Source organism: Pinus tabuliformis, chromosome 8 (assembly GCF_031772625.1).
Source record: "Pinus tabuliformis cultivar Carrire ecotype Pingquan chromosome 8, CPIR1, whole genome shotgun sequence".
Lineage (NCBI taxonomy): Eukaryota > Viridiplantae > Streptophyta > Pinopsida > Pinales > Pinaceae > Pinus > Pinus tabuliformis.
This window is the reverse complement of record NC_142294.1, coordinates 1,486,134,560-1,486,206,648: the sequence shown is the minus strand read 5'-3', so window position 1 is coordinate 1,486,206,648 and position 72,089 is coordinate 1,486,134,560. Positions and strand designations below refer to the sequence as shown.

The 72,089-nt window shown below is 37.3% G+C and overlaps 1 protein-coding gene across 1 annotated transcript; it reads right to left on the bottom strand.

The window, feature by feature from the left end:
• Positions 1-53,506: 53,506 nt before the first annotated feature.
• On the bottom strand, positions 53,507-54,876 carry LOC149241440 (LOB domain-containing protein 1-like). Its single transcript, XM_089367525.1, has 2 exons — positions 54,531-54,876; positions 53,507-54,174 (listed from the first exon to the last, which is right to left on the bottom strand). The coding sequence occupies exons 1-2, from the start codon at positions 54,753-54,755 to the stop codon at positions 53,815-53,817; spliced, it is 585 nt and encodes a 194-aa protein (XP_089223651.1). The 5' UTR covers positions 54,756-54,876; the 3' UTR covers positions 53,507-53,814.
• Positions 54,877-72,089: the final 17,213 nt, after the last annotated feature.

Genomic DNA, 72,089 nt, shown 5'->3' with positions numbered 1-72,089 from the left:
AAGTAGAGTAAGGTGAGGGAGGAAATCTTAACAGGCATGTCAGAGGTATAATAAACTACTTCTTTGTTGGAACAACCTCTTCTGCTCTCAATAAGTCGGGATCCCTCTTCTGCCTCTGAAATGAATAAGTGCTATGCATAGTTACGAAAATGAAAAAAATGAAAAAAAGAAAAATGAGTAAGGCGAAAGAAGAGAAAGGCTTCCTGTGTAGAGAGGTGATGCAAGTAACTTTGTCGGGGTACTGACCAGGCTCACTGGCAACAGAGCCATGCTTGTGTTCCTACGTGACTCTGCCGGGGTACTGTTTAGGCCTGCTGGTAGCGGAGCAACACCAGAGATGAAACTAAGACTCTGATGACTATACTGCTTGTGCATCAATATACTCAACCCCAATCAAAACAACTATTTCCTTGGCTTGGAATGTGTGTCAATTGACCAAGAGCTTGGCAGATGCTAAATCTTACAATCAAGCTAGTGTGAAACCAAGACGAATTGAGAATTAAACAATACTTCCACAGGTGTTAGACTTTCTTTTCATGAACAAGGTCCATTCAGAGAGCTGGAGTTCTACTAGTGTGTCCCCAAGTGTTGTAGTGGCTAAAACCACTCTCCAAAATTTTGCCTTGGCTTCGTTTTGGAGCCTCCCTACCAACCTTTCACAACACCTTGTTTTGCTTCATCAAGTACACAAGCTTCACTATTTTTCTTGACAAGATAGCATGTCGATCAAACTTGATGCATTCCCCTCATAGGTTGATCACTCGGACTTGGTCCAGCTGCAGGTTGAGCAACTTCCCTAAGAAATTGCGCAATTATGGAGGGAAACTAACTTTCCCTCCAAAAATTGCACAATTCTGTCTGGCATCCTGCTAGTCAGGCTTCACCCAGAAAACTGTGCAATCTTTCCTAGCATGCCTTCTCAACCCAGGAATTGTGAAATCTTGGGCAGTAGTCAACTGCTCTGGCCAGAAATTGTGCAAATATCCTAGGCAGCCAGCCCAACTCCCATCCAAAAATGTGCATTTCCTCCCAGCAGTTGAGCAGCCTCATGCATGAGCAGTTGGGTTGACCAGTTCCACCCAGGACCAAGGAAACTTGACTTGCATGCATGGCTTGCTTTTTCCCAGAATAGCAAAAGGCAGCTTGCAATAAAACATCCCATGATTTAGGGAGCTATTTTTAGCGACCAGAGGTTACATGCAAAGTTCGTTTTAGAAACTTTCCTCCAAGTGTCGTTTTTTCCTCGATTTGTGGCATGCACGTTATGAGCTCAAACTTATTTATTGGACACATCAGAGCTCATTATTTCACATCGATATTGGAACTCTAACATCCCATGGCACATCCAGGACTCTTCGACACATCTGGCTTAGCTATTCATAGGTAAGTGGTCTCAACTTGTCTTTTTCAACATTTCTGTCACTTTTTGTGTTTTTTTATGAGTGCCATTTTCTTGACTTTTGTGAACACTTGCTATTGTTTATATGCATACTAGCTTGTACTAGCACCATTTCAGTATTCATTTCTATCTCATTATTGTCACATGCATGAAACTATTTTGCACGAATGGTCGTTGATTCGGCGACTCGCTTCAACCACATGCATGATGATCTATTCACTGAATCCTTCATTTGATGTTTTCATGAAAAATCAATCACTTTTGGCTCACTTAGTGTCATCATGAATTCACTTTTAGATTTTCTTTCAGTTGCCCGTCGGCGTGTCTAGGTAGCCTTGGCCTAGAATCTGCCTCACACCAACAACATTGCACAATTTGGAGAAGGAAGGCTCTATCTTCCTCTCCAAAAATGCACATTTCTGCCCAGACACTATCCTCCAGGACTGTTTTGCACAGTTCTAAGGGACAATGACTGCTAGCCTAGAAAACTACGCAACGCAGTCCCTGAACCTGCAGCCATTGCTAGCCAGAATTGCGCATTGTGCAATCCCAGTAGTTAGCAATCTGCCTGGATTGCGCATTGCACAAATTTAGCAGCCAATCTTGCCTCCCAGATAGCTCAGATTGCCTTTTGCACAGTTTTGGTAGTCAGTCACCCAGCCTCCTAGAAGAAATTGCACAATATTTTCCTATCATTCCCCAGTTATGTGTTATGTCATTCCCTAGATTTGCTTTGGTTTTCACTGATATATTTTTTGCGATGCATGTTGCTTTTTCTCTAGATCTTTCAGGTGTTCATCTACATCTTAGTAGTATAGGATCAATGGCCTCCAAGAGAGTAGGATCAAATGACACTTATGGAAGTGCAACTAGAGTAGCAGTTGAGCAGGTGTCCGCATGTCTACCGATCTATGAAGAAACCAAGTTGTTTCTAGACAAGGACATTAAGTTGAAATGGCAAGAGGTCAATGAAGCATTTGCAGGCACTTTTACGGAAGACCTCGAAGACTGTCAGGTGTATGTGAACATTCACAAGTCTGGCTTGTACTGGATTGCATGCAGATACCTCACGTTCCCATTTACGGACATGCTACACTGGATTGTCTTGCACACTAATCCCGAGACGATGACCTTGAGCAGTGTCAGGGAGATGAAGCTTTCCACCTTCTGGGCATAGGGTTATGATGAGATGTATTAGATGTCGAAGCCCATGACTATCATGGAGACTCCTTTCAGGTTAACCAGCAGCAATGCCAACTCCAGAGACATTCTGAAGAACTGGGTAAAGGATCTAGCTAGATTCATGATGACACCCAACCAGATCTACAAGGTGGAGATACTGCGAAAGGTGTATCAATACTTGGTCACATTTTCATGTCAATTATGTGGCCAAGAAAGCACGGAAACCTTCCCATAAATTTGGGTGATCATGCTGGACCAACTGGCCAGAGAGGATAAACCATGTAAGTGGTCCAAAATGTTGGCTCATCAGATGAAGGAACAGGTAACAAAGGCTCGACAGTCACTCAGAGGTATGAAAGCAGAGATCTACATGTCCGCCTACATCTTAGATGCGATCTATGCCTGACAAGGGTTCCTGGGCTTGGAGTGGGCATTGTCACCAAAGAGACTATTGTGAACACATATTGTAAGTTGTTGTCTGAATGCAGCTTCAGAGGAGTAATCACACGATTGTTTGATCATTTTGTCACCCTATTCTACAAGATGATATTCAAAGAGGATCCACCCAGCATGTCGAAGGAAGTAATGGAGGTATTAATGGACATTGATGATTGGTATGCCTCACGTACGACACCTTCATCTGAATGTTCAGTGTGGAGAAGCCTTCGCATGTTCTACCGAAGTTTGTCTTGGACATACTCGTCATGCAGGAAGTAGCATATCACATCTCAGCAGGATTGACAGCTAGACTACACTGGAAGAAGAAGGCACCTTGGCTCGCTCTTCTGCTGTGGATTGGGTTATATGAGATCCGGATTATCAAGCAAGTGGATGTCGAAGCAGAACTGATGAATAAGTATCCATTCAACCTCCGAAGCTACAATATATATGACCCACATTCTATTGTGAAGGATTGCTGCATTAGAGTACATTTCAAATGGATCCATGGGGCATTTCATTGGGCCGAAGAGGACCCACGGAGATATTGCTACAGTTTCTCTAGACCCAATGAACAAGTCGGCTTCGTTGTGGAGTGGTTAGTGAAGCAACGTGAAGCAGCATCTCGAAGAGCACCAACATCAACAACAGTAACAACAGAGGCAAGCATGCATGTGCGTGACAAGGGCATGAGGAAGATTGTTGATCACATGGAGGAAGAGAAAATCTGCAAGTTCCGAGTAGATCCACTTGTGGAGAAAGCAGTTATGGCTATAGAGACGAAGAGGCAACAACGAGACAAACGAATCACACAAAGGTAGAGGGATAAGAGAAGAATGGAAGAAGTAGAGAAGGAGTTGCATGAGCTAAAGGAGCAACCCCAGAAGGAACAAGAGCTGCACAAAGAGGAGAGGGAAGCAAAGCAACAATAGGAAGAGCAAGAGGTGCAACATGTGCAAACAGATGAAACAGTTCCCGTACTAGTAGTGGATTCATCAGAATAGTTGGCATCAGGAAAACAGGGTGAACTATCGTAGGAGCATGAATTCTCTTATGAGATAGAACAAGCACTTCAACATTTGGATACAAATACAGAGCAACGGGAATTGGAACAGGACATAGACCTTATGCCTCATCACCAAGAGGTCAACTTACCTACTTCACCACATCCAGATGATGAGCAAGTCTTAAGTGACTGAGGAGGCACTGAGATACTCGGAGATCATCTAGAAGAAGAGATGCACAACATCTCATTTGACGAGTCTCAACATAGAGTTGTGCAGTCTCATAGAGTATCGACTCTGGATGATCATACATATCCTACTCAAGTTGAGGAACGAATGATCATGTCTGAAATGTGCAAACATCCAGCAGCCTTGGCTGATGCAACTAGAGTGTATGCCGAAGCCACTAGGTCAAGTGTTCACTTTTTGATAGCTGATAATGAGAAAATCGCTAAGGAACTACATATGGCCAAGCAAGGAGGAGAGTTGGTGATAGTGTCCGCTCGCGCTGAACTAATTAAGGCAACACTAGATGAAGTATTGTCCCTTGACACAGTTATGCGAGCATTGTCCTCCAAGTTTGGCACCATGCATAAGGCAATTGTCCATCTCAACAGATGGCAGCAGCGATGTGCTAGAAGAGCACGCTTCTTGATCCAGGTGGATATTGGTGGCCACCTACCAAGTCCACCTGGACCCCCACCATTGTCTTTCTCAGCATTTTCAGTTTCCTTAATTGTAGCACAACTTACTATTTTTAGCAGTTTTTCGGGCCATGAACTTCCGAAGCCGTTTTGAGGCCCTAAACGACGTTTTTTTGGGATTCTGGGGCAACATGGGTCCATGGACCGATGTTGCCTCCCAAAGTGGTAGTAGTCGGATAGATCTTTCTAACGAGCTATCGTACGCGTCAAACGGAGATCGTATGCCAAAGTTACGACCCCGGGAAATTGATGTACCAATTTACCCAAACGAAGCCCACAATTTGGTGTTTCATCTTCTAGGGTTAGGTTTCGGGATGTGAAGGGTTTTCCATTGTTTCTCAACAATAAATAGGCCTTCGAGCCTCATTGTAAGACAGTTCGGAACAGTTCAGAGGCATGTAGCCGCCACATCTCTTCTAAGAGATAAGCTACCATCACCCTAGCTGGTTTCTTCCCATTTCTGTTTGTAAGCATATTTCAATATTTTACAGTAATGAAATGAAGTATTATTTCCGCTGCATCTTTTTGTATATGGTTATCGCATCTCTGTATTTATGGTTATCTCTGTAATCTATTGCGTTCCTATTTAAATCTGGATCAGTGGTATCAGAGCGGTCTGCTTTTTCTCTGTTTTTCTTTGCATGTCCCCAAAAAGGTCGGGATATAAGGAGTTAGGGCTTGAACTGGTTGAACCTTTGCAAGACCAGCCTCGCAAATCCCGATGGCCTCCCATGGCGGACGAGAAGAAAGACGAGGGGGCAGGAGATCCCATCAAAATCTTGCTCGAAGAAGCCCTCGAGCGACAATGGAACGCGATGATGGACAGCTTTGCCCAGATCCTTCAACGGCTACCCAGAAGCAACGCATCGGCTTCCAGCAGCTACTCTGGAAATGCCACACCCTTTAAGGTACAAGTTAATTTTGAAATCCCCATATTCGAGGGTCAGATAGACACGAATGCCGTAGATAAATGGTTAAATCTGCTAGAGGGTTATTTTTCTGTTCATGAATTTTTGAGTCGAGAAAAGATTGTTTTTGCTCTTCTCAAAGCAGCCCCCCACGTCAAGGACTGGTGGGAAACCTACTGCGAGTAGAAGGATGAAAGTACTGGCTCACTATTTTCAGCCGCACCCACCTGGGATTCGTTCCGGGATGCCATCAAGGAGCAGTACTACCCTGTCGGAAGCTATGAGGATGAATACATAAAGTGGACCACGCTGCGGCAGGGAAGGGACCAAGACGTTCCGGAGTTCACCAATCTTTTCCATACCCTTCGCACAAAGTTGGGTATCAAGGATTCGGAGCAACATTTGATACTCAAATACCGTGGCTGCCTGCACAAGTACATCCAGGAAGAAATACAATTCCTAAACATCCCCTCGCTCGGCGCAACATACCGATATGCTGTCAAGGTCGAGCAGAAGTTTAAACAAAAGAAGCGAGACTTTGGATCTGCGAATCCAAAGCAGGGGAAAGGTGCCCCTAAACCACAAAACAAAGGACAAAGCCAAGGCGGGACAGCCCAAGACAACCAGCTGAAGCCACAAGCAAAGAACAGCGCTGCGAAGCCGAGAAAGGACACTGGAAAATGGTGCGAGTTCCATAAGAGCTCCACTCACAACACAAGTGAGTGTCGGGCCAAGCAGTCACTGGTGGCTGAGCTAAAGGTTTTAGAATCAGATGCATGTTCCGACTCTGAGTCAGAACCCGATAAGGGGTATGAAAAAGGGAAGCAGATCATTGATGCAGATCCCAGCGCCACTGTTGCTACCGCAAAGATCTAGAAAAATGAACCCGAAGATCCAGAGGAGGAGGAGCGTCTCTTCCACTCCCAGATGTGGGTAAAGGGCTCCCCGATACAGTTCATTGTTGATAGCGGGAGTCAAAAGAACCTCATTTCGACAGAGGTCGTGAAGCGGTTGGGCTTACCGACCACAGCACATCCACAACCATACACCATTGGGTGGCTTCACCAAGGACGAGATCTTCGCGTGAGCCAGCAGTGTCGCCTTCCATACAACATCAAGCCCTTCACGGATGAGGTATTGTGTGACATTGCTCCCCTTGAAGTTTGTGATGTATTACTAGGACAACCATACTTGTGGAAGCGACATGCTGTGTATGAATCAAGGCCCCGTGCTGTTATTATTACATTGGGAAATAAGTTGTTCAGGATACCAGAGGTAGCACCACCTGCCGCCATCTCTTTGATTACTGCAAAACAATGCAGTAAGATCATTTCCAAAACCAGGAAATTTGTTTTCCTGATGATACGCCCTCAAGGAAAGAAGAAGACAGTGGCCGCGGCCTCCAAACGGGGTCCCTCTGCACGACAACTACAGATGGACAAGGTTGTGGAGGAGTACGAGGACATCTTCACCTCCCCGGTAGGGGTTCCTCTGCACTGTCAGGTCAAGCACTCCATCGATCTGACCCCAGGTGCGCCGCTACCCAATGGACCAATTTATCGGCGCTCCGTTCTGGAGAACAATGAAATCAAGAGGCAGATTCAGGAGCTCCTGCAGAAAGGTCACATCCGTCCGAGTTCATCGCCCTGTGGGAGCCCGATCGTGTTGGTACAGAAGAAGGATGGGACGTGGAGACTCTGTATTGACTATCGGGTGCTGAACAAGATCACTGTCCGTAATAGGTACCCGATCCCATGAATTGATGACCTCCTAGACCAACTAAAGGGGGCGAAATATTTCAGCAAGATCGATCTGAAGTCAGGATATCCCCAGGTACCAATCGAACTCTCCGATGTGTGGAAGACTGCCTTCAAATCCAAGGAGGGCCTCTTCGAATGGTTGGTCATGCCTTTCAGATTGACGAATGCTCCTGCAACCTTTATGAGGCTAATGGATGACATCTTGCGGCCATTCACCAACTCCTTTGTAGTAGTATACTTGGATGACATTCTGATCTTCAGCCAGAGTTGGGAAGAGCACCTCCACCACATCCGACAGGTTCTCCAAACACTGCGGCAACACAAGCTATGTGCCAATTTGGAGAAATGCACTTTTGGCATGACCCAGGTTCAGTATCTGGGATACATCATTGATGAACAGGGGGTGCATGTTGATCCGGCCAAGATCCAAGTCATTCGGGATTGGCCCTCTCCAACCACTCTAACAGAGCTCCGCAGCTTTCTAGGTCTTTCCAACTTCTACCGCAGGTTTGTGTTGGGGTTTTCTCATATTTCTTGGCCCTTGAGTCAAGTCACCAAAGGCAGGGCGAAAGCAAAATTATTTTGGTCTGAATCTCAACAGAAGGCATTCAGGGAATTGAAGGATCACCTCTGCACGGCACCAGTGCTCGCGTTACCAGATTTACAACAACCATTTGAGGTTGAGACAGATGCCTCTGACTATGCTATTGGGGCAGTCCTTACTCAACATGGACATCCAGTGGCATATCACAGTGAAACACTTTCAGACACAGTCCGGAAGTACCCCACTTATGATAAAGAGATGTATTCCATTGTACAGGCCTGCCGACAATGGAAGCATTACATTTTGGGGAAGGAAACGGTCATCCACACAGACCACCGACCTCTGCAGTTCATACAGACCCAAGGGAAATTGCAGAATGATCGCCATCAGAAGTGGTCTACATACCTGCAACAGTTTCACTTGAATATCAAGTATAAAAAGGGCAGCACCAATAATGTTGTAGATTGCCTCAGTCGGCCACCGATCATGGCACTAACCACCGTGCTCAACTCTTGTGTGCACGAGACTGCTGATTGGCCACTTCTCTACAAAAGCGACCCAGAATTCGGCCACACATACCAGACACTCTTGGAGGGTCGGCATGTTGCAGATTTTCACCTCCAGGATGCCCTATTATGCCACCTCGGTCACCTTTGTGTTCCTTCAAGCGAGCGTGCCAAGATGATTTGGGAAGCACACTACAGTCGGGCTGCTGGGCATTTCGGGGTCGAGAAAACAGTGGCAGTACTGCAAAATTATTTCTATTGGTCGAATCTTCGACAGGATGTTGGGAAGTACATCCGATCATGTACTGCCTGTGCCATTGCCAAACCGACCATTAAGAAGCACGGCCTCTATACCCCGTTGCCTACCCCTAGTCGACCTTGGGAATCCATCTCCATGGATTACATGTCAGGCCTTCCTTCCACTAAGCATGGAAATGACTGTGTTTTTGTGGTCGTCGACGGGTTCTCGAAGATGGCCATTATGATGGCCTGCAAGAAGAATATCACAGCAGAAGCCACTGCTAAACTCTTCTTTGAACGAGTGTGGGTGCACTTTGGGATCCCACAGTCTATCATCTCAGATTGGGACAGTCGGTTTCTCAGCACATTTTGGTCCAGTCTCTGGTCAATGCTGGACACCAAACTCACGAAGTCCACAGCCTTCCATCCTCAAACTGATGGCCAGACAGAGGTTGTCAACAGGATGATTGTGCACATTCTGCGCATGTATAACTCAAAGCATCCACGCACATGGGACGAGAGCCTCCCCTATGTTCAGCACAGCTACAACCGAGCTCTTCACAGCTCCACTGGCCATAGCCCTTTTCAGGTGGGTTTGGGATTCCAGCCACTATGCCCCATTGATGTGGCCATGCCCCTTGCAGCTACTCACATGAATTCAGCTCATGTCCAGTCCGAAACAGATAAGGCCACCAGCTTCATTGAGCGCATCCAACATATTCGCCAGCAGGTCCATGACATTCTTGAGAAATCAAATGCCAAGTACAAGCAACGACATGATCAACACCGGGTGCCACACAAGTTTCAGGTGGGCGACAAAGTCTGGTTGCATTTGCAAAAGGAACGCCTTACTGGAGCCTATCGGAAATTGAGACCACTCCGATATGGTCCTTACACCATTACTAAGGCTATGGGAGACAATGCATTTGAGCTCAGCATTCCCCCATTCCTTGGCCTGCACCCAATGTTCAATGTGGACCGCCTTCGGCCATACTTTCCACCATTGCTAGACACATCCGACATTGCAGTACAGCTCAAACCCACAGAATTAAATCCAGATTGCATGGAACAAGCTGCAACTGATCGGATCATGGACACACAGATCAAGAACACTCGCCAACAGAATATCCAACTGTATCGAGTTGTCAAAACAGGCCAACTCCTTCAGCAGGGCAAGTGGCTCACCAGGGAACAAGTTCAGCAGAAGTTTCCTCATCTCATGGAGGAGCTCAACGCAATGGGGACCATTGCTTCCTAAGGGGGGAGGAATGATCCAGGTGGATATTGGTGGCCACCTGCCAAGTCCACCTGGACCCCCACCATTGTCTTTCTCAGCATTTTCAGTTTCCTTAATTGTAGCACAACTTACTATTTTTAGCAGTTTTTCGGGTCCTGAACTTCCGGAGCCGTTTTGAGGCCCTAAACGACGTTTTTTTGGGATTCTGGGGCAACATGGGTCCATGGACCGATGTTGCCTCCCAAAGTGGTAGTACTCGGATAGATCTTTCTAACGAGCTATCGTACGCGTCAAACGGAGATCGTATGCCAAAGTTATGACCCCGGGAAATTGATGTACCAATTTACCCAAACGGGGCCCACAATTTGGTGTTTCATCTTCTAGGGTTAGGTTTCGGGATGTGAAGGGTTTTCCATTGTTTCTCAACAATAAATAGGCCTTCGAGCCTCATTGTAAGACAGTTCGGAACAGTTCAGAGGCATGTAGCCGCCACATCTCTTCTCAGAGATAAGCTACCATCGCCCTAGCTGGTTTCTTCCCATTTCTGTTTGTAAGCATATTTCAATATTTTACAGAAATGAAATGAAGTATTATTTCCGCTGCATCTTTGTGTATATGGTTATCGCATCTCTGTATTTATGGTTATCTCTGTAATCTATTGCGTTCCTATTTAAATCCAGATCACTTCTTAACAAACTTGCATTCAGTTGTTAATTACATGCAAGCATGGATGATGAGATACAAGGGAGCCCCGCTTCACTTGCCTAAGATGATGAAGGCCAATGCGGTTGAGCTGAAGGCACGTATCCGGAGTTAGATCTGGAACTATGAAGAGCTCCTGCAGCTCATCACTAGTATACAGGTTCCCATGCATGTGTGTTCAAGAGTATGGACATGTGATCCCATCTATTGGGACTCTCACCTAGGCAAATAAAAAGGCACAGGTCTGACTAGAGCTTGACTCATACTTCGACGAGTTAATGCGCATTGCTACTAACCCAGACTTGCCCATCAGTGCAGACATCATGCACAAGTATGTTGTTGGTCTAGCCACATTGAAGACAATGATTCACATGCTTACAAATGAGTTGGATAAAGCATCCCGGGCAGTGTACCCGGATGCTATGGAGGCAAGAGTCAAGTTCCAGAAATATGTCACCTTGGAGCACACGGACACCATCAAGGACTATCGATCTTGGCATCAATATGTTACTATTGATCATCGCAAGGATGTTGAGGAGTTGGACTTCCATAGTTTTCTTAGTCATAGTGATGTCTAGCATGGCTTGCTCAAGCCACTTATATCACATGGGTACATGTGCATTGTAATGTAATGTCATGTCAAGTGTAAGTCAAATTGTGATAGTTGGATGTAACAGTCATAGAGTAGATGAAGAGTCATGAGGGTAGTTGAATTGTCACAAAGGGGAATGTCAAGGGTCACCCCACCCTTTGCTATAAGTAGTCCCTCATAACTCATTGTATAGGCTTTTGTTCAGCCAAGCTTCCGATAAGACTATCTTGGAGAGAGCTTGGACAATATTGTAACAAGCCTTGGCTTCTCCACTGCACAGAGCTAGTACATCTCTTTGGAGGAGCAGGCGATTGTGGCTGTAACGTTCCACTATCGAAACTAGTGGTTGGACATGGATGTATTGTATGACTAGAACTTACACTTCCTATTATAAAAGGACCCAACACGTTTCATGCATATGTTTTATTGTATTCTATGTTATCTAGTTTACTCTAAATGATATATGTATGGCTATCTTTGTATATATGTATGAATCTTTCTGAAATTTGTTATTGGTTTAACCATCACTTTGGATTGCTTGCTAACTTGCCTTCCATGTTGTGATGTATCTTTGCTCGTGCATTCCCTTCTTAACTTCTTCCTATCACAGGTTTGCAAGGGGCACACTCATCTCAACCCCCGTGTGTTAGAACCTCTCCTGCACCTTCCTTGGCTCGCCGCAACTGTCACACCCTTGTTACCAACAGAGTTATCTTACTTGCTTCTGTGCAAAATCACAGTCAAGGCATTACCATACGACCCACTGCTAGGACTCCTACACCAAACAGTCTGAGGTCTAATTGGGACTTATTACCAGGGATATCCCTTGACATGGTCCAGCACGATCAACAGAGCCTTAAGAAGTTACAATTTCTCTTTGTGATATGTTTCTAATATGTTTTTTCAAGTGTCCAAGTGACTGAAATCTCATTGCGTCACCAACATGTTCTAGATCTTCTAGAATTACTTCTTGTTTCATTGTCATTGTGTTATATGCAAGCCTTATTTTCTGCATTTTCAACTTTTTTCCGAATAATGTCCTTAAGCACATGCAAAGATAAACTTCTCTTGTGCTTGTTTAAGTCACAAGATGGTTTGAATTGGCTTTCGACAAGTTGACATTTTTCTTCAGGTTGTGTTTCAGTATTGTTTTTTGAAGAATGTGTTGAATGAAACATCACAATGTCCTCAGTATTGGTGTCGATTGGTGCATGAGATGTTTATGTTTCAGCATGACATATTTTTCTTTGACTTGTATCATTTTTATTTTGAAGATGACATGTTTCTATGTTATCTCGTTTAGTGGATAAGCTCATTTGTTCGTATGAGGTGTTTCTTTGTTGTTGAAAGGTACAATCCATGATAGAGTCTCCTCTACAAAGAAAAGGTTCAAAGTGGCCATTCAGAGGATCCTCGTCATGAAATAATATGTCGCAAGTGTTTGTTGCAACACTTGAATTAAAGTGTAAATAAATTCTCATGTTCGTTTTGGACCAAACTCTAATTGGAATTTTCAACCAATTTGATAGCCAATGGATACAGAAAATATCTCCCCATAGGCCTCTAGATTCTAGTGGTATATCAGTTGACGTTGATCTAGACATTTTGTCTAAATACAATTCATGGTTGCTAATGTTGTGCATTTCTTTTAATGACTCTTCATGGAGTTCATGTTCGTAAGACAAAATTGCTTCTCTATCTTGTTTTTCTAGGCATTTTCTAAAATACTCTATTGTTCCTTTTCTTAACTCTACTGATGTGTATCTAAAATGTAGTAAAAGTTCTAAACTATCAAACAAACAGTCTCCAATCAAATATAAGAAATTGTTCACGCGAAACAAGTTATGCTTTTCCAAGACTAATGCCAATTTGTCTTTTTGAGATGATGACACTTAATAGTTCAATTCAATTATATGCTTAGTAATTCAATGCAATTATAAATCATAGTATCATAATAGCAAGTTGAACAATGAAATGTCGATGTAGAACAGGAAGTAATTGTTGTGTACCTGTAAAATTTGGAGTGCAAATGTCTATTCAGTTGTTCAGATTGCAAGTGGAAATGTCTACTAAGCTATTGAAATTGAAAATGTGAGCGTCTAGTGAACTACTTCAATAAAAGACACCCGAGAATAAATATATTGATAATTAGTACATAAATTAATGATTACTACATAAACATAGTGTCCTAGATAAATGAAGTTAAAAAAGAAATGATTAATGCAGATAAGATCAATGGATAATGTATTTGATTGCAAAATGTTTAATACAATAAATATCAAATAGAATAACCTAGTTACTTATTTAATCTCCATTATAAAATAGAAAAGAGATACTAATTTCACTGATATTCTAGTAGTACTTAACACATTTATTCGTACATTGGAACTCCTCAACAAATTATGGTAGAGTTCCACAGATGGTGTCCAAAAACCATTGGAAATAATTCACATTTGTAGCTTTGCACATTTCCAAAAGCTAAAAAACTAGGTTCTAAGGCAACAACAATCCACGCAAAACTATTGTTGTCCAATGGAATGTAACAAATGAATGAATTGGAATATCGGTGGACCCTAATAGTTTTCACATAAAAGCAATCATTGCCAATTGTTTTTTAATGAAAGCCTCATAATACCCATACATAATGCAAGAGAAGAAATTTCATCCAATTATAGGATAATATTGGTGAAACCAATCTATGCAAAACTCTATTGGTATAGTTTCAAGAGAAGAAGTTAACCCCTAGAAAGAGAACCATATGGTATAGCTAAAGGGTCAACCCGGTCAAGCTATGTGTAAAGAGGGACACATAATGATATACCACCTAGCCACTTTATGGATAGTAGTAGAAGAATGTAGGGAAAATAAAGGTTGTTGCTTTGCATATTTCTAAAAGTGTTTGACAAAATGCTAATAAACAAACTTTGCAAGTGTATGAATAAGCTAGGAATCCCAAAATAATATTAGGCAATAGTAAAAGCACTATATCATAAAGTGTTAGCAATGAATGAAAACAAATGGAGTATGGAAATGTTAAAATTTTCATCTCAATGTAACAATTTACTACACATAGTTAAAAAACCCAACAACCTGATCATTTTAACTATTATCCAAACTAAAATATGATCTATACTCGGAAACTGAAACACATCACACTGAAAAAGTTGGAACAACAAAAGTGCAATTGTTTGTCAAACAAACTCCTGTTTTCTAGTTGACTCAATAAAATATATCTGCTAAAGCAAACTCAAAAAATTGATTGAATACTTGAAGTTCACACATAAACACCACATGTATAATTCTACTTCCACAACCTTACTTTAATAACCGAACCAGGGGGTCATGGGTTACAAATAAGTTTGACTAAATCTTCTCTAGTTCCTAGTTTGCATGCGAGCTAGTCATGCAGTCACACAGTAAAGGAAGCCAATAACCCAGGGATCAAGTAGATTACAAAGAAAAAACTATATAGATAATATCTATAAATAAACCCTAATGGTTGGCTCAATCAATTCAATCATCTATCCAAGGCATGCTCCCGAAAGAAAGACCATAGGTTCAAATACGGTTATGTCCTTTTGGGTTAGCAACTTCCTTCAACAAAAATATAATACATGTAAAATGTTCAGGAAACAATTTGAAGTAAATTTACAAAATGGGTGAGTAGCCCTATCTCATACAAATAAATAGAGGTGATTGAAAATAGGCACAAAGGGAAAGGCATGTGGGAAAATTTACAAGGAAAAATGTCATGCAAACCATAGTAACAAAGCTCTCTCAACTTGAGTGAACTCAAGTAAGACCAAAATGGGTAGAGTTTGACTCAGAGGGGCAAGATTGGCAAGTTTGGTCAAACTCACCAATACCCAATGAGTGTGACTAGGCTTGATCAAGCCTTAAGGTCGATTGCATATGACTTTTTTGGACCTACATTTGCCGAATTAATTTTGCATGCCTTTTCCCCTATGAATATCATATGCACTTTTGATATAGCGAATTAATGACAATGAATTTATATAAGTTGCTAAGTTGACTCTCTATTTGAAAGTGTCAAAATGTGTACTGAATCCTGTGACCTTGAAACAACAATAAATGCCAAAAACACTTTGTAAGCCATAAGTGATCAACATACCAAATGACTTAACAACCACTTTGACTAGAAAAAATTCTACAGATTAGACGATTTGTAGTTTTTATTCTTTGGCTCTCAAACCTTTACCTCTATGGCCTTTAATCCATCCATAGAAAAATAAGTATATTTCCATGCCCTTCGAGACCAGCCCTTGAACAAGATATGGAAATGGATTTGAAACAAGTCTACCTACCCTTACTTTTGTTTCCATTACTCAGTCAATTGAATCCATGTCTTTGTCTAGCTCTTTGTATCTTTCCTTTTTGTATTAGCTCTTAAATAGAAGGAACTTGAACCAGATCTACTCATTGAGCAAAAGTTGTAACTTAGTCAACAAGATATAGAGTTGGAGGCTCTCGATCTAGAACTGGATACCTGAGGCACTCTACAATTGCTGGATCAAACACAAATGCGACTATATAATCTATAACTAATTAATTCAATAGTTTAATTTTTATTCCTTATCAATGATCCAATATATAAGCACAAGGCATCACTTACTTAGAATCAGTGAATGTCCCAGTAGTATCAGTTCTTAAATAGAAGGAACTTGAATGAGATCTTCTCATCGAGAAAAAGTTGTAACTTAGTCAACAAGGTATAGATTTAGAGGCTCTCGAACTGGAACTGCATATGTGAGGCGCTCTATAGTCGTTGGATCAAACAAAAATGCGACTATATAATCTATAGATAATTAATTCAATAATTTCAGTTTCATTCCTTATCAATGATCCAATATATAAGCACAAAGCATCACTCACTTATAATAAATAAATGGTCTAGTAGTAAAATCAAAGGCTACATGAGTTTATTCAGCATCCAATCTAGTATCCTTTGCTATTTTAGTTTCTCCATCAATATAGGCATCACAGGAATAGAGAAAGGTAGCAAGTCAGGCTCTAATCTGAGCTCTTAGGCCATGTTATCTCCACCTCTCAAGGAAAGTGATCAAATCCAAAGATCTACACCAATCTAGCTATCTAAGATAAGTAAGCTCTAAACCTAAGCTTATAATATCTTCCAAGATAAGCTCTCTAATTCAAAAATCCTAGTTAAGCTCTCTCTAGCTCTACACTAGGTCTAGCAATCTCACTATCACTCTAGCTAGCCACACAATCTCTATTCCCATTATGAAGCTTAATTTTGAACCAGGAAGGAATCAAGAGACATGATCTCCACTCTCCTATCTATACTCCCTCTCCTACCTATGCTCTTGGTGGTGTTCCTACTACTGCTCTATATGTTACTTGGTATTAAACCACTAGACAGTAAACTAGGTTACTAGAATCACTCACTAGTAAAATGTATGCTTGGTAAACTATTTATTCTTCTAGATTAATTGTTTCAACTATTATTGTTAGTGAATTTTCTTGGAGGGTAGTTATGGGGTTTATATCCTCCTATGCCACTAGTCTGCATAATTTATGAAAGTACCAAAATTATGGATGAAATATTGTATACCAAAATTTTGGGATGTTGTCACTAATTGATACAAAACTAGTTGTACCAAAATTATGGGTGAAATTTTGTCTACCATAATTATGGGATGTTGTCACTGATTGATACCATACCAAAATTATGGATGAAATACTATATACCAAAATTATGGGATGTTGTCACTAATTGATACAAAACTAGTTGTATGGAAATGATTGATACCATACCAAAATTATGGATGAAATATTGTATACCAAAATTATGGGATGTTATCATTAATTATACAAAACTAGTTGTAGGGAAACAAGAGACAGTCTATATAGACAAATGATCTCCTATATACCACAAGTATGGTTAAAGTGGGTGAAATAGGGTTTAAATTTTTTTATGATATGTTGTCACCATGATACAATATTAGTCACTAAAAAATAGGAGACAAAGACTACCCATATGATACAAAACTAATCATACGATCTCCCTATCTACCAAACTTAGGGGTGACATACTGTTTACATAAATTATTAGATACTCTCACCAAAACTGATACGAAAGTAATCATATATAAACATGAGACAAACCAAAATGATACAAAACTAGCCATACCAAAATTGATACATTCATTGTCCTCACTAATTTGATAAAACTGTTGATTACTAAACTTCTCATAAATGTATGAAAATAAATACAAAAATAAGAGCTAATTAACAAAGCTTTGTAAAAACCAGTTACAAATTTCACATGTAAAGACCAACAAAGAGACACAAGGTATGCTTCTACATATCTAGAGACACAATGCACAATCACATTGCTTTAAATATTCTGAAACATAATCATTTTTAAGTCCACATCACTGTCCTCTGTGATTTGATAAAACTGCCGATTTCTAAAATTTTGAAAGATGTGTGACAATAAATACAAAAATAAGAGTTAAGTAACAAATCCTATCCTATAAAGGACTTCTTCACTCCATCCTTGCTAAAGGACTGCACATAGTACAAGAATTGTGTGGATTGCCTAAGGATTAAAGAAGATTTACAGAAGAAACAAAGTAGGATGCTCCTTGGGAAATGAAAAATAATAAAAACCTTGAACATTGCACGACATGATCAATACCATACACTGACTTAACATTAACTTGACATTGAAAAGTCTATCTAAAAAGAAACAATTTCTTGTGTACATAAATAAAATGTGTGTGTGAGGCATTAAACAGATGCATGCATACAACACACTAGATCCAGAATCAAGTTCTCAGATAGAAAAAATGTTTGGAAAAATGCAAATTTCTTGGGCATAAAAATGCAATCCTATGTCTAGCTTGTCAATAGTGCATTCTTCTTACCAATAGGATGGTTGTTGATTTTGAGAATTCACAAATAGAGGGCAAAACTTCATTCACATCAAAAGAGAGCACAGATGACATAACTTCATTCACAACAATGATATGCGATATGCACTTTCAGCATTATACTATACTATATAATAACACAACCTACACGTAGGACATTTAACTAAGTGAAATGTGTTCACAGGAATATTAGAAAGGAACACACATTTAATATTGTTAAATATCAATATGTGATTTGTGTTTACCTATGTCAAATCACCTTAACCAATGTCACATATGTTCATATGAACCCTATTCTGCCCTCTTATGTGTTTCAATTAGCTAAACAAATGTCATATGTTTGAAATAGATGTCATATCTTTGAAACATATGTGTATGTTTCAATCATCTCAACAAATGCCATGTCTCCAGAACCCTTCAGTTCATAAGTCACTCTTCCCACTACAATTACACAGCTAACTTTGTCGCCCCATACCGACTTTTAAGAGGAAATCACAGTGAAGGATCAGGGTCGTCGAGAGCTAAAAGGTACATGAAGTATTTTTCCCATGAGCTCGCTAACTTGACTTCTCTGTCCAAAATTAGAATTTTCACTTCTCTTTGAAGGGTTCTGCTTGATTATCCATCTCTGATTTTAGTCTTCCTGCTTGTATTAGTATTACCTGCTGTTACTCCTCTGAAACTACCTCTGATGATCAAGCCTCCTGCTCGTATATGCCTTATTCATTCGTATATAAGGTGGATAATATAGAGTAGAGATACTAGAGGTGTAATAGGTTGTCGAAGGTAGAAGGGGAACTGGGGTGGAGGCACAGACACGGTGAGGCCTCACCTCATGTAACACCCCCTCCCACGTCTACTCAAAGATACCATGCCAACCGGGGTGAAAATGAGGAGAGATGCCACTACAATTAGATTCGACCTCCTTTATCACCTTAAGGAAGTGGAATTGACGAAACATCACATATAGTCATCCAACATCATCAACAAATCCCTTAAGAGACAAGTTAGTCACTCAAACAGTCTATTCCTGGGTCCCACTGCAATTATGTAGCTTTTATCCCTCAGTTGCTCTCATGCTATGGGAAAGGGAGCGACCAACAACTCAAAGTCGCTCTCATAGGCCTTCCTGCTAGCGAATGTGGTGCAGAATTTCCAGTTCTATGCTAGCAACCCTGAGATTTGAGCCACTTCTCTAGCCTAGAATCATAGCCTCTGCCCAAAACTCATTGTAACTTTCAGAGATCATTAAAAACATGATAATAATGTTGGTAATTCAAAAATAAACCTCAGTACTAAGCTTGATCATCCCCAACCGGGATTGGAAATCTGTCAAACACTTGGCATCAATGCAACCTACAGGTCAAGGATACAAGACAAAGCATAAATGACTGAACCAACTTATGAAACGTCTTCAGAAGGATCAACTCCTTCCCTATTGACCTAGTAGATCATCAATTAGGTCTTGCATCCATCCATTTAATAGTTACAAGTAAATACATGAAATAAGCATAACATGAACCAGTTATTGAACCAACCTTATAACCAACATAAAACCATATAAATATCAGAGATATGAAATCCATTAAATCCACATAAAAATTAGTTCAAAAGTAAGAGAACTTAGCTTTTATTAATGATAGGAAAATCCGACCAAGTTCGGGACTTCCACGTACCATCTGACCATAGACATGCCTGAACCAAATCTCTCTTTTAGCTAGTCAACCCCACACCATATTCCAAGCATGAATGTGGGATCTCATAGAATAACCAATCCAATAAAAACCAAGGGAATCCAGAGGTTAAACCACCTACACCCTCACCAAACTGTGATCACAGCAAAACCGGTGCTTCGATCACAACCAAACAAAACTTGGAATGCCATTCGAAATCCATCACTATCCTTGAGGAATTTTCCATCTCCTTGTCTCTAAAGATTTACCGCAATCCAAACTTGGGTCACTAGGCCTTAAACCAAGATTTCTTCCTCAGGATTTACTATGTATACTGCCAAAACCAATCAAGGGATTCCTAGGCCTTTGAGAATGAACCTTGAGACCATCTCTGCTTGGGATTCCAAAATCCATCCAACAATTCCAAAGTTCCAAAACTGAACTAAACATCCTAACATACCATGGCATCCAAAAATAGGCTAGGTTAGGCTGAAAACCATTGTCATAGCCTAGCAATACCATGCCACTGACAATAAGAGAACCATACACCAACATGCAAAGCCATGCATGTCCAAACCATCTAGGAAATCACACATGCAAAAGGTTACCTGCAAGTATTCTTGCTTAAGCTACTTGAGTTCTGCTTTCCTTTGCTTGATCCTTGCTTGATTTTCCTTTCCTTTCCTTGCTTTTCCTTTCCTTGCTCCAAACTAGAGTGCACCAAGAAAATTTTAAGTGACCAAGAGAGTGAGAGAGAGAGAATAATGAAAGAGCTCCAAACTTCAACTTGACAAAAGCCATGAACTGATCCTCAGAAGCCTTTTTATGTATGAGGTCTCTAATTTCTTCATTTTCCATTATTTTCCTTCAATTTCCTCCTCACATGCAACCTATGACCTTTCACCTTACTTTTCTCCTAATTTCCTTTATTTCTATAAATAAATGTGCCAAAAATGCCTTTTCCTTAGCCTTTTCCAATTTCCTTAGCCAAAACACACATCTAGGGATGCCCACTAGGATATATTTCCCCAACATTAAGCTTTGAATAAGTGTCCCTTAACCGTGGTCTTATTTTGCCTTTATTAACTTATATTACATGAACTTTTCACTAGGGCTGTTACAGAACTCTCCCCCTTGGGGAACACCATCCTCGGTGTTAAACCACACCAAGACCTTAGAAAAACCATTGAAAAGAAAACATACTACCTATGGAGCTTTATAACTTAGCTTGTTGCAGTATTTACAATGAAGAACTACTCAAAAGCAAAACATCATGACAACATGACAAGATAATAACCATACTATTTATTCGAGCTTTATAACTTAGCTCATGACAACATTTACATCCATATACATATACAAATATCAAACATCAACAAAACATATGACAAACATAAACCAACATCAAACCAAAACTATTTTTCCTCAACTGACAAACAATGAAGGATATAGGTCTCGCATCGGATCTTCCATCTCCCATGCATCTTATTTAGGCCCATAGTGCTTCCTTTGCACTTTAACTTGCTCTATGGCTCTATTCTTGAGCATGAGATGTTTCCATTGCAATATGCACTGAGGCTCTGACTGGAACTCTCATTCTTGCTCCACCTGCAATACAAACCAATCAATAACATGATCAACATCTTTTATATACTTCTTAAGCAATGAAATATGGAAAACATCATGGAATTTCACTATTGGAGGTAGTGCAAGTCAATATGCCATTGGTCTAATCCTCTCAAGGATCTCAAAAGGCTCGCAATATTGTGGTGCCAACTTGGCACATGAACCAATCCTCAAATAGATTTTCTTGGGCTTGATGTGCAAATACACATGCTCCCCAACTTGAAACTCTTTGAACACCCATTGTTGATCTGCATAACTCTTTTGTCTATCCTATGTTTCCTTGAGATTCTTCTTTATAACCTAGATTTCCTACTCCATGTCCATCAAAATGTCTAGTCCAATAAGTACCCTGTTCATTGGATCACTCCATTTGATGGGAGTGTTACAACTCCGTCCATACAATGCCTCGAAAGGACTCATCCTCAATGACTCCTGATAAACATTGTTGTATGCGAACTCAACTAATGGTAGATACTCTTCCCATTTCCTTTGCTAGTGCATCACATACATCCTCAACTTATCTTCCAAGACCCTGTTGACCCTCTCTGTCTAACAATCTATCTATGGATGATAAGCTGTGTTGAAGGCCAAATCTGTACCCAAGCCTGCAAATAGCTCCTTCCAAAACTTGGAAGTGAACTTTGCATCCTTGTCTGACACAATCTTCTTTGGAAAACCATGTAGTCTCACTATCTCTCTGATGAACACCCGTGCTACCTCATTGGCTGAATATGTAGTCTTAAATAGAATGAAGTGAGCTACTTTGCTCAACCTGTCAACCATGACCATAATAGAATCATGCTGCTTCACTGTCCTCAGAATACTTGTGGTGAAATCCATGGAAATGACCTCCGATTTCCATTGTAGAATCTCTATAGGCTATAGTAGACCACCTAGATGATTTCATTCCACCTTTACCTGTTGACAATCTAAACATCTAGCCACGAACTCTACCACTTCCTTCTTCAGATTCAACCAATAATAAAACTTCTTTACCACCATCAATGTTTTCTGATATCCTGGATGACCCGAATACGATTTCACATGAAACTCCCTCAAGATAAGCTTCTAGAGCTCACTGTAATTTAGCACATAGATCTTGTCACAAAACCTCTCCAAGCCATCTGCTATGAGATGATATTTTGCATGCTGATCCCCTGTACCTATACCTGCACCTGTACCTGTACTCTGCTATAACCTGTGCATAATCTCCATGTATTTGTCATCTTGTCGTCTTGCCTTCAAAATCCTATCCTGTAACTCTATCCTATAAGAACTTATAGTTGCTATATGATTTACATGTGCCATCCTACTAAGAGAATCTACAACCTGGTTCTCCTTCCCTCTGATGTATCTGATCTCGAAGTCAAACTCACTGAGGTTAGCCAACCATCTAGCTTGCCTGGCATTTAGATTTGGTTGGTCAAACAAATACATTAGCCCACTATGATCCTCGTCATTGTGAACCTCCTGCCCAGAAGATAATGTGTCCACATCTTGAATGCATGTATTATCGCTGCTATCTCAAGATCATGCGTCAGATAACTCTGCTCATGCTCATTCAGTTCCCATGACTCGTAGAACACTACATGTCCTTTTTGCATGATAACTCCACCAATTTCCCTGTTGCAAGCATCTATACACACCAATTTCCCTGTTGCAAGCATCTATACACACAACAAACTCCTGGTCCAGATCTACAATCTTTAGCATTGGTGTATGTGTCAACAACTTCTTAAGATGCTCAAAACTATCTTCACATTCTGTCATGCATTCAAACTTATTATTGTTGAAAATAGCAACAAGAAATGATAAAAATAGAATCCAGAAATTCCAATTTAATTTGTCCTTGAATTAAAATTGTGAATTAAAATCGAATTTAGTCTTACCAGCTGCTTGGAAATAATTAATTCATTCATTATGACTTAATTAGTTGGAGAAATTCAAGTTATAAGTCTGTCTATAGTCATGCAATAGTTATCCCTTAAATTAAGGAGATAAGATTGAGTTATATTTGAGTTGTAATTAGTTAACTCAGTTTACTGAGTTAAGTCCAGTTAAATTAGTTCCAAACTGTTTGAAGAACTAATAGAGAGTTAACAGTTAGTTGATGCATGCATGCACTCAACTAGTGTACTCCAGTTAACTGAATATTCCCTCATCAGAAACTCATGCATGTATATTCTGGGGAAGACCCATTTGAGATTAAAGAAAAGAATAGTGTACTATCAGTTGCATGCGTCTTCCTATAAAGGAAACTCATGCATGCAGAAGGAATTAAGGTTCCTTGGAAGATTGCACATTTCTGACAAGGGTGTGAGATCAATTTTCCCCTTGGTAAGAGGAAATCATCCCATAGGAACAGTGCAAGGAAATATGAGCTTGGAGGGTAGAGACGAAGGCTTGTGAGAAGCCAAGTTTGCTTGTGAGCATCTAGGAGGATTGTACTGAGAGCTAGCTAGCTGTGAGAGCTAAGGATTTGTATAATTCCTATGTATTTCCACCTTGTATGATAATACAGATAATGGGGTTTTTAGCTGAGGCTTTCCCTTGAGTATTTTCAGGTGTATTTTGCATTGATTCTTCTTCTTTTGGTTATATGTGTTTAGCTCGATCTTGCTCGATCTTTAAGCTTCTGCAAATTGATAGTAGAAGTAGGTTATAGTATTTTTCTTTGGTTATATTGCATTATCGGGTTAATCTATAGTCATATTTTCTACATGGTCTTAGAGCGAGATTTGTAGAGAATTTGGAGAATTTCTACATGGTATCAGAGCCAGGTTTATCAAAGCCAAGTTTATTGGAGCTGTGAAAAATGTACAGAGAAGAGAATTCGAAGTTTGAAGTTCGGGGTTGCAGGTGAAAATCGAATTCATATCATACTTCAATTGAGATGGGACATTATGCAACTAATTATACATCGAAGAAGTCCAAGAAGGGATCCTCGAAAGGATCGGAAGGTGAGGATTTAGCCTCTCATTTCAAAATGGACTTTACCCTTATTGTATGCATGGTTTCATCGATGATGGGTTGTATGTGGTATCTTGATAGTGGAGCCTCATTCCACATGATCAGTGATAAAATTTTATTCAGTACCTTGGAGGAGAAAGACCTCAAGATGCGCATAGAGATGGGTGACGATGAAAGGTATAGTGTTTTAGGAGTGGGCACAGTTGCTTTTCAGAGGGAGCTTGGACATCCTATCACCTTAATAGATGTGACGTATGTGCCTGGACTGAAGAAGAACTTGGTATCAGTCGCGATGTTGGAGGACAAAGGCTACGATTTTGTTTTTAGTAAGGGAAAGGTTTTCCTTAGACACATCACCATGAGACAGGTGAAACAGATCGGTTCATGAGTTAAAAACTTGTATGATATTGAGGTTCAAGATGCATGCAAAGCCTTGAGGAGCAATGAAAATGTTAGAGACTTGGTGGTTGAGAGGGAGAGTAAATTACCTCTCAACATGTAGTCCCAAAAGAAGTCTCAAACAATTGTGGAGGAGCCATGATTGGAGAAGCAGAGAGGAGACTAAGTGAAGAGATCCACTCATGCAAATACCTCCATTAGGGGGGACTTTTGATCCAATTGGGCAGAGGGATCACATGCAGCCATACCTCTAGGTGTGAGGGGGGGCAATGTGAAGTGATAGTCCCATGAAGGCTGAAATTGGGCAGGGTCCATTGAGAGGTTTTATCTCATGGATCATACCTTGCTACGGGAGCCTAAAGTACATAGTAGCGGGAGGAATCAGTGGGATTGATGTAGTCAGAGATCAAAGTGACAGAGGCTAGAGTAGTCAGATACTGAAGAGCGCAGAGAAGGATTGACAAAAATGTATAAAGGCAGAGTGAGCAGAAGCGCAAAGTTTTCAGTTGACAGAGGCAATAGCAGTCAGAGACTTTGATGACAGATGCATCATACTGATTCAGGTTGGATGTTTTTTGTTTTTGGAGTTGTTGGAGAAACAACATTAGAGAGAAGTGTTGCATGCATAACATTCCAAAGGTTCATGATCGAGATCGAGTTGAATTCCTTTCTTGTTGAGAGGGAGTGTTGAAAATAGCAACAAGAAATGATAAAAATAGAATCTAGAAATTCCAATTCAATTTGTCCTTGAATTAAAATCGAATTTAGTCTTACCAGCTACTTGGAAATAATTAATTAATTCATTATGACTTAATTAGTTGGAGAAATTCAAGTTAAAGTCTTTCTGTAGTCATGCAACAGTTATCCCTTAAATTAAGGAGATAGGATTGAGTTATATTTGAATTGTAATTAGTTAACTTAGCTTATTGAGTTAAGTCTAGTTAAATTAGTTCCAAACTGTTTGAGGAACTAATAGATAGTTAACAGTCAGTTGATGCATGCGTGCACTCAACTAGTGTACTCCATTTAACTGAAGATTCCCTCATCAGAAACTCATGCATGTCTATTCTGAGAAAGACCCAGTTGAGATTAAAGACAAGGACAGTGTACTATCAGTTGCATGTGTTTTCCTATAAAGGAAACTCATGCACACAGAAGGAATTAAGGTTCCTTGGAGGATTGTGCAGTTCTGACAGGGTGTGAGATCAGTTTTCCACTTGGTAACAGGAAATCATCCTAGAGGAACAACGCAAGGAAATAGGAGCTTGGAGGGTAGAGAGGAAGGCTTGTGAGAAGCCAAGTTCGCTTGTGAGCATCTAGGAGGATTGTATTGAGAATTGGCTAGCTTGGAGAGCTAAGGCTTTGTATAATTCCTATGTATGTCCACCTTGTATGATAATACAGATAGTGGGGTTTTTAGCTGAGGCTTTCCCCTTAGTATTTTCATGTGTATTGTGCATTGATTCTTCTTCTTCTGGTTATATGTGTTAAGCTCGATCTTGCTCAATCTTTAAGCTTCTGCAAATTGATAGTAGAACTAGGTTATAGTATTTTTCTTTTGTTATATTGCATTATCAGGTTAATCTACAGTTAGATTTTCTACATGGTCTTAGAGTGAGATTTGTAGAGAATTTGTAGAATTTCTACCCTTACCTTTCTGTTGCAATGATGTGATAGGATATGCAATGCGTGAGAAGTTCCTGATTAAGCTCTTGTAGTAACCCGCCAATCCCATAAATGATCTCACATCATCTACATTCTTAGGAGCTACCCATTCCATGATAGCCCTTTTTATGGATCTACTGCTATGCCTTCCTTAGAGACAAAATGTCCCAAGTAATGTACCTCAGTCTGAAAGAAGCTTCACTTGCTAAGCTTAACATACAACTGTTTCTCTCTTAGCAATCTCAACACTTCTGCTAAATGTTCGACATGTTCCTCCTCATTCTTAGAATATACCAGTATGCCATTAATGAATACAATAACAAAGTTTTCCTGATAAGGATGCAACACGCTATTAATCAAACACATGAATGTAGTTGGAGCATTGGTTAAGCCAAATGGAACAACAACAAACTCATAATGGCCATACCTGGTCCTGAACGTAGTCTTGAATATATCCTCCTCCTTGATGCGTACCTGATGGTATCCCAATCTCAAGTTGATCTTAGAGAACATTACTGTGCCCTTTAGCTGATCAAACAAATCATCAATCCTTGGAAAAGGGTACATTTTCTTGATCGTTACTTTATTCAGCTGCCTGTAATCAATGCACAATATAAGAGTACCATCTTCTTATTTACAAACAACATTGGTGCACCTCAACGTGATACACTAGGTCTGATGTATCCTTTGTCCAACATTTCCTTTAGCTGCAACTTCAACTCTACCAACTTAGGTATGCTCAGCCTGTAAGGTTCTTTCGATGCTGGAGATGCTCCTAGCACTAGCTCAATAGAAAGGTATACCTCCCTGTGCAGTGGAAACTCTGAAATGTCCTTAGGAAATACATCTTGAAATTGCTGCAAAACTGGGTACCTGCTCAACACATCAACATCATCAACCTCCTTACCCTTGTCACTGGAAATGTGTACTGCAAACATCAGAAAATATTTTTTGCAACTATGCTTAGCCTGCATAGCGGTAACCATCATCACTGATGTAAGCTTCTTCTTTCCTTGCAAGGTCCTCTTTTCCCCACTATCATGCACACACTCAATGGCCTTGTCGAAGCAATCCACTTTGGTTTTGTGAAGGTATATCTAATCCATACCCAAAAGCATACTATACGATCCCAATGGAAATACATTCAAATGCATTGTTGTAGGCATACCATTTAACTCAAATGAACAAGCTCTTACCCAATGGTGAAATCACTTCTTTGTACCTATAACCAACTATACCAACAAAGATTATGCATGCACTTCTTTTCTCAAACCACACTTATCCACCAGGTCAAGATTAATAAAACTATAGTTAGATTCAGGATCAAAAATAGAAACAACTTGATCACAAATCTTACCGTCCATCTCAATGATCGATTCCTGATGATCCACCTACCTATTGTCCACAACTGCATAAATCCGAGTAATGTTATGAATAACATCACCAACTGTATGCGCCTCCTGAGCATTGTAGATCTGGGGCCTACCACCACTCTGCTACTATGGAAAATCCCTCTTATGATGATCCTTACCACATATCCAACACAACAATGGTTCCTTACCACCACCTCTAGCCTGCTACTCTCCCTGTCCCTTCTCAGCTGCATTGAATCTCTTGTAACGAACTTCCTTATCTTTCTCACTTGCATCTTGAGGTATTCCTCTCTTTGGTGGCCATTTTACTTTAGCTTTGTCATTTCTTTTCAAGTCATATTTAGGCTCAACTTTGCGCTTTGACTGCTCATAACAATGCTTTAACTTTTGGATTGCTTCCTCCAACATTCTAGGCTCATCGAACTCAATCTGGTCTCTATATACAACTAGAAATCCACTGATGAATCTTTGGACCTTGGCCTTCTCCTCTCTAAGTTAAGGCACATATATCAAAAACTCCAAAAATATGCTAGTATACTCTTTATCTGTCATAGAACTCATAAAACTCCTCATCTCTGTCATCACAATACCTCTCAGACAAGTACTTCTTCTTGAAGAGCCTTTCAAATGCATGACAAGTCAACTCATCCTCATGTATTTCCTTAACATTCTTCACGTATTCCCACCAAATATCCGCTTTACCTTTGAGACTGAAAAGGGTTATCCTTGCTTTCATGTTTTCAGAGTAATCATGTAATCTAAAGAATTTCTGCATGCTAAGCAACCAAGCCTCCACATCCTATGATTTCTTCATCTCTCCATAAAATGTAGGTGGCTTTTCCTTCTTTAACGCATCCAGCAAATATCCCCTATCATTCCTCCCATACGGATCATAATCATGACAATCATGATGCCTATCAGAACCAACACTAGAGTAATACCTGTGTCTATCACCCCTCCTATCCAGAGTGTCCAACATCCTACCATCTCTGATAGTGTTAGATTTATCCGACCCGTGTCCATTATGAGACCTGTTTCCATATGCACCATTAGTTCTATCCTCATGTCCATGGTTGATTTGAAGAGGTCCTTGTTGTTGGAAATCTGACAAACTCTGAAGTAATATCGCATTCACCTCTGCTTGTTTTTCTTGTGCTTGCATGAATTTTCTTTGTCTTCTTTGCAACTCCTTATTTCTTTCCACAAGATTCTCAATGTGTCTACTAAGTCATAAAAATTCCCCACACCACATTTCCCATTTCATTCATAGGGAGATTCTATGTATTCTACCACCTTGCTGACCATCTCATCTCTTTCCTGCTAGGCATACTATGTCAGCTAAACCAAATCACCATAAATCAATGTACCTCAGCATAATTTGGGGAAGATACCTTGTCTGCAAGGTCACCAAATCAGTGTGATGCATGTATAACATAATCATAGCCATAATAGCATATAGACATATATCAATAAGTGCATGAACGCATAACCATCATAATAAATAGGGTCCAATCATCAATGCAAAGCCATATCAACAATGCATGCTATGACCTCATGCAAGACAACAACCATTACTCTAGTATACATATTGCCTCATGCAACTATCCACATGTATAAGCAATGCCTAATCAACTACACATACACATAACCGTAATGTAGTCGAGCATAAGTGATCAATTCTTGTAATCAACCTACAAGATTGATGCATGCAATCAAATAACCAAGAATGCAGCCCAACATACAAGAATGTAATCAAGCTAAATATAATTGTATAAATAGTCATATAATCATGACGATGCATTCCATAAAATTGACATCAAGTTCCTCATGATAACCTTACTACTACCATGATCAATGTGATGTAGTGCAACAAACACATGGAACACAAATGTAAGAGCAACACACGCAACTGACATGCATGCATGACCAACACATTCACCATATCTCTAGCACCAGGTATGACCCAAAGAAAGCGTAACCATGCTCTGATACCAATCTGTAACACCCCCTCCCAGGTCTACCCAAAGGTGCCATGCCAACCAGGGTAAAAATGAGGAGAGATGCCACTATAATCAAATTCGACCTCCTATGTCACCTTAAGGAAGTGGAATCAACAAAACATCACATACAATCATCCAACATCATCAATAGACCCCTCAGGAGACAAGTCAGCCACTCAGATAGCATGTTCCTGGGTCCCACTGCTATTCTACAACTCTTAGCCCTTAGTCGCTCTCATACTATGGGCAAGGTAGTGACCAACAACTCAAACTTGCTCTCACAGGCCTGCCTTCCAGTGAATGTGGTCCAAAATTTCCAGTCTTATGCCAGTGATTGTGGTCCATAATTTCTAGTCCAGTGCTAGTGCCCCTGGTATTTGAGCCACTTTTCTAGCCCATAATCCTAGCCTCTGCCCAAAACCTTTTGTAACTATCAGATATCATTAAAAACATGATAAAAATGTTGGTAATTCAAAAATCAACCTTAGGACTAAGGCTGAGCATCACTAATCGGGATTGACATTCTGTCAAACACTTGGCATTAATGCAACCTATAGGTCTAGGATATAAGACAAAGCATAAATGACTAAAACAACTAATGAAACATCTTCAGAAGGATCACCTCCTTCGCCATTAAGCTACTAGATCATCAATTAGATCTTGCATCCATCCATTTAACAGTTACAAGTAAATACATGAAATAACCATAACATGAACCAGTCATTGAACCAAGCTTATAACCAGCATAAAACCATATAAATATCAGAGACATGACAACCATTAAACCCACATATAAATCAGTTTAAAAGTAAGAGAACTTAGCTTTTATTAATTATACGCAAATCCGACTAGGTTCGGGACTTCCATGTACCACCTGACCATAGACTGGTTGAACCAAATCTCTCTTTCATCTAGTCACCCCCGTGCCATGTTCCAAGCACGGATGTTGGATCTCATAGAACAATCAATCCAAGAACAACCAAGGGAATCTAGAGGTTAAACCACCTCCACCCTCACCAAACCCTGATCACACCAAAACCGGTGGTCTGATCACAATCGAACAAAACTAGGAATGCCATCCCGAATCCATCACCATCCTTGACGAATTTTTTTTCTCCTTGTCTCTCAAGATTTACCACAATCCAAACATGAATCACTAGGCCCTAAACCGAGATTGTTCCCTTAGGCTTTACCGTGTATCCCGCCAAAACCAGTCAAGGGATTCCTAGGCCTTTGGGAATTAACCTTGAGACCACTTTTGCCCCGAATTCCAAAATCCATCAAATAATTCTAAAGTTCAAAAACTGAAATAAACATCCCAACATACCATGGCATCCGAAAAAGGGCTAGGCTAAGCTAAAAACCACTGTCATAACCCAATAAGACCATGCCATCAACAACAAGAGAACCATACACCAACATGAAAATCCATGCATGTCCAAACTAGCTAGGAAATCACACATGCAAAAGGTTACCTGCGAGTATTCTTTCTCTCCTTTCCTTTCCTTTCTTTCCCTTTCCTCTCCTTTGCTTGCTTTTCCTTTCCTTGCTCCAAACTAGAGTGCACCAAGAAAATTATAGGTGACCAAGAGAGTGAGAGACAGAGAATAATGAAAGAGCTCCAAACATCGACTTGACAAAAGCCATGAACTGATCCTTAAAAGCATTTTTATGCATGAGGTCTCTAATTTCTTCATTTTTCCATTATTTTCCTTCAATTTTCTCCTCACATGAAACTTGTGACCTTTCACCCTACTTTTCTCCTAATTTCCTTTATTTTCATAAATAAATGTGCCAAAAATTCCTTTTTGCCTTTTAATGTCTTTGCTAATTTCCTTAGCCAAAAAATACATCCAGTGATGCCCACTCGGATATATTTGCCCAACATTCAACTTGGAATAAGTGTCCCTTAACCGTGGTATTATTTTTCCTTTATTAACTTTTATTACATGAACTTTTCACCAGGGCTGTTACACCTCAAAAAGAGCTTGTTAGACAACTGTTAAATAATAGAAACCCTAAGGGAGCCCTTGAATCATGACCACTTCCTCGAGGGTTTCCCTTACATAAACTAGGGATGAGCTCTCGTATATGGAATGCAATGGAATGAACGTGAGCTGGTTCATGCGGTCAACTTCTCCATATGGTGCGGAATTGTGACCTATGTCCACAATTACATTCGTAGAGGGTCATACGCATTCATACATAGCCAATTTATAGTAATTGTTGGCCTAGGTTGGGACAATAGGATGGAACTGGGAAGCTCCCTTTCCCCTCTTCTACATCTCTGTTTGAAAAAGAACCACTTACTTCGAACCAGTCTTAGGGTGCGCTATCTATTGTTAGAAATTATCTCTTCGTCCCTGTAGTAAATTTCAGAGTGCAAAGGGAGTCAACCAACAAGCTGGATGGGATGGATGGGAGGAATCACCTTATAGGATGGGTACTGAAATATTGATATATAAAATATATATGTTGTGGCATTCCATTAGGTACTCATTGAATATTTGAACCCCTTCCCACTTAAGGAAAGGAAGGAGTGTAAAGAGCTTGATTTCTTGCCCGACATCGCTTCTTGACAATAAGTAAGGCCAATTGGTTTCCTGCCCTCTATAGTGACTTGCTAACTATTTCTCATTCCCCATACATGCATGGCTCTAAACTCTTAGAAAGTATAACTTCTCTATGCTATATGTGATGTTTGATTTTTGCAACAAGATACTATCCCGGGGCGAGGCAGTGAACAAGGGCATACCACCTAACATTGAATTACCCACTACTGATTAAGGGGTAGGGCTAGACTCATGGGCTGGGGTTTCACCATGAATGGAGTCCAGAATGAATACCTCTTCGAACTGGTGTGATTCGAAGCACATCCATCCAGCCTCTTACAGTACCTATTCTAGAAGTAGAGGGAGATACTGAAGTAGAAATGGAAGCATACTCATGAATTCTAGTTACAATTGAGCTGGTTTATGGAGTCTTAGATACACCAGCAATGGAGCGAGTTGATCTAGGCGATGAACTAGTTCAAGTTGACCCAGTTTACCCATTAGTTGATCTTACAGAGCTTCTAGCTCTGCCCTTCCATGGAAATTTTATGCATAAACAAACTTCTGCAGAAGCAAACGAAAGCAACATTGTAAGGGCCTCCCGTTTCATAATCCACCACAACATCATGCATCGACCACCTGTAATGTCGTTCCACTGCAACAACATGAATCCGCCACCTGTTGGTTTACCTAGCAAATCCAACTTCCTTAAAGACTTTAGGTTTCACATAATAACAAACCATACCATTCCATAACATTTAATAATTTCAAATTAATGCTAGCATTAGTTTAGGACTCCGAAATATTCCGAAATATGAAGAGTACAATTAGAAAATAATATATAGTTTAGCCTGTCCACCTCAGGAAGAGGCCAAATAAGACGTTGAAATCCAATGCAAAAGGGATTAAGCGCACGACAATGAAATACGAGGATAAAACACTCACATAAGTCAATACAAACTAATGTAAAGAACACCATTATGATTACTATAGTCCCATACCAGATATCAAGAACTAATAATAAAAAATTAAATTATTTAAAATTTATTATTACAAATATTTTGTAATATAATTATTTTGTTTTAATTAAAACAATTTAATTTAATTAAAACAATATAATTAATTAATCAAATATTAATTATTTTTAAGCATATGACAAATCTTGTATAATAAAATTATATAATTTAATTTAAATTCACAATAATGGAACAATAGTTTCATAGTAAACTCTTAGTGTAAACTATGTCTTAATTATGTTGCTCGAGCTCTCCACTCATTTATTTCTAATCAAAATATAATAAAAATAACATCTGAGTTATAAAGTCAGAAATAATAAAATAAGGATATCAACTATAATTTTTCACATTTAAAAAAAAAAAAAAAACCATTTTCACAATATTAAAATTTTATATTATACTATATATAAAATCGAGTAAAAGTTAAAAAAATATTCAACAAACACAAAGATATATTCATTATAATTCAACAATTTAATTAATATTAAATAAAATTATTGTATTTAAAAATATAATTGAAACACTAATTTTATAATTAAAAATGGAATGAAATTATTGGAGGTCTTTTATCAATGTTAGTGAATTAAGTTGTTCAAAATGTTTAAAGTTGAAATAAATTATTTACGTCTCTCATGAATTTTATTGAATTAAGCTGTTCATCATATTTAAAATGGTAACGAATTCAACTTTTTTTTTTTCTTAAAATTTTTTAATGATAGAGTCTATTTAATGTAATGAAATATTTCCCATGGGGTTTAGCATGGACAGTGGCAGGGTGTATTGTTAAAGTACTCTTAGGTATTAAGGTCACTAGTTCTAAATTTTGGGAAAAAATCTAGTCATGTTAAGGGTTGGTGTGGCCTAGGTTTTATGTGATCTCCCTGTGATTTTGAGGACTTAGATGCCCTTGGGTCGCAATTTATCAAGCCAAAGGTTAAGCATCTTAGGACTATTGAATTTCTCATAAACATATGGATTTTGATTTTTCTAACATTCACATTTTTTGTGTGTGGAGAGTATAAGTTATATGCCTATGTTGGTGCAACATTTGAATACCTAAACGATGGAACTAATTATATAAAAAACAAATAATTATATAGAGCAAAACCATTACTAGCGAAGGGCTATTTTTCCCAAAAAATAGGATTTGAAAAGGTCAATGAACATTGAACTTAATATATTAGTGTTGGTATAACGTTTGAAGGTATCTGTGTGTGTATGTGTATGTGTGTGTGTGTGAGAGAGAGAGAGAGAGAGAGAGAGAGAGAGAGGTCTTTCTTTGGCAAGAGGTGTAGGGGGATCATCCTTGACCATGAGGGAAATAAGAATTAAATTATGAATGGTTTCGCTGTCATTCAAAGAATTTTTTCATCTGATAGTAAGGTGGATAGCCTCATAGCTAAAATAAAAAATCAATCTTTTTGGTTCAAGGATATCACTTGTTTCAAAGTTCCCAAGACCCTAAATTGGCAAGCATATACACCCTCACCAATAGGGCCTCAAGTTTAAATGAAGGAACCCTTAGGAAAAATAAGGGAATTCTTTTCCAAAACATCCCTAATTTTGTGATTAATGTCAATTTATTTATGCTTCCACATTCTAATCATGTTAAACCACATATACTAACTCAACAAAATCATTGTATTATATTTAGGTGGAGGTGAGATGCAATGCACATCACCCTTATGGCATTCCCACACATGCCATCTTTAATGCACTGTCATCAATTTGAAGCTTGGATAATTTCTATACAAGGGGAAGTTGAGATTATTGGTGGAAATAACTCATTAGAGCTCTATTAGTATTATTTAACATTTATAACATTATTTTGGAGCAAGATATGGTGGTTTTAATCATAGTCTAGTGATTTGCATAAACTCTTGAATGAATCTCTATTTAGGTGAAGGTTCTTACACTTGGTTTTCAATGTTGGAATTTCAAGGATCATGTTTCTCATTTTTATGTTATTTATATTTTTTCACTGGCATTTTTTGCATTATAAATTTTGTGTTTTGAATTATTCCACAAAGAGGTACTTAGGATGCCAACCAAAGACCACTTTGTGGTTGTCTCTTTCTTGTGGGAAATGTGTTTTCTTGCGTTGGATGTGTACACTCCTTTTTGGGCTAATGGTTTGACCTTTTGGGTGTTTGTTGTGTATTATGTTTGGAATATTTTAGTTTTTTCTTTGTGATTCCTTCCTTTAGGTTTTTCTATGCATTCTCTATGTAGGAAACCATGGGAGATTTAGGATATGATTTATAGGGAAAACGGGAAATGCATGAAGTTTTGTGTAGACACAAGACTTCATTAACAAGAATAGGATGTCCAAGTTCTTGGTAACAAAAAAGAATCATGAAAAATAGCAAATGATTCAAGATAATGGACCTAGCCAATGAAGGATCAAAACTTACTAATATGAGTTGAGATGAGGTGCTCAACAACCATGTGTTTCATTAGTTTTTCATGTTTTATGTATAATAACATTGATATTAGGTGTCTCTAGAGTTTATTAGTAAAACCTTTTTGAAATCCTCTATGAGGCATGTTTTAGGCTTTGTTGTACTTTGCACATACTACTTGATGGTTATGTTGGTTTTCTTAATAAACAAGATCCTTTTTGTATTACTATGTTATCTAGCTCAACTGAAACCTATTTTTAATACATATATCACTCATTTACGTTATAAAAAAACACATTTTAAAAAGTATATATTTGTAATATACAAAATAGTTCTTTGGTTGTCTGTAATTTCAACATTTATGAGTATCTATAACTGTTAAACACCGAATCCCATGGATTGGGTGAAAAAATTGTAAATATGTAAATTAAGGAAAATTGAAGAGATAAGATAAGATAGACCTCAGAATATGAATCACAAAGGTCACAACTCCTTATGTTATATAATCATGTTTATGTTATTGTAAACATATATTTGAGAGTCATTACTTGGCTTGACATGGTATTAGATCCAAGTTTGTGTGCCTCTTCCCTACTTAGTGTAACTCCTTCTCTGTTTGAAATCTCTATTGCCCTGGATGCACTCATGTTTCATACAGTTTTGAAATTCTCTTCCTAAAATGATTGACCATCCATATTGTTAAAACGCTCAACCTGATTGGTATTCATTGCCTCTCATAAATCCTCGTTGGATCACATCCTAACTGGTATATTGTTGAAACACTTGGCCATTTGTACTATTAAAATGCTCAGCCTAATTAGTATCCATTATCTCTCATGAATCCTTGTTGGCTCTCATCCTGATTGGTATGCTCTTAAAACACTCAGCCTAATTGGCATCAATCCATTCTCAACCTCATATTTCTAGGGCCAATTTATAATAGTTTTCACTCACCAACCAATTCACTAGGTTATTCATGCTAGATTTCATTCCATGGTAAATTCCTCATCCATGTAAGTTCACCTGCAATAAGCCCATAACCCCTTCCACAATGCAGGCAATTACTCATACTAGGCCCTACTGGGATTTGTCACACAACACTATAAGAGGAGCTCCAATTCAAAAGACTTTCTTCACTACATAAACCCCTGACATGAAGTCCTAGCCACCCCTAGTATAAATGGTCGCTTGCAACAACGAAGTGTAAGCTGGTCACATTGATTTCCAGGGCCGAATTTGTGGGCACTGACGAGGAGAAGCTTGTAGGATAGATTAGGAGAAATTGTACTAGTGATAGAGAAGAGAAGTGATAAGAATTCAAGTAGTAGGAGTAAGTAGTAATCACATAAGTGTTGAGTGGATGAGATAATAGTGCCCTGGACCATATTGAGAGTATATTTCTATATCTACTTATTTTATTGAAATTTCTCATGGGAAGAAAGATTATTTTTCCCTAGAGAGAGTGTTATATCCAAGGTTTGTTTTTCCATATAAGTGTTATTTTCGTCACTTTTTATCTATATAATATATCTTTTTATCTATGCCTCATGTCAAAGAATATGCCCTAAGTTGAAACAAATGCATTCCCTCATATCCATTGGCAAGGAAAACTACCAATAATGGTCCAGAAAGATCAAGTACACCCTTATGTTTAACGCCTTATAGAAAGGCATTTGTGAAGGAGAACGTGAAAATGCACCTACCAAGCCCACACCAGATAAAGACCCTGACCATTTTGGAGAATAAGGACGACAAAGATTATGCCGTGATTGCCACTTTTGTAAGTGAAGAGGTGAGTCATCATATTATTCCAATTGCAATCACTTGAAGAAGTTGAAAGATTTATATGACTTAAACTCATAAACGGAATTAGTTGAGTGGATGATTAAAATTTCAACCTGGAATTGAATGATGATGACCCATTTTCCATAGCCTTAGAGATTAGAGCCATCATGCATCATGTAAAAGCTACTGGAGTTAAAATGGAAATTTCTCTCACAACATTTGTCAAGGTTCTCTATCCTACATACTCTCACTATCTTGAATCATTACAAGCTATTTCCCAACTCAAGAAAATTAATTTGACACTCCTATGGAGAATTTTGCAAGATGGGATAAGGTTTTTTGGAAGAGGAAGACAACTTCTCAATCCATGAAAAGATCAATATGCCTTTCATAGAAATATAAGAAACAATCATAAGATTCTCTTAAACGAATAGGTGGTAAAAGAGGATATGGAAGAAATTATCACAAAGGGATCATAGAAATATAAGAATCAATCACAAGATTCTCCTAAACGAATAGGTGGTAGAAGAGGATATGGAAGAAAGGATCACAAAGGGAGGGGGTAAACACCATCAAGTAGAAAGGTTTGATCTCCATTACATTTGTTGTAATATAAATGGGCATGATGTATCCGCATGCATAATCCCTTGGGAAAGAATCAAGCAAGAAAAAAAAGAAGACATAGGTAAAACACCATATCTAGCAAAAGGTAAAGCACCTAAAATTGCTCATTACATTGTTACCCATTGCAATATCGGAGTAACTATATTTGTTTCAATGTACTCTACCTTTGAGAGTTGTGGAGAGAATTGTTGTCCATTTTTCAAATTTGCTAGCAAGAATACTCCATTCATATATTGTTTAATGAAAAAGTTAAGATAAGAAAAGCATCAGAAAATACAGTTGTCATGATCAGAATAGAGTAGGAAATATTTTTGATGCTGCAAGGAACATCTTCTCATGAACAAAACTCTGCATACCATTCTCAATATAATGAAGGTACATTGTCATCTAGTATTCTACACATGCAAGATTTGGACATCTTAATTATGAAAATATTCATTTCTTCAAAAGAAATGATGTTTCTAGTTTTCCAACTATTCCAAGAAAACTAAAGCAATGTGATGCTTGTAGCCTAGGAAAACATAGCAAACTATCATTTCATGATTCTACTTCCAAATCATGTAGAAGCTTGCACTAATTCATTTTGATTTGTGTGTTCCTTTGCCTATTCCTTCAGCAAATGGAAATAAATATATGATGAATTTTATTGATGATTACACCAAGATGTGTTGGGTATATTTGTTAAAAATTAAGTCAGAAATTTTTGCAACTTTCAAAAAAATTCATGCATGGATTGAAAATGATGCACATTCACATATTATGTATCATCATGCTGATAATGGAACAGAATATACTTCTAATGAATTTGAAAACTATATTCACCAACATGAGATTCCACATTAAACTATTGTTCCTTACAATCCTTAACAAAATGGTGTAGTTGAAAGAATGAACAAGGCTATCTTAAATATGGTTTTCTCAATGATGTTCTTGAAAAATGTAAGGATGATATTTTGGAATGATACCATTCTATGTGTAGTATATATCAAAAACATATTCCCATCTCATGTTCTAAAAACAAGACTCCTTATGAAATGTGGTATGGCCACATTCCTTTGGTAAAGCATCTCAGGAATTTTGGTTACACCTTCTCTACCTTGATTTCTATGGAACAAAGAAGAAAGTTTGATGCTAGGAATCAAAATTTCATCTTTTTGGTGTATTTAGATACCACCAAAGCATATCGTCTCTACGATGAGGTAAATAAGAAGTTCATACTATCTCGAGATGTGATTTTTCTTGAATATTCCAAACCTGATAATACTGTTGAGCAGTGGCTTGACCTTTTGTATAGATTCTATCATGAAAAAACTTATCTTGAATTTGATAATGAGATTCCACATCTTTAAGGGGAGGTCCCTATCTTGGGTCAATCTATGGAATCTCCTTTTGAAGCATTGTCCCCCCCTCATGAAGTTACTGCCACTCCTTCAAATCAGGAAGACCCTTTAAGTGATGTTATTGAGAAGATTGGAAGGATAATCTTGATGCAACCCCATCTAAATCCACATAGTGGCCTGGGAAATCCCAAAAAGGTCCCCCAAATTGGCACACTAAAACACTTGAGAGTGTTCACCCTAATGAGGTCGAAAAGGCAAGAATAAGAAGTTCCACTAGAAAAAAATGGAGGTGATGTGCATGATTTTAATTATGTTGATGATATGAATGTTTCATATGATTTTGAATTGGGTTATATTACTAAGTTTGAACCAAATTCCTTTAAATAAAATGCTTCTCATAATGAATGGAGAGAAGCAATGTAAAGAAGAATGGTGTTCTCATAAATAATTGAACATGGAAGCTGGTGAACCCTCCATTTGGAGCCAAACCAATTGGATGAAAGTGGGTCTACATGAATAAGTATAAATTAGATGGATCACTTGACAAGAACAAAGAAATAATCATGGAAAAAAGGTTTGCACATAAATAAGGTGTCGATTTTGAAGAGACTATTTCCCCCATAAAAAAATGGGTCACCATTTGGACCCTCGTTTCCTTGGAAACTCATAATGGATGGAAAGTCCATGAGAGGGATGTGAAGACTTATTTCTTAAATTATGTCTTGAAATAAAATTTCTTCATGCCTCAATCAAAAGGATTTGTTGTGAAGGGACAAGAACATAAGTTATGCAAACTCATCAAATCCTTATATGGCCTAAAAAAAACACCATGAACTGGTATGAAAAATTGATTGAGCATCATCTAAAATTAAATTTGAAACACTTCAATCTTGATGATGCAACTTTATTTGTCAAGAAAGTTGTAGAAAATGTTTTATATCATGTAGTAAATGTAGATGATTTGTTGATAATAGGGAACAACTAAGACTATATTGTATCCATAAAGAAAGAGTTAAAGAAAGGATTTGAGATTATATATTTGGAACACCTTAAGTACTACTTGGACACTAAAGAGACCCAACATCCAAGTTATATATTCCTCTCTCAAAAGAATTACATTGGAGAATTGTTGAACAAGTTTGACATGGTTGAATGCAATCCTTTGTCCACTCCAATGGAAAAAAATCTGAAGCTCACATCTAAAGAAGGAAATTAATTTTAGGATGCAAATAAGTATAGATAGCTTGAGGGAAGTCTTATCTACATTGCCACTACTAGACCAAAACTTTCATTTGTTTATGGAATCATTTCTAGGTTTATGCAAAACACTTGGGAAGGGAATTGGTCTGGTGTAAAAAGATTTCTAAAGTACTTGAAAGGAACTCAAGACTTTGGACTCAAATATTCACATGTGGATGACTTCAGCTTGATTGGATATTTTAATTTAGACTTTTATGGAGATAAGGAGAATGGAGTGTCTACTTCAATCTATGTTATTATTGTTGGACCAGGAGTTGTCTCCTAGAGGTCACACAAATAGTTAGTTCCAGCAAATTCCACAACATAGGTAAAATATATAGCAGTCGCAGAAGCAATCAAGGTGATTGTGTTGCTTAGGACAATTCTTGAAGACTTGTAGGAGAAAGAAGTGAACTCTACACCCCTTCTATTAGGCAACAAGTTACACTTCTACAATTAATTTGGCCAAGAATCCAAAATTCCATGTGATATCACTTAGAAATTTCCTCTTTCCTATAGAAGAGAAGTTTCTAAGGCAAACTTTGCAATCCAACTTATAGATTGAAGGTTAGCCCCTTCAATCCAGAGAGGGCTCTCTCTGACAGCCTAATCACTATATTTAGTAATTGATTGTTCTTTTACACAATGGATAGATCTTTAGTTGTGTTGTGTTGATGTAGGGTTTGGTTGGTCATAAGGAGATAGTCCATTGGGAAATGGAGTTAATAAGATAGGGTTTATGTCAACTTACCAAGATACTGGTTGTTTGATCAGGATTGATAAAGGCAAGGTAGATAACACATCCTATGCATTGGTCATCATTATCACTGAAGGAAGAAAATAGGAGAGCAATCCACTACAGTAGGGCATATGAAATGAATCCTAAAGTAACTTTAGAAGATAAGATTGCAACTATTTGAAATTTATGAAACAGAGCATCAAAGCAATGATGAAGTCTGTAACATTTACTCTTAATCAAATATTCAGAAGACCACACATTCAAATGATATTACAAAGAAGGAAACACTAAAACATGTAGAAAACACATATGAGGACATACCATCACATGAATCTTTATATCACTGATTAGAATCTACTGATCTTGGCAAACTGTAGATTGATAAAGCTTTCAACACATAAACAATGACTATTCTCTCATAAAAAAACCCACCTTTTTCCTCATTTCTCATGTAATATATAGGAAAAATACAGTAAAAGATAATATTCACTAAGTCTAATAGTAATATTTGCATAATATTTACAATATTTGAAGGTTTAATTAACAAAAATAGACAAAATCCTATCATATTAGCTATTCAAATCTCTATCTAGCACATAACATTAGTCAAAATACTTTGTAAAATTGCTTTGCATATCTCCTGCTATTATTATGGAACAAGGATGAGTCATAGTTGTATTATAGGATCAAGAACTACTCACTCCCTTGTAGGTTCGATATCTGGAACTACAACTTGTCTTCCCTCTTGGTAGCAAAAATGGTGCATGAACATGTAAATCATGCTAAAACTATGTAATTGCCCTTATTACTGCTTTCTCCTTTCAAGGATTTTTTCCCCTTATGTTGACTCGTATTCTTCGCACTCCCTCAGCCACAAAAAACTCTTGATGTATTACCATAATATATCAAAAATAACTTACTGTAAAAAAATATTAACTTATTAGGTCAAAATGTTGAGGTATAATTAGGGTTTGTTCAACAAAATTAAGGTTTTGAATATTTCTCTATCCCATGAATTAAACTTATTATTTCTCCATGGATTCTGCAACCTAAGAAAGAAGGTCTAACATATCTTAGCTTCTTGTCATCCTTATAGTAGCTTTATGTATGATTTTTTCAACCTTTAGGGTTTCTTTCCACTCTTTTTTAGCATACTCTAATTTCCCCTGTTTTTTGGCCTTCTTTCTACTCTTTGAAGTTTGCACAATCTCTTCATCTTCAACAGAAATCATTGTTTCCTTCATATTAGGGTTTGTTTATGCTTTTAAGCCTAATCTTAGTTTTGTTTTTAGGGTGAAAGTGTGGCTTTTTGGAGTAAACTCTAGGTTCGGTTTCAACTTCTTCATCTCCCTGTTTCTATCTTCTGTTTTCCATTTGTACTTTGTGTTGCTCCCTATTTTGTCTCTTCTTCTTCTAACATCATTTTATGTTTTCTTCTTGTTCTCCCTTCATAAATCCCAACCTCTGTTTCTTTCAAAGGATTTTCATCATGCTTTTCAAGAAGGATGTGGTTAGACTCTCCCTTTGTCTCCTGAGCTAGGGTTTGGGTAGAAACTTTAGTTTGGCCTCTACTTGGTCTTCTAGGTGCAAGTTTTCTTAGGTTTCTCTATCTCAACTACTCCACTCACTTGTTTAGCTCATTATTATATAATATTTTAATTAGGTCGTGATGAAAAATGTCATGAGGTTGTAGCTCAGGTTTGGTTCTTTCTTTGGTGAACTTGTTTAGAAAACTTTGGTGAAGGAAATAGGGAAAATTCATCTTACTAAAACCTGCCAAATGGCATAAAAACATCATATGATACCAATAGGCTTTAGAATACCTGCCTTCATAGGTGAAGAAGAGTTGTACAGTTCTTAGGGCATTAGACCATTTGAGATTTAGCATATTTTGGAGGGCCCCTACATTGCAGTCTTGGTTCTCACAATCCTCCTTCAAGAAAAAATTCAAGTTCACATTTTGCAATATTTGTTTCTTAAACCATCTGTCACCCTCAATTGGTAAACCTGTAGCATCTGCAATGGATTCTTCTGTGACTAGGAACTACAGGGTTCTGATTATTGTTGTGTTTCCATCAAATGAGTAGATGAAATCATGGCACCAACTCAGGTTGTGTCCATTGAAGCACTGAAACACTAGTTCCCATCTTGCATTTCTGAATAGTGTCAACATCTCGGGATACACTTCAAAATACATCCCATCAGGCTCAAATTTCTTCACATGACATGATAGATCGATATTTCAAAGGATTTGATGTTGTAAACACATTTCCTAACCTTTAATTACCTTGGTCGAACATTGCAAACCGCTCGAGAACCTTCTTGCGCACTGTAAACAAAATTTTGGGTTTGCTAGAAATTACCGTTTTAGGGTAAAGAAGGAAAAATAGGGTTTGATTTTAAATGTCTCTCTTAGGATTCAAAATGATGCTAGCTATCACATGATGAATGAAAAGGGATAATGCTTTGTGGAAAAACACTTGGGCACTTAAAATAATGGAATTGGCAACTCGAAAACCTAAATTTTAAATATTTTGCAGCGCCAACTCTAGCCTTGCGATAGGTTAATTTCATTGTGAAAAACTTAGCATAAGCTTAGGTTTGTGTGAAAATACTTGATTACACATGTCCCTAGGCTTAAATAGCAATTTACACAAAAAAAAAAATTATAAGCCCCTTTACATAATTATGACTTTTCAAAATGAGTTGATAAATATTTCCTTTGGACCTTTAAGGAAAGGTGGAAACTTGGTGCTAACATCTGGCTCTAATGGGGATATTATCTTCTCAGGAGGTAGTTAGAAGACATTGACACTGTCACTGATCCATTGGGTTGAAAACTCTAAAACTCTCCTATGAAGAAACTTCAAAATGACGATCTGTTTTATTTTGAAAAATAAACACTCTGTAACTGTTTAACTGAAAGATGAAACTGAAAACCACTAATCAGGATCTTATGGCCTTCACCTTGAGTTTCAAATCCTTCAAAGTTGTTTTCCAATCCTGCAAACTGCTCTGAACATGGATATGTATAATGAATTGTGATGACTAATGTCTCTCAAACCAAGAAATGTTTTAGGAAGCGTCCATTTAATGGACCTCCACTTAACAATACTCCATTTAGATATTCTAAAATGAAAGCATTCTTAACTCCAAAAGTATCAATTCTATAAGGCCCTTTCCATAAATGATAAAACTTTCCATGTTTCCCCTTTTCCTCAAATCTAGCATCCCACTTCACGACTAAATCTTGAATTTTAAAATCATCCTCTTTGACCTTCTTATCATGGATTTGTTTGATTTTTTCCTGGAAAAACTATGATTGTTGATATACCTTCTCTCTTAGCTCTTGTACTTCAATAAGATGATTAGTACTTCTTTGAAAATCACTAGGCTTTGCCTCATGTTCCTGCAATAATCTCATCACAAGTAAACTCAAGGAAATTGGGAAAAAACTTATGTTCCATAGACTAAGTGGAATGGTGGTGTACCAATTTACTTTTTGATGCTAATCCTATATGCCCACAGTGCAAACTTTAACTCGGTATGCCAAGCCTTTTTGTTCTCTTCTAATGATTTCTTAATGACTATGACTAAACTTTTGTTAGATGACTCAGTCAGTCCATTACCCTAGGGGTAATAGTATGTGGAATGACCAAATGTAACATGATAACTCTCACGGAATTTGAAAATTTTCTAATATTTAAAAGACTATGCAGTATCTATTATGATTTTTCCAGTGCAACCAAATCTTGAAAAGATACTCTCTAAAAACTGAACCACTACACTATCAGTAGCTTGTCTTGTAGGTGTAACTTCAATCCATTTGATAAAGTATTATGTGGTAGTTAATATCCATTTAAGTTGTCCCAAGGAGTGTGGATAGATTTCTCCAATAAATTCTAACCCCCACTGCTGAAATGGAATTTCAACTAAGATTGGTTTCATAAGTAATGATAACAACCTTGTTTTTCCTTTAAAAATTTGGCACCTAAAACAGGCTGCTACTTTCTTGTGTACATCTATAAAAAGGGTTGGTCAATAGTAGCATGCCCTAAGGATTTTGTTATTTGTGGGTTTTCAGTATTGATTCCCTGCACACAGTTCTTGATGAAATTCCTTTATCACTTGCTTTTCTTCAACTTCAATGAGACAAATCAAAAGGGTCCTTGCTAGATTTTCCCAAAACAAGTAACCATAAATACAACATAACTTGGCACCTTTCAGCTTTAAATACTATGCTCTGGTCTTATCCATCCTCGGTGAGGCTTTCAAATTTTGCAACACATAGATTATGTCACTATATCGGGGGGGGAGAATATCTAAGCTCATCATATACTTTAAGAACCGACCTTTCTTCTGAATCATTGGAAACAATTTGAGAAAAATTTTATTCCCAAAGTATCACAACTTGTTTCATCATCATTTTAGCTATACCTTGACATTTGATTAACTCTTTTGGGTTAATCTCTAGATCATACTCCAATAATATTGCAATCCACTTGCCTCTCCATCCATCGATGTTAGGTTGACTCAATATGTCTTTTACAACAACATTGGTAACAAACATTATTATATGAGAGTGCAGAACATAAACTAGCGCTTTCACCAATCCAAAGGCCCATTTTCCATAATGTTGTATTTTAGCTTAACATCTCTCAAAATTATACTAAATTATAAAATGGGTTGCTCCCAATTTTCCTAATTTTTCTGCAGTAAGACCCCTGATATATTATGTTCTGAAAAAAGATTAGGAAATCTTTTCAGAAGTTTGGGTTGATAAGAACATGGGCTTTAGTTATTTCTTATTTGATTTCTTCAAAACACTTCTTGGCTATAAGTGTCTACTTGACTTCATTTTTCTTATTCAACATATTGTTAATTACCCTTAAGATTTCAACAAAGTTTGGAATGAACCTCCATAGAAAATTTACTCTTCCCAAGAATGACTAGACCTCCTTTTTACTTCTAGGTAACTCAAGTTTATGTATTGCTTCAACTCTATCTAGATAAATTTGGGTGTCATCCTTAGATACTATATGACCCAAAAGTTTGCATTCTTTCATAACAAAATGTGATTTTTTGGGGTTCAATGAAATACCAAATTTTCTACATTTCAAAATACTTGCCTAAGATGTTTTAAGTGCTCTGAATTAGATAATGAATATATTGTGATTTCATCCAAATATACTACCACAAATTTGTTTCTCTCTCTTGCAAAAGCTATGTCCATGGCCCTCTGAAATGTAGTTCATGCATTCATTAATCCAAATGGAATTTTGGAATACATGAATGTTCCCCATGGTGTAGTAAAGGTTGTCTTTTCTTGGCCTTCATGATGCACCAATATCTGATTGTACCATGAGAAACCATCTAGCATTCAAATCCTTTCTGATCCAACAACACTTTGCAAAATGTGCTCCATCTTAGGAAATCAATAATTATCCTTTAATGCCACTGTGTTTAGATTTTTGAAATCCACACACAGTCGAATCTCCCTATTCTTTCTCCTTACCAGTACAAGATTCGCAACCCATTTTGAAAATATCAAAGAAATTATAATCTTGGCATCCAACAACTTTTTCACCTCTTTCTCTATTAATGGCAGCATTTTAGGATTTATTCTTCTCAGCTTGTGCTTGAAAGGATTTTCATTTTTCCTTTAAGGGAATAGTCTGATAAATTATACTTCTGTCATAAACCCTTGAAAATTCACATTTCCATGGAAATACATCAACAATATCTTTCAATAAAGTAACATATTTCTCCCTTTGCTAAAATTTGAAAATTTTGACAATCTTTGGTTCCTTTTCCGTGCCTAAATAGTATTCATGTAATTCATTACTGGCAGACTTCATTTTTGGTTTGACAACCACATCATTGCTTTCAAATAACTTCTCTAGAGTCACTAATCCACTAGGCAAAAAATTATTGCTTAGATCGATTATTTTCTAATCTCCTATAACATTTACAAAGTCATCTGTATTAGCCTAATTTTCTAAATTTTTGTCTTCATCAATAAGACTATTTGAAAACTCACTAGTCATCTCGAAAAAAATTTCTTTTTTTTTTTATCATCTTCAAATATGTTCCAATGCTTTACGTTGTTTGGAATGGAAGGTTTGTATCTAATCTCTACCTGATATTGCTTATTTCGGTGAATAGGAATTTTGAACATACTTGTTGTACTCGCCAATGAATAAGTAATACAATTTTTCTATCTATAAACTACAAAAATATTGCACTCAACAAAGAAATTATAAAATAAAACCCAAACCTCATTTTTGTAATCTCTCATCCATTGTTGTTTTGTCTGATATAACCCTTTAACCTTATTTATAATAAGCTCTGAGTCCCCAAAAGTATGAATCATTTTAGTTCATTGCTTCCCGAGTATGTTCAAACGAATGACTAAAGCCTCATAATCAACTACATTATTAGAACACTCAAACTATAACTTAAAATAATACACTTGACTAACTCCATTTGGTGAAATGATCCATATACCAGATCCTGATCCTTCTTTGCAAACAGATCCATTAAAACACATGCTCCATGTCTCATCTATGTCAGCCACTTGCTCATTTTTCTGTCTGAATTTTTTGTTCCACTTGTTTGATTTTCTTCCTCCAAATTCAAATGATTAAATAAGATTTCTGACCCTAAATCAATGTCTACAGCATAAATTAGATGATTTTATGGTTCTGCCTTACTACTTACTAGATATTTCATTTGAACTTCCCTGTAGAGTCTCCTTGTTTCTCCAAAAACAGGGATGGAGGCATATGACATGTCCATCTGCAGAGTAACACTTACTTTAGCTGCCCAAACGCGGGAAAGTAACATTCCAAACCTTGGTGGTATATATGCTACCACAACATCCATTACTATACTCTTTGTTGGAATTTGAGTCAAGTTCACAACAAAGTCTGTAGTCAACCATAGACACTGTACTTTTCTAGAATCAAATGAAAACAAATCCTTGTAGGGTCTAGTGATATCCAACCCTAGATTATCCATAAGAATATTGGGCATCAAATTGTGTGAAGCCCCTAAATTGATCTAGGTGGATATTGGTGGTCACCTACCAAGTCCACTTGGACCCCCCACCATTGTTTCTTTCAACTTTTCAGTTTCGTTAATTGTAGCAAAGTTTACTATTTTTAGCAGTTTTTCAGGGCCTGAACTTTCAAAGCCGTTTTGAGGCCCTAAACAACATTTTTGGGAAAATTGGGAGTAACATGGGTCCATGGATCAATGTTTCTCTTCCCAAAGTTGTAGTTCTTGGATAGATCTTTCTAACGATATATTTTGTGCGTCAAATGGAGATCGTATGCCAAAGTTACGATCCCAGGAAGTTGATGTACCAATTTACCCAAACGAGGCCCATAGTTTGGCATTTCATCATCTAGGGTTAGGTTTTTGGATGTTTAGGGTTTTCCATTGTTTCTCAACAATAAATAGGCCTTGGAGCCTCATTGTAACACAGTTCAGAGGCATGTAGCCGCCATATCTCTTCTTAGAGATAAGCTACCATTGCCCTAGCTAGTTTATTTCCATTTCTGTTTGTAAGCATATTTCAGTATTTTACAATAATGAAATGAAGTATTATTTCTGCTACATCTCTATATGTATGGTTATATCTGTAATTTGTTGCGCTCCTGTTTAAATTTGGATCTTCAATTAGAGTTGGGAAGAGCACCTCCACCACATCCAACAGGTTCTCCAAACACTGCGGCAACACAAGTTATGTGCCAATTTGGAGAAATGCACTTTTGGCATGACTCAGGTTTAGTATCTAGGATACATTATTGATGAACAGGGGGTGCATGTGCATCCAGCCAAGATCCAGGCCATTCGAGATTGGCCATCTCCAACCACTTTGACAGAGCTCCGCAACTTTCTAGGTCTTGCCAACTTCTACAGTAGGTTCGTGTTGGAATTTTCTCATATCACTTGGCCCTTGAGTCAAGTCACCCAGGGAGGAGCGAAAGAAAATTTCTTTTGGTCTGAATCTCAATAGAAGGCATTCATAGAGTTGAAAGGTCGCCTCTACTCGACACTAGTGCTCGCATTACCAGACTTGCAACAACCATTTGAGGTCGAGACAAATACCTTTGACTATGATATTGGGGCAGTGCTTACTCAACACGGGCGTTCAGTGGCATATCACAGTGAGACACTTTTAGACACAGTCCGAAAGTATCCCACTTATGACAAAAAGTTGTATTCCATTGTGCAGGCCTGCCGATAATGGAAGCACTACATTTTGGGGAAGGAAATGGTCATCCACATAGACCATCGACCCCTGCAGTTCATACAGACCCAAGGGAAATTGCAGAGTGATCACCATCAAAAGTGGTCCACATACCTGCAACAGTTCCATTTGAATATCAAGTATAAGAAGGGCAGCACCAATAATGTTTCAAATTGCCTCAACCAACCACCAATCATGGCGTTAACTACTGTGCTAAACTCTTGGCGGCATGAGACTTCTAATTGGCCACTTCTCTACAAAAGTGACCCAGAATTCGGCCACACATACCAGACACTCTTGGAGGGTCAACATGTTCCAGATTTTCACCTCCAAGATGCCCTGTTATGCCACCTGGTCACCTTTGTGTTCCTTCAAGTGAGCGTGCCAAGATGATTTTGGAAGCACACTACAGTCGGGCTGCTAGGCATTTCGGGGTTGAGAAAACAGTGGCAGTACTGCAGAAGTATTTCTATTGGCCGAATCTTCGACAGGATGTCAGGAAGTACATCAGATCATGCACTGCCTACGCCATTGCCAAACTGACCATTAAGAAGAAAGGCCTCTATACGCCGCTGCCTACCTCTAGTCGACGCAAAAACGATTCCAATGGGATTGTTTTCACTTACATATGAAATGACGCATTTTCCTATTTTCTTTTTGTAATTATGGGCCAATATATCATTTGGCCATAATTTGTACTTTCATGCTTTTGCTTTTAAGAGAAGATGACATCTAGGGTATAAGTTTTTGGTTCTAGGGTACTTCGATTTTGGTTTTTTTCCTTCTTCTATGACATTGACCCACATCAATAAGCCCCCTCTTTCCCCTCCTTCAAAAATTAAATGTCCATTGGTGCCGATGCAAATAAGTCATGGCATGATGTCATCTCTAAAACTTTTCTTCATTCTCCTTTGATTTTGTCGTTATTTTTTTTAGTTATATCAATCTATTTACACACTTTTTAAGGCTCACATTATTATTCTAACCAATTAAAACCTTACTATCCACTTGTATGTCTAACTAGGTCATGTAATTATGGGCACATTATCACATCTTTAATTTAGGTTATGCCAAACTTCTCCGACTATAGATCGCGAAGCTAAGACACCAATGTCCCAAGAACCAGAAGAGATGAAGGAGATGCAAGACAAAGGAAGTTGGAAGACCGTAGAGAAAAGAAAGAAAGCTACAACACCAATCTCGCCAAGAAAGACGAGGAGCCAGACAAGTAAAAATTAAGAAAATTGTAGGTCCAATAGACCAATTTGGTCTCAGTGGACGTTAACCATCATCATCATCATCATCATGAAACATTATTTTCAATTTTTTTAAATTTTATTTATATTTTATTAAAAAATAATTATTTATTTTCAAAATTTATATTTTAATTTTTATAAAATAATTTTTAATAAGATGATATTTTTTTTTATTTAAATTGTATTTTTAAATTTATAATAAATTATTTTAAATATTTGAAAATAGATTTAATATTTCAAATTTTGATAAATTTAAATAAATTGATCAATAAAATTTAAAACATTTAAAATATATTAATTATTTACAAATTTAAAATGAAACAATATTGTTTCTATAATTTATTTAAGTTAGAGTGCTAAACTTCTTCAATATATCACATAATTAATTTAAATTATGGGCATTTCAAAACATCAAATATAATTTATGTAAAATAAACAACTTTAATTAAAATAAAACAATAGCATTTTTTTTATGAAAAAGATTTGAAACATGTATATGTTTTCAAATAGAATTAGTCTTTCAACATCTTAAATTCACATCTACAGCGAAGATCAAATCCTAAATATCTGTTACAGCATCTTAAATTCACATCTACTAAGCTTGGAGTGAAGATCAAAGCCTGAATATCTAGCAAATTTGAGAGGAATGAAATCTGAAGTATCAATCATTTTGAAAGATCAAGTATATAGTTGAGATGAATCTAATCTAATATTTTTGCATTTCATAATCTTCATCCTAACAAATACTTTAAACAAATACCATAATTAAAATCATGGCCAAAATTTTATTTTATCTTATTTTGTTTTTCTATTTTTATTTGAAAAAATAAAACTATTTATATATGAAAACAAAAAAATCCATTAAATTACTTTGCCATTCAAAAAAATATGCTTCTTTCCAACAAAATTTTTGAGTGAAAATTTGAATGCTCGGCACAATCTTGCAAGTCACTACGAAGGACTTGTGTTTTGACTTTTGAGGGGAGTAAATTTTTGCAAATCATTTTGGAGATTATAGACGACGCCTATTTGAAAAGAGATCATTTACACAATTGTCTATCTTCACTGTAGTATCGATTTGCCCTCATTTGATTTTGCACAACTCACCTACTTAACAGTGTTCAGATAACCCATAAGCCGTATTCTACTTGTTACACTTTTTAAGATTTTACCCCCTATATGTTCATGTCACAATTTTGGTGGAGACTTTTGAAATCGCAAATTTCAGAAGTTATAATTTTGTTTTATAATTATTTTTGGTAAGCATTTGGTGTTTTTTTTTTTCTTTTTCTTAAAAATAGTGAAATAGTGATGGTAGGAGTTTAAATTTTTTTCGATGGTGTAAATAGATTCCTAAAACACTCACAACCCTGACACTTGAAAATTGAAAATTGTAACCAAGATTTTCAAAAAAATTTACCAAATTTGATCAAAATTATACCAAAATTTTCATTATTTTCTTAGTAAAAGATAGCTACTTAAACTAACACATAAATTATATCCAAAAATTCACAATACTAAATGTAAAACACAATTTACCTAAACATTATTTTGCAAAATTCCAACCCAAAACATAATATGTTATATTATTACTTTAACGACAAGAAATATTAAGATTTTACATGGTTGAATGTCTTACAGTTAGTGCTGTAGCATCTCAATGATTAAAATGGCAAACATTATGCATCTCGGAAATTTTTGCCGAAAATATTGAAATGACAGGTTACCAACGCCACTTATTCAAACTCTTCTGAATATACTAAGGTTTTCTTAGTCAAAGCCTGGCATGTGTGTGAGATTCTTTCCAAAGCCTTGGTTGGCTCCCACCAACATGCGTCACCCACTTCAATAATTACAAGTACATGAAACAAAAATAAAAATCACAATGATGGAAAAGGAAAATACGTCATAATTGATCCATGGACGAGGCTGTAAAAGATGTTTAGCCTAAATGGAATCTTGTAATTTATATTTTATTTATATTTATGGCTGGTAGGGTAGAGTAGATTTTGATAGGGTGTTTTTTCTTATTGAGTATTTTGTAGTCCGTAAACAGAAATTTAGTTATGTTAAAAATGGGTGAGGGTTAAGTTCAATAACATTTTGAATGATGAATTGCTCCTAGCCAAACTACAAATTAATCTTATAATTATTTTAAAACTCACGTAAACTAAGAAACAAAATTTATATCCTTCCTACACGGGTGGGTGAAGCAGGCTTCACATAATTGTCTATCTTCATAGTAAAATTTTGAATTGACCCTTTTTTTTCTTATACAGTAATTCACATACCCAACATTACACGCTTATAAACATAATTTGTGATATGGAAAATCTGACTTTCACTGCTGTGACGTGACATAAATTGAAAGGCAAAATTTATGCATTCAAACAATTTTGCTGTAAACATTGATATAGAGATGCAAAAATTATGCATTCAACGATTTTGTTGGAAACATTGAAATGAGAGATGCAAAAATTATGCATTCAACGATTTTGTTGTAAACATTGAAATGGGAGGTGGATGACCTTGGGAGATTTTTGTGAATCTTGTAATAATAATACAAAGTATGTAAGGGTCCTTGTCTGTAATCTATCATCCCAATGTTCTGCCCAGTATACCGAGGATGCATAATCTTGGCAGATTAAAAGCATGGTGACCGCCTTACTCGCTTTAAATTTATTGTTGAAAGCAGTTACGCAATTAGGGGGAGGGAGAAGAAGAGAGAACGGATATTGATGGCTTATGTCATCATCTCCACGCAGCTACGACTCTGTCCAAACTGAGACGTCCCACAGCTGCAGTGGATCCTCTCCTTCAAAATAAATCAAATCCTTTTGCTGGTCATCGCTCTCTTGGGAAAGCGCGCTTCCAGATGGGGAAAGTGGTCGAGTTATTTCCCCATTCTCTGCAGAAGCAGAGACGAGTGCGAGAAGATTAGCCTGTTGCAAGCGCATGGTTAGAATCTCTGCCTGGGCTGTAGCTAACTGTGATTGCAACTGACAGAGTTGGGACTGCATCTGGCAAACTATTCCTGCGCAACCATATACAGGATCTCGAAGCCTTGCGTGCGCTTCATATATCATGCTGCTTACTGCATCTGTTCGCCGCTCAGCTGGCAGATCCTGATGGTTCACACACATATGGAAGCTTATTAGTTAAACCCAATTTGACCTGCCGGATATTAGGACAATGTACTTGACATATCTATTCAAATTTAAGATAAATAAATTTACAGGATATATTTCCTGAGAGAAGTTTTCCGGATGAAATTGTTGGAATGTCTATCGAAATTTTGGACAAGATTAAAAGTCTTCTGAAAATTTTGGGGAGAAATTCACACTTGCTAAAGAACATTTAGTTTTAGAGAGAAATTTTCCAGATAAAATTGTTGGAATGTCCACCAAAATTTTAAACAACATCAAAAATCTCACAATTTCGAAAGAACATTTAGGGTGGGCAAAAATCTCGGTATAATTACCTGAAGTAATTTTATGATATTGCTTGCTCCAAATATTCTGTGTGCTGTAGCGAATTTGTGAAGGTCGTTTGATGGGAAGTAAGGAGCAAGCATGCATTTCTCTCCACATCTTCTTCGTAACATCTTGCAGGCAGCGCATGGGGAGGGAGCATGGGCTCTAAAACCACTGGTGTTAGACGACATCTGCGTAATTTCAGAGAAATCTTGATGGAGGGAGGGAGCCATTTTTAGATGATTAGTAAGGGTGAGATGAAGATGATATTTAAATCAAATCCTTGGGCGGCACCTCCCTCATGTTCGTCGGTCAGCACATGCAGAATTTGTCCGTCAACATACATGACTCAGACCTTGGGAGGGGATGGGAGGGCAAAGCACACGGTTTCCGGGTCTTCTAGACTTGGCGACTCCTCCTCTACACGTCAAGCACGGCACCCATGCCCTTTCTAGCTTATAACCAATCAATCGGGGCGATTCGTCCACCAACATACAAATTAAATTAGAATTCATGTACTACATGCATATAGAGATAGAGAGGATACTACAGTCTACTGGGACCAGGACCCGCAACTTTGTCAGAGTCTAGCAGGTGCCTCAAAAGTCAGACCACAACATTGGAAGTTTCTATTGTGGGCGACTCGTTTCCCTCGCGGTAGCACTAACTAACCATAAGGGATGGATGGATTACAACAGCGACAGCGACAGCGGCACGACTCTGCTAATTTCGTTTTTGAAAACCATTTGATCTGCCCTCATCACTTCTTTCCGCCATTGTTGTGATAGCCAAAGGACCGAATTTACAGGCTTTATCACTATTATTATTATTGGTACAAGCTGTTATCTAATGGATTCTTGTATGTCTTCCCTTTCTGGCTCTCTCATTGATGTACGCCCTTTCCTACATCACCGACATCACTCAGTGCTCTCCAACCCAAGGTGGGCACATGTCCCTGACGTGGGTGTGATGTTCACACGTGAATGAAATGTAAAACGCAACCCACCCATCTCAACCTCCAAACTCGCATCCATTACGTTCATCGCAACCAGGGATAGGATGGGATGGGGGTGGAATTTGACAGCCAAACCACTTTGGTTTGTTCGTCAAATACAGTTAAAAAATTTGCAAAACTGTTAAAATATTTTGTTGAAAAAAATTGCCAAACTTTCAAGATATTTTGCTCGTTAAATATAATAAAAAAATTTGTAAAACTGTTAAGATATTTTGTTGAGAAAATTTGCCAAACTGTCAAGATATTTTGTTGAAATGGTGAAGAACTTTTAAGATCCAAGATATTTTGTTGACATGGTAAAAAAATTTCAAGATCTTTCATTGAAATAGTGAAGACGGATGGGGAGGCATGAAAACTATCAAAGTTGATTAGTGAGTTTGTTTTGAAATTCCAACTCTGATCACAACCTCCAAATACACATCTACAACATCCAAACGCACTTTTTCCAGTAGTCTAAACAGGCTACGTTTTTGCTTGACAAACAACAGAAATTTAGGTATGATTTTGAGAAAATCTAGTGGAAACTTTTGAAAATTCAAGTTATAATTGTCAAGTTTCAGGATTTAGGGTGCCCATGAGTTATGGATGGTGCTGAATCTATTTCCACCATCAAAAATTTGATTTAAATATTGCCACACCAAGAAAAATTATAATCTTGATAGACAACACCATTTAAATTTTATGAATTAAAATCAGATAATAAATTAAAATAAAAAATTTGATTAGATTTTAATCTTGATTACTAAAAATATATATATATATATTTAATTAAAAAAATTAATATTAATATTTAGTAAAAATAAAAATTAAACATTTAAACAAATCTTTAACAAATATCAAATAAAACTGAACTAATAATATGCCATAAAGAAAAAATTACAACTTAGTTACTTGTTGATCATAAAACATAACTCTAAATGACCATACATTTATCTCATTTTTGACTCGTCTTAACATTTCTTATAAAAGGTTAGAACATAGCTTTCCCACTTCGGGTATATGATCTAAGCTTCATATTTTTTAATTTTAAATAGCATATAATCATTAATATTTAGAATACAAACCATGCTTATTTATTTATTTATCATATGTTAAGAACATTCATATGATTTACTTTTTGGTCTAGTCTCTGGTCGATGTTGGACACCAAACTCACTAAGTCCACAACCTTCCATCCTTATACTGATGGCCATACAAAGGTTGTCAACAGGATGATCGTACACATTCTGCACATGTACAACTCAAAGCATCCATGCACATGGGATGAGAGCCTCCCCTATGTTCAGCACAGCTACAACCGAGCTCTCCACAGCTCAACTAGCCACAACCCTTTTCAGGTGGGCTTGGGATTCCAGCCACTATGTCCCATTGATGTGGCCATGCCATTTGCAACTACTCACACAGATTCAGCTCATGTCCAATCCGAAAAAAATAAGGCAAACAACTTCATTGAGCACATCCAACATATTCGCCAACAGGTCCACGACATTCTGGAGAAATCAAATTCCAAGTAAAAGAAACGACATGATCAACATTGGGTGTCACACAAGTTTCAAGTGGGCGACAAAGTTTGGTTGCATTTGCAAAAGGAACGCCTTACCTTAGCCTATCGGAAACTCAGACCACTCCGATATGGTCCTTACACCATTACCAAGGCTATGGGAGACAATGCATTTGAGCTCAGCATTCCCCCATTCCTTGGCCTACACCTAGTGTTCAATGTGGATCGCCTTCGGCAATACTTTCCACCATTACTAGACACGTTTGACATTGCAGAACAACTCACACGCACATAGTTAAATCCGGATTGCATGGAACAAGCTGCAACTGATCGGATAATGGAAACACAGATCAAGCACACTCAACAGCAGAATATCCAATTGTATCGAGTTGTCAAAGAAGGCCAACTCCTTCACCAGGGAAAGTGGCTTACCGGGGACCAAGTTCAGCAGAAGTTTCCTCATCTCATGGAGGAACTCAACGCAATGAGGACCATTGCTTCTTAAGGGGGGAGGAATGATCCAGATGTATATTGGTGGCCACCCACCAAGTCCACTTGGACCCCCCACCATTGTTTCTTTTAGCTTTTCAGTTTCCTTAATTGTAGCACAATTTACTATTTTTAGCAGTTTTTCGGGTCTTGAACTTCCAGAGCCATTTTGAGGTCTTAAACGATGTTTTTTGGGAAAATTGGGAGAAACATGGGTGCATGGACCGATGTTTCTCTACCCAAAGTTGTAGTTCTCGGATAGATCTTTCTAACGAGATATTGTGTACGTCAAACGGAGATCGTATGCCAAAGTTACGACCCCGGGAAGTTGATGTACCAATTTACCCAAACAGGGCCCACAGTTTGGTGTTTCATCTTCTAGGGTTAGGTTTTAGGATGTTTAGGGTTTTCCATTGTTTCTCAACAATAAATAGGCCTTCGAGCCTCATTGTAACACAGTTCAGAGGCATGTAGCCGCCACATCTCTTCTCAGAGATAAGCTACCATCGCCCTAGCTAGTTTATTTCCATTTCTGTTTGTAAGCATATTTCAATATTTTACAGTAATGAAATGAAGTATTATTTCTGCTACATCTCTATATGTATGGTTATATCTATAATTTGTTGCATTCATGTTTAAATTCAGATCATAAATCAAGCGTCACATTATGCAGAACCATATCATGGATATTGAAGCTTACATAAAAGGGGGGCACATATTCATTTATCTCACTAGCATGTGGACCAAATAAGAAGGTAGGTGAATCATCTTGGATATTCAGAGAATCTTAATTATTGATATCTAATGTCTGATCATCTGGTTAGCTCTTTATTATCTTGATAATATGTTCTTTGTACTTCATATTCTTCAATAATTCAAGACAAAAATAGATATCTTAACCTTCCCTATCTCATTCTCAAGACTGAAAGAAGACTGGACATTTTCCACATCCTTGACATTTCCTTCCTTTCTGATTTCATCACCCTTCTTAGAGGCATCATTCTTTAATTATATTTGCTTAGGTTCATATGCTTTCTTGTGCTCAATTTGTTTATGCTCAATTGCAGCTTTCCCTGAAGGAGGTTTAGCAACAACCACATTTCTCCCTCGAAGATTATACTGTCTCTAGAAATCAACAACATTATTATACCCCTATTGATATATTTCTCAATCAAACATCAACTGATTACTATCCCTTTCTCTTGAACATTCAGTAGACCTGTCATGCTCCTCTTTTGTTAAAAATACATGTGTTTCCTCATTATCAAAACAATTATTTGATGTTGTTCAATCTCTTCATCATCATCCTCATCAACAAATTTTCAAGAAATGGAGCTCTGACTATTTGTTGATCATCTCGATTCTTCTTGTGAGGCTGAGGTTTAGGTGGCCTTCTAAAATTGGGATTTCTCAGTGGAGGTTGAGGCTCACTTCGGGTAGGGGCCAACTTGTCGACCAATTTCTCCATGGTTTTCAACATAACATCAAATTTTGTATCTGATGAAGAATATGGTTTTTCCTTAAATATTTGTGCAAAACATAAACTCTAAAATATTTGTGCACTTTCACCAATGCAAAGGGTTGTTTTTCCATAATGTTGTATTTCATCTCAAATTTCTGCTAAAAAATGAAATGGGTTACTCCTGATTTTCCTCATTTTTCTACAATAAGACCCATGAGATAGTATGTTTTGAAGCAAATGAAAATACTAGGAAATATTTTGAGAGGTATGCACTGATAAGAACAGGGATTTAGTTATTGCTGATTTGATTTATTCAAAAGACTACTTGGCTACAAGTGTCTACTTGAATTCATTGTTCTTATTCAACATGATGTTAATTAGCCTTAAGATTTCAACAAAGTTTTGGACTAAACCTCCGCAAAAAATTTACTCTTCCTAAGAATGGCTGGACCTCCTTTTTACTTCTGGGTAACTTAAGATTTTGTATTGCTTCAACTCTTTTTGTATCAATTTGGATGCCATCCTTAGATACTATATGACCCAAAAGATTACCCTATTTCATAGCAAAATGTGATTTTTGGGGGTTCAATGACCAAATTTCTACATTTCAAAAATACTTTCCTGAGATGTTTCAAGTGCTCGGAATCAGATACTGAATATACTGTTATGTCATGAAAATATACTACCACAAGTTTGTTCCTTTCTCTTGCAAAAACTATGTCCATGACCCTCTCAAATGTAGCTCTTTCATTCATTAATCCAAAAGGGATTTTGGAATACATTAATGTTCCCCATGGTGTAGTAAAGGTTGTATTTTCTTGGTCTTCAGGATGGACCAATTTCTAATTGTACCCTGAGAAACCATCTAGCATTTAAATCCTTTCCGATTCAACAACACTTTGAAAAATTCTCCCTTTTCTCCTCATTTAAAGAATTTGAAATTTGAATAATATGGGATGTCTTTTGTGTAAATTTCTATCTAAGCCTAGGGACATGTCTAATCAATTATTTTCACCAACCCTAAGTTTATCCTAAGTTTTTTCTCAACACAATTAACTTATCGCAAGCCTACAATTGGCACTACGAAATATTTTTATAGCACGCATTTTGTAGTTCCAATTGTAGGCGTGCAATAGGTTAATTGCGTTGCGAAAAAACTTAGGATAAGATTAGGGTTGGGTGAAAAGACTTGATTAGACATGTCCCTAGGCTTAGATAGAAATTTACACAATTTTTTTTATAAATCCCTTTACATAACTATGACTTTGCAAAATGAGCTGATAAATATTACCTTTGGACCTTTAGGGAAAGGTGCAAACTTGATGCTAACAACTAGCTCCAGTGGGGATACTGTCTCCTTATGAGGCAGTAAGAACAAATTGGCCTTGTTTGTTAGCCCTAGTGTTGCACCAAGAGTGCTGCAACTCCCAGGGGCTCCTCTGTTATGAAACCAACTCAAGAAAAAGATAGAAAATATAGATCAATGCCTTAGAATTCAGCCTCTTCGAGGGGGCAACCTCCTTTACATAACATAAATGAACAATTCTTCGATGATTCAAATGACAAAACCTCCTTTCTATATATAGGAGTCTAAGGAGTCACAATATAACCTAGCCGACCTAACAATAATAATATAAAGCCATAAAAATAACAATAGAGGGATTCTATGGGGCACAATAATAATAATATGGGGACAATAGGGGCACAACAATATTAATAAGGGATACAACTACAATAGTAATGGGGTAATCACTAGTATTATAGGGACCCAACATGCCCCTCTCCTTCAAAAAAGTGTTTTCCTCAACGCTTGAGTAGCTCTGGATGCTTCTGTATAAAATTCTCATTCTCCCATGTGGAATCTTTAGCGGATAAGTTCTTCCACTTGATAAGATACTCCAAAATTGATCGATTTCGTAACTGTCGAGTTCTTATTTCTTTGACTGCTTCTGGTTCCAATACAATTTTTCCTTCCTCGTCAAGTTCTGGCAATATTATTTGAACTGAGAGCTTGTCGCCTTAACCTTCTTTAAACATGAAACATGGAAAACTGGGTGCAATTGAGAAGCTGTAGGAAGCTCCAATTTGTATGCCATAGTACCAATCTTTTGCACCACCTTGTATGGACCATAATACTTTGGTGATAATTTATTATCCCTCTTAGCTTGCTTGACGGTCATTTGCTTATATGGTTGTAGCCGTAGGAATACCCAATCACCTACATCAAAACTTCTTTCACTACGATGTTGATCTGCCTGTTGTTTCATTCTATTATGTGCCAACACGAGGTTATCCTTTAAGAGTTGGAGGACTTGTCGTTGATGTTCGATGTGATGTTCCACTGCTTGAACCTTAGAATTTTCTCTTAAATATGATGTGATGGATGGTGGCTGATATCCATAAAGTGCCATAAATGGGGTCATTTTTGTTTTTGTATGGAAGGAAGTGTTATACCACCATTTAGCTAGAGGCAACCATTTGACCCATTGTGTCTATTTATCAGATACAAAGCAACGAATATATCCTTCCAAACATTTGTTTACTATCTCAGTTTTCCCATCAGATTGAAGATGATAAGATGAGCTATGATCTAACTGAGTACCGAGACAAGAAAACAATTCTGTCCAAAAATTTCCAGTGAAAATGGGATCTCTGTCACTTACAATAATCTTTGGGTTTCCATGTAGCTTTTGAATTGTTTCCATAAATGCAGTAGAAATTGTACTGGCTTTAAATGGATGTGATAATGCACAAAAGTGTGCATACTTGGTAAGTTTGTCAACTACCACCATGATGACACTCTTTCCCTCAGACTTGGGTAAAATTGTGATAAAATCCATTGAAACCTCCTCCCAACATTGGCTTGGAATGGATAAAGGTTGTAATAGACCCGGTGTCTTAATTGTTTCAACTTTATTTTGTTGGCAAACCATCCGCCACAAACTTTTGAATATCTGATTTAAGGCCCTCCCAAAAAAATTCCTTCTTAACCCTGTGGTAAGTTTTTAAAAATCCTGAGTGCCCTCCTAAGGGAGAAGTGTGCAATTCCATAAGAATCTTTTGTTTTAGCTGGGAATTCTTACAGAGGCATAAGTGATCTTTGTACCATAACGAATCATTTTGCTCGCTAAATGTATTAGACGTACTGGAATCTTGTTGTAACTTTTGAATAAGTGCCCACACTTCTTAGTCATTCTTCCATTCCTCCCTTGCTTTGTTTATCCAATCTGGTTGGATAATAGAAATGGCGCACAACAATGCTTCCACATCCTCATCCTTTCTTGAGAGTGCATCTGCCACCACATTTTGCTTCCCTTTTTTGTAGATGATTTCAAAGTCATAACCCAACATCTTTGTGACCCACTTTTGTTTCTCTTCAGAGGATAATCTTTGTTCTAAAAAGTATTTAAGGCTATCATGATCCGTTTTTACCTTGAAGTGTCTTCCCATTAGGTAGGGTCACCATTTCTTAAGTGCATGGAGTATTGCCAACATTTCCTTCTCATAAATAGCTTTCTGTAAAAACTTTCCCTTGATTGGACGACTTTCAAAAGCAATGGGTCTTTCATCTTGCATTAAAACAGCACCGATTCCATTTCCTGAAGCATCACATTCCACAATAAAGGTTTTTGTGAAGTCTGGGGTAGCTAAGACCGGTGCTTGGCACATTGCCTCTTTAAGATGCTCGAAGGCCTTTGTTGCTTCTGTAGTCTATGAAAATGCATCTTTCTTTAATAATGTTGTTAGAGGTGATGCTATTCTCCCATAATTCTTAACAAACTTGCAATAATATCCTGTCAACCTGAGAAATCCTTGCAGATGCTTTATGGATATGGGGATTTTCCATTCCTTAATGGCTTTAATTTTGCTAGGGTCTACCTTAACTCCTTCATGAGATACAATATGACCCAGATATTCCACCTCTTGTACTCCAAAGAAACATTTGGATCTTTTTGCATATAATTGTTTCTCCTCCAATAGTTGTAGCACCCTGTCAACATGTTCAACATGATCCTTCCAAGACTTGCTGTAGATTAGTATATCATCAAAAAATACTAACACAAATTTTCTAAGGAATGGTTTGAAAATGCAATTCATCAAACCTTGAAATGTTGAAGGTGCATTGGTAAGGCCAAAAGGCATGACCAAAAATTCATAATGACCCTCATGAGTTCTAAATGTTGTTTTTGGAATGTCTTCAGTCTTCATTTTGATTTGATGATATCCTGAACGAAGATCCAACTTGGTGAAGTAAATTGATCCATGCAATTCATTCAGTAATTCATCAATGACAGGAATGGGAAACTTATCTTTAATAGTGAGCTTGTTGAGCTCCCTATAATCTGGACACATGCGCCATGATCCATCCTTCTTGTGCACCAATACTACTGGAGCAGAGAAAGAACTTTGACTCAGTTGAATTATACCAGCCTCTAGCATTTATGCAACCATACGTTCAATTTCATTCTTTTGGGCATGGGGATATCTGTACGACCTGATGTTTGGAGGAACACTTCCTGGAATCAGATGAATAGCATGATCATGATCACGAATAGGTGGGACCTTTGGGAGTCTCAAATACCTTGGAATGATTGTCCAAGACTTTTTGGAGATCTGAAGAAATAGATGATTCCAATGTGGAAACATCTAGCGAACATAATTGTGCAATTACACCTCTTTGTTCCTTTTCTAGAAGCTTTGTCATACTGTTAGAGCTGATTATCTTTCCCGGTTCCCCTGCAATACCCCTTAATTCAACTTCCTTTCCTTCCACAGAAAATTTCATGAAAAGTTCTTGAAAATTAAAAGCTATTGTACCCAAGGATTGTAGCCATTAGACTCCTAGTACAACATCAACACCTCCCATTGGAATGAAAAGCATTGGGCTAGTCAATACATATTCTCCCATGGATAACTTAATATTATGGCACTTTCCAGAGAAATTGTTCCTCCATTTGCAACCATCACTTGACACTCTGGTGCTGGATATAAGAAGCAATTCAATTCTTTTGCTACCTTACAATGAACAAAATTGTGGGTACTTCCTGAATCAATCAACACTATTACCTTTCTTTTCTTGATTTGTCCTTCTATCTTGATGGTTTGAGGAGTGGTAATTCCCACCAATGCATTACAAGATATGGTCGGATTCATTTCTTCTTTATCTAGGCTTTGTTCCTGGAGTATATCCTCTTCTTTTGACCTTTCTTTCTCCTTTTCTTCTCCATCTTCACAATCTATGTAGAATAATTTCTTCTCAGCACACTTATGACCTTTAGTGTATTTGCTATCACAACTGTAACAAAGCCCTTTTGCTCTTTTTTCTTCCAATTGTTGTGGTGTCAACCTTATAGGTTGTGGAAGACTAGAGGCAACAACACTTCCATCTTTATAGTTGTGAGTGGTATGCTTCCTGGTTGCCATAATTTTGCTTTCCATTTTTCTTGCTAACCAGAATGCCTTCTCTAATGGATCGGGTTCCCAAAGGCGAACATCATGTTGATATTATCCTCTAAAGGCCCTATGAACACATCAATCCTATGCTCCTCTGGAATATTTTTTACCCTTATGTTCAATTTTTGGAACTCCTCAATGTGATCCATTATTGAACCCTTTTGTTTGAGACTTATCAATTGGCTAAAAAAAGTGTTGATTTTTGTATCCTCATAATGTGCTGTCAATTCTTCCGTAAAAATTGCCCAAGTGACAATTTGTTTACAAGAGCAAAGCCATTGATACCATACAAACTGATTTGGTTCCAAATATAAAGTTGCAATATGTACCTTTTGTGTGTTTTGCACATTATTGAGATCGAAAAATTGCTCCATCTGTAATATCCATGTTGCGGGTTCCTTGCCATCAAACTTCCTCATATTGATTTTTGGAATATGGTGGGTCTTCGATCCCACATTAGAGTCTATGAAATCATGATTAACATTTCTTTTGTTCGCATCATGAGTTTCCTTTACTACCTTTTCACCATTAGTAAGTATTTCTTGTAGGAAATTTGTCAAATCTGTCTTCAATTTTTCCATGTCTCTCTTCAAATCTGTCTTCAAATCTATCTTCAAATCATCCATCTTAGCTTCCACGCCCTTTATCTTAGCTTCTATTAGCTTTTGTGAGAGTGACATTTGTTGCACTTGGTCTTGTAATTTTGATATATCATGTAGCATTTCTTCCTCTTCTTCATGAGTCATGCTAGAGCTTTTAGGTTGTTTACTAGGTGTTTGCATTTTCTTTCCTCGGGGCATCAGTTACCGATAATAATGCTCTACTATGCCCTTTGAATTCCTTCAAAATAAATTTTCAAACCAAGCTTAAGCAAAAATTTAAAAAAATCTACACACCTTTTTTCACTTTGTAGGAGCTCGATATTGCCTCTGATGTATCTTTGTACTCTCGGATCATCCAGTTTTGAAATTGTGACTTGCAGTAGCCCTCTGTGTCCTCTTTCCAATGCCACCAGTGTGATCCAAATTGGATTCTCCAAGGAATAGTTATGTGAAATCTCCCACAGTGACCTGATTATAGACTAGTTCAGTAGAGCAAACTTGTACGACGTGCCACGAGTCATTGTTTCGACCTATGGCTCTGAAAAATATATGCAAGAAACTACAGTCCGTCCTCTTTTTTTACCTTCTTATGAAATTTCAATCCGATGCTCAGAGAGAAAGTTATGACGATTTTCCCCAGGTCACCTGTTTGGAATGTAATTCAGGAGTCTACAAAAAGACCAACTTCCTCAGATCATATCTCTGCAAATATAGTGCGAAAAGCTTTGAAATTCGGACCCAAGATTCAGCGTGATTTCTTCTCAAATGGGTTTTTTTTTTGTTTTTGAAACATCGTAGACAAAAATTTGTAGCGAAAATTCCACGATGACCTGTTTGGAGCAGTGAAACCTTAGAATCCAAAGCTCTAATACCAAATGTTATGAAACCAGCTAAAGAAAAAGATAGAAAAGATAGATCAATGCCTTAGAATTCAACCTCTTCGATGGGGCAACCTCCTTTACAATACATAAATGAACAATCCTTCGATGATTCAAATGACAAAACCTCCTTTCTATATATAGGAGTCTAAGGAGTCACAATATAACCTAGCCGACCTAAGAATAATAATATAAAGCCACAAAAATAACAATAGAGGGATTCTATGGGGCACAGTAATAACAATATGGGGACAATAGGGGCACAACAATATTAATAATGGATACAACTACAATAGTAATGGGGTAATCACTAGTATTAAAGGGACCCAACATCCTCAAATCTATTTATCAAACCAGGGTTTGTAAAAATTTTGAGGTGAGTGCTATATACACAATAGATGGAATTATACTCATGCCACCCTCAACTAGGTCATTTGATCAATAGGGCTCCAAAACCATTCTACTACTGAATTAGGGGGAAATTAACTACTGAAAGTGAAATTCAAAGGCTAGCTCTAATGTAGAAAAAGTAAATTCTTTTCAAATCTAACTTGTAGATGCTACCAACTTGTAAATGCCACTGAATCAATTTATGAAAGAACACAAGATCTATACTACCTACAGAAAGGAAACTACACTATTTGCAATCAACCATATAGCTACCAAATTGACTTGTAAACAAGAAATTATCCTACCAACTCATAACTAGAGATTTCATGCATCATATATCTAATTCACACTTGCCTATAAAGTAATGTTCTACTTGTGCCAAATCTGTGATAAAGAAACTAATTATATTCTTTCTTGTAGTGAAGGATGGTTGGAATGGCCTAGGTGTTACCTTTGATCATGGAGTCCAATTTGGGGGGTCAAACTACTTATAAACTAAGTCAAACTTGCATTATAGGTCAAAATAAGGGGAAAACAAGCTTCTACAGGCATGCTACAGGAAGGTGTGTAATGCTATAGGAAGGTTGTCAAAAGAGTTTGGAAGGTAATAATGATGATATAAAGGGATACCAAGGTGGATGGAGTTTGTGGTAGATGGATGAAAGGTGACCAACACCCCTAACCAAGAACAACACTTTAGGAAGGTCAGTTTTGGACTAAGAGGGTTGCTCATGGTGACCTAAGAGAGAGGGTTCAAGAACAATATTTGTGATTCATCAGAAGAGGGCAGAGAAGTCCTGGATGAAGATGGTGAAAAGGCCCCTTTCCTGTAGATCCAACAGTCCTGCAACATCACATGCACATGCTCTCTTATCATTCATAGAATATCATAACCAATGGTGGAAAAGATGAGTTGAATTTAAAAACTATCTAAGTTATGCCAAAAAATTTGATCTATGCAATGAATCAAATTCTAAGCTACATAAAACATACGCAAAACAATGTAACTAATGTAGACCTTTTTCTAAGAAATCATCAACAAAGTGTTTTTGGGCTGTGATTGTAGATTCCTCTAGTCATGCTCCCATGAGAGAGATGAGATAGAGGTAACAGTCACAAGCTTTTTGAGGAATTATATTCTAATAAAATGCAGCAAACTAACAAACATTATAAGCTAAAACGGAATACCAATACACAAGAGGGACCTAAGCTACTGGGGTTGGGCCCAAACCCAGGAGCCTTAACCCTTTGAAACTAACTCAGTGATGGATCAACAGGAAACTTCTCATTATCATTGTAGAAATGTCAAATACATCACATAATAAGTCAAAAACAACAGTAAAAAGTGATTGAGTTCAATAGCTTCTTAGCTAAAAACAAAGTTTGAATCTTGATGAGCTCTTTGGCATGTTTATTTATACAAAATGGTAGCTACCAAAAACTCCCTAGAAAATAGAGATGTTTGTCTCCCAAAACTCAAGAAACGTGGATCTATATCTCCTTGAACTACACTGGCTTGGATGCCAGTGGCCTCATCCTGCTTGACTGCCAATGACTTTGAGTTGATGAGAGATAAAGTAACGATCTTGGCTGATTGAAGGAGTTAAGGAGGTGGACAACCTCCTAGATTGTCTCCATGTTGTCTACTTTGAGATCCTAGGTTGAAATTATCTCAAAATTGCTCAAATTCCTACATTTAAACCATATTAGGCCACATGACATAGCAACACGTCTTTCACCCCTCTCACTAAGCATAATATAATGAAAATTGTAAATAAATCTGAGAAAGAGATAATTTCAAAGATGGAGGATGGCATTATGACCCTTATGATATACCTATTGATGAGCCTCATCACTTGTGCCTGATCCATTGGGTTGAAAACTCTGAAACTCTCATATGAAGAAACTTGAAAATGACAATCTGTTTTATTTTGAACAATAAACACTCTGGAACTGTTTAACTGAAAATATGAAACTGAAGACCACTAATCATCATCTTATGGCCTTCACCTCAGGATTCAAATCCTTCAAAGTTGTCGTTCAATCTTGCAAACTGTTGTGAACATGGATATGTACAATGAATTGTGATGATCGATGTCTCTTAAACCAGGAAATGTTTTAGGAAGCGTCCATTTACTGTACCTCCACTTAACAACACTCTATTTAAATTTTCCAAAATGAAAGCATTATTACCTCTGAAAGCAACAATTCTATGAGGCCTCTACCATAAATGATCAAAATTTCCACGTTTCCACTTTTCCTAAAATCTGCCATCCCACTTCAGGACTAAATCCCGAATTTTAAAATCATCCTTTTTTACCTTCTTATCATGGATATGTTTGATTTTGTCCTAGAACAACTGAGACTACTGATATAACTTCTCTCTTATCTCTTGTACTTCAATAAGTTGGTTAGTCCTTCTTTGAAAATCATCAGGCTCTTTCTCATATTCCTGCAATAATCTCATCACAGGTAAACTCAAGGAAATTGGGAAAAACACTTCCCTATCTCATTCTTCATCCTGAAAGAAGATTGAAATTTTTCCATATCCTTGAAATTTCCTTCCTTTCTTATTTCATCACCCTTCTTAAAGGCATCCTTCTTTAATTTTGTTTTCTTAGGTTCCTCTGCTTTGTTGGGATCGATATGTTTTTTCTCAATTACATCTTTCCCCGAGGGAGGTTTAGTAATAACCACATTTCTACCCCAGAAGTACTATTGTCTCTAGAATTAAGAAACAACATTATCATATCCCTTCTTATATATTTCTGAATCAAACATTAGTTGATTACTATCCCTTTCTCCTAAACATTTAGCAAACTTGTCATGATCCTCCTTTGTTAAAAATACATGTGTTTCCTCATCATCAAAACAATTTATTTGTTGTTGTTGTCCAGTCTCTTCATTATAGTCCTCATCAAGAAATTTTTTAGGAAATAGAGCTCTGAGTCTTTGCTAATCATTTAAATTCTTATGGAAAAGCTGATGTCCAGGTGGCCTTCTAAAATTTGGATTCCTCACTTGAGGTTGAGGCTCACTTCTGGGAGGGGTCAACTTGTTGACCAGTTTCTCCATGGTCTTCAACATAAAATCTAATTTCGTGTCTAATGAAGAATATTTTTCTTCCGTAAATACTACTCTCCTCTTAGTCTTTATCTTAGCCTTTTTAGCCAACAAATTTGCTTCCACTCATATAACATTGTTTTTCATATCTTCTAATGTAGCAGGATTTCTTTCTCTGAGTTGATAATCTATATCAACATCAAAACCATCAGGATAGTGAATAAGGGCTAAACTAGGGGGGGTTAATATTAGCAGGGGTTGAATCATAAACCCTATTGAACCTAGATGAAAACTCTTGAATTGTTTCCCCTAGGTTTCTATTCAGATTCTCATATTTGTCCAATATTTGTAGAGGGTTTTTCTTCACTTCCCACCTGGAAAGGAAGAGTTTTTCAAACTGTTGAAAATTGGCAATGATTGCTCCTAGCAATGGTCTAAACCATTTTTTGACCTACCCGGAGAGATTTTTTGCAAAAAGTCTTAGTCTAACATCTTCATGACCTACCTCATCTAGATCAATGAAATCATTTAGTTTATCTACATGTTGCTTAGGTGTAAGGGGTCTTGTACTGTCAAAATGAAGTAAACACTAACCATAATTCAAAGGAAGATCATGTGGTAGAGTTGGGAGATTGAGAGGGGCATATATAGTAGCCATGGTAATATGAGGTGAAGTTGAACCAATAATAGGGATTTGGTATGTAGATGACAGAGGAAGTGAAAAATTTGTTGTAATAATTGATGAATGGATATAGTAGATCCAACGGGAGTAGTTGAAAAAAAACTATGTGGAATGAATAATGGAAATGAAACTGCTAGAGCAGGAAATTATAGAATAGTATACTTAAATGTGGGATATTTAGAAACAACTATTTGAAGTTGACGAGCCAGATGTTCTAATTTATAAAACTATAACCAAATATCTTTATCCTCTTCTAAAATAGTAGTACTAGAAATATAAGGTTTAAGCTTTGTTTCATCAAGAACTGTGTCTGAAAAACTGGACTTTGATTTCAATTTGAATAGACTATGATCAAATTTTAGGTCAAATTGAATGTCTTCAACATATTTTATCTCTTTATGTAGAGACAAGGTCTTTTCTAAAAGAACGGTACATGTTTCTTTTGCAGACTTCTTTTTCCTGAAGATTTTTTTCGGGCTTGTCAATATTTCTAGTGGATTAGGATCTGGATGGCTCCTTATATGAATCCTTCTATACACAATAATTTCTAATCAAATAACCTCAAACTTTATACTGTGGAGTCGCTAGAGAAAATATAGCAACCAATGTTGTTATCTAACCTTCTTTTTTCCCTAAGAAAGTAGACTTGGTCTTCAAAACAGTTCTGGGGAAGATGAACCTTTTGTATCCCCAATATGGTCGCCAAGATGATATCACTTAGAAATGTCCTCTTGGTTGTAGGATAGAAGTTTCTAAGGAAACCTTTGCAATCCAACTTATAGATTGAAGTCCAACGCCTGCAATCCGGAGAGGGCTATCTCTGACAACCTAATCACTAGATTTGGTAATTGACTATACTTTTACACAATGGATATGTATTTAGTTGTGTTGTGTTGATGTAGTGTTTGGTTGGGCATGAGGGAGATATTCCATTGGGAAATGGATTTAACAAGCTAGGGTTTATTTCAACCTACCAAGATACTGGTTGTTTGATCAGGATTGATAAGGGTGAGGTAGATAACACATCCTAGACATTGGTCATCATTACAGTTGAAGGAAGAAAATAAGAGAACAATCCACTACAGTAGGGCCATATGAAATGAATCCTAAAGTAGATTTAGAAGATAGAAGTGCAACTATTTAAAATCTATGAAACAAAGCATCAAATCAAGGATGAATTCTATAACATTTACTCTTATTCAAATATTTAGAAGACCATACATTCAAATCATATTACAAATGGTATTCAAATGAAACAATGAAACATGTAGAAAACACATAATAAGTCATACCATCACATGAATCTTTATATCACTAATAAAAATTTACTATCTTGGAAAAATGTAGATAGATAAAGCTTTCAACACACAGACGATGGTTATTCTTTCATCAAAAACCCACCTTTTTTCCTCATTTATCATGTAATATAAAGGAAAAATACAATAAAAGATAAGATCCTCTAAATTTGGTAGCAATAAATGCATAATATTTACAATATCTGAAGGTTTAGTTAACAAAAATAATCAAAATCCTATCATCTTAGCTATTCAAATCTTTATCTAGTACATAACATTGGTAAAAATACATCATAGAACTATTATGCATTTCTCCTGCAATTATTCTGGAACAAGGACGAGTCATAGTTGTATTATAGGATCAAGAACTTATGACTCCCTTGTAGGCTCGATATCAGGAACTACAACTTGTCTTCCCTCTTGGTAGCAAAACGGGTGCATGAACCTATAAACCATGCCGAAATTATGCAACTACCTTTGTAACTGCTTGCCCCTTTCAAGGATTGTTTCCCTTATGTCGACTCATATTCTTTGCACTCCCTAAACCACAAAAACTTTTTGACATATTACCATAATATATCAAAAATAACTTATTGTAAAAATAGATAAACTAATTAGGTCAAAATGTTGAGGTACAATCAAGGTTTGTTCAACAAAATTAGGGTTTTGAATATTTCTCTGTCCCATGAAGTAAACTGACTATTTCTCCATGGATTTTGCAGCGTAAGAAAGGATG

Excerpts from the sequence above, each read along its gene's own strand:
- LOC149241440 (XM_089367525.1), bottom strand. The coding sequence starts at position 54,755 with ATGGCTCCCTCCCTCCATCAAGATTTCTCTGAAATTACGCAGATGTCG. Across the intron at positions 54,175-54,530 it reads ATATCATAAAATTACTTCAG|GATCTGCCAGCTGAGCGGCG; the intron begins GTAATTATACCG and ends GTGAACCATCAG.